The sequence below is a fragment of the Silene latifolia genome, unplaced genomic scaffold (genome assembly GCF_048544455.1).
Source record: "Silene latifolia isolate original U9 population unplaced genomic scaffold, ASM4854445v1 scaffold_62:4597612-6569265, whole genome shotgun sequence".
Taxonomy (NCBI): domain Eukaryota; kingdom Viridiplantae; phylum Streptophyta; class Magnoliopsida; order Caryophyllales; family Caryophyllaceae; genus Silene; species Silene latifolia.
The window spans coordinates 1,112,633-1,184,721 of NW_027413539.1; positions in this window are offsets into that span (position 1 = coordinate 1,112,633).

Sequence of the window (72,089 nt, forward strand, 5' to 3'; positions counted from 1 at the left end):
CATAACCGTGTATATGGGTGTGTAAGGTTTGGGTGTTTCACGTATGATTAATTGGTTTGGGTTTTGTGATTTGGGTTGACCTTTTCTTTATTTATTAAGACGGGTTTTACGTAAAAATAATTTATACGGAAAATAATTAATATAATTGAATTATAATTGAATAATTAATATAATGAATTGAATAATTAATAATTAAAGTATAATATTTATGATAGGTCAATTTGTGAAGAAATTATAATCGGGTTGTGATTGCTTTAATTATTTGGATCGCTTGAGCTGCTTATTTGGAATCGCTTGCCAGGTAGGGATAATTCCTACTCAACTTTTACTCGATAATGTTTGTTGGATGGTTTACATTAAAGTGAATTGATCGTATGAGAATTGTGTTGGTTGATATAATCGTAATTGTTGGAAGGAGATTTATATTGTATATGTTGGTTATCTTTGTGGTGGAGTATTGTTGTAATATTAGCGATTTATTAATGGACATTACTTATAGTAATGTGGAGTGGTTGAACAGATTTATTCTCGCGGACGATATTTATCGTGTTTACTCGAGGCTGGCCCCTTGATTGGTCTCAGGCCATCCGTGGATATTTAATCAACTATATGTTGAGGCAGACATTACCTTTGGTAATGTAGTTTGTGTTTACTCACCTTCGGGTTGAGGTCGCCCCGCCAAGGATTGGCGGGATGATTAGTGTGATGAGTAAGTAAAAGAAAGGAGCACGTTGTCTGGGGGTTGTGCAATGAAAAAGGAAATTGGATTATTTATCGTATGTTTTTGTTGTTAGTATTTATTCCTACTCAACCTCGTGGTTGACAGTGTATTCGTGAACACCTGTGATGAACCGTAATGGGGAGCAGATTTGACAGGTACTAAAGATTAGCTGACTTGGGAGCATTGGGATGTGAGCTCGACTTGGACCGTAGTTGCTGTCTAGATCACTTAGTTGACTTATACAACTTTATTTATGTAATTTCCGCTGCGTAGTAAATTGTAATGTTAAGGTTTATATTTAATCGGTTGGCAATGTAATAAAACCATTATTTCAGTTAAAGTTATTAAAGTACTTTGGTTTGTTTTAATTTGTATCATTTACCTCGGGCAACCGAGATGGTAACAGTCCTATTTATCGGGAATGTCTTGCTAAAGGCTCCTAAATAAATGGGGGTGTTACAAAGTGGTATCAGAGAAAAACGATCCTTAGGCCTAACCAATGAATAATAATGAACTTAGGGTGTGTCTAACTAAAATGAACCCCGGGTAGAAACTGTTAGGAGCCCCTCTTAGTGCGGTTAAGAAGGATCCCTTAATTCGTACCATGGCCCTCTCAGTTTTGAACCGGACACCTCGAGAGAAATTAAATGAGTGGGGTAGTTAGGAAGTATTTTCGTGTTTGAAGGGTCAAGTGTTGTCATAAGATAGAATTTCTAATTTCGTTGCAAGATGTAAATTGAAGTAAGTAATGTATTGGGAGTTATAAGATATGGATACTGAGAAGTAGTACATGGTGAATAACTTGATTGAGAGCATGAAATTGTGAATAAATTGTGAATTGTGAATATTATTGGGTGAATTTTAAATTGTGAAAATTTTTATTTTGAGCATGAAGTTGTAAATCTTATTGGGAGAAGTAATTGTTTGACTTGGATGCTTTGACATGTTTAAATGGTGTGTTAATGTGTATTAGAATTTATATGTCTAGAGATATGCGGATTCTGTGACCCCGAAACCATGTTTATTTTTGTATGTCTTGGTCTTTTGCTTATGTAAGGAGGTTACGAGGACGTAACCCTTCTTTAGGGGGATGGGAAGCAAAAACCTTGTGTTTGGGGACATTTAGGATGATCGATGATAGTAAGAAAGGGGTTTGTTAAATTTGCTTGTTGTTTAATTGGACTAATGGACCGTTTTAGGAAGGTTGAGGCGGCGTGGTTGGAGGCGTGATGAGCCATGAATCACATTTTGTTTGTTATTGTGAGGATGTTAGTTTAAAAACCTTATGCCGAATTCCTTAGGAGAAGCTTACATTTTGTTTTATTTTCTTTTCTTTTAGAACCATGCCTCCAAAGAAGACCGTACCCACTACCATGTCACAAGAGGAAGTAGACCGTTTGATTGCTATGAATGAGGCCCTAACTGATGCACTTAAGGCTAAGGGATTAACCCAAGATTCTTCTAAAGTGAGTGCTAACATTGCAAGGCATAATCCAACACAGTATAATGGGTTAGGTGAACCATCTTTACTAGGGGAGTGGCATAGGGAGTTTGACAATCTTTTTGAGTTACTAAACCGTCCTGGAGATGCAAGTTGATCAAGCCGCTTATTATTTGAGAGGAAAGGCAGGATTATGGTGGACCCGTAATAAGGAAGTCTTGAGGGAAGCTTGGAGGGAGAGTGGTGAACCTTTTATCTCATGGAAGGGTTTTAAGGGGACTATGAGGGATGTTTTTGTACCAGAGCATATTAGGAGTAGAATGAGGGCTGAGTTTGATTCTTTCAAAATGACAGATGAGATGACTGTGGAGACCTATCACAATAGATTTATGGAATTGGCTGAGTATGTATCCGATTTGAACTTTAGTGAGGAGATTTTAGCGATGAGATTTGAGAAGGGATTGACCACTAACATTAAGAAGAGGTCGGGCACCGGGCAACCTAGTAGCATGGATGATGTTTACCGAGAGTCAAGGGCACGCGGAGAGAATTGCTGATATGTTAAAGGAGGAGAAGAAGGAGAAGGAAAAGAATAAAGGAAAGGAAGAAAAGAGGAAGAATAAGGCGGTTAGTGAGAGTGAAGAGGGGAGCAAGAAGCAGACTACCAACCAGTTTCAATCTTATTTCTCAAGTGGTGCGTTTTATGGAGGAGTAGGTCGTGATACTGAGGGGAGGTCTGGTGCTGGTACAAAGGCTGGAGTGATTTGCCACAAGTGTGGAGGATTTGGACATAAGAGGTTTGAGTGTAAAACTAGAGTGGGAGAACATGGGAAAGGTTTTGGAAATAGAAATCAGAATGGGGGTTATCATACACCTAGGTCAGGCTATAGGAGCAACCAAGAATCAGGAGGTTGGAGCAACCAAAGGAATTTCAACAACTACTTTAATCAAAATCGTAACAACCATGGTGATCAAGGCAATGGTGGGAAGTCAGCAGCTACTACCACGCAGGGGGTGGAGGAAAGAAGACCTAGATATTAGGAGGTTTAGAAAGTTATATCTCATTTTATTTTATTTTGCTTGAGTGGAGAAATTTATGGTACCTTAATAGCAGTTGTTTGCAAACTTCGGGACGAAGTTTATTCTTAGGTGGGTAGAATGTGACACCTCATATTTTGAGTACTTTGAGATAGATTTTCGTGTTAAGTTTAATTCATGGTGATATATTTTGAGATTTAATTCGTAATACATTTTGAGTAATTAAATTGTTGCAATTAATGATGGTTGAAGTGGTAACCTTGTGTTACGAGTTTTATATGATTGGTATGTTAGCATTTCTGGGTGAACTTCGGGACGAAGTTCATTTTAAGGGGGAAGACCTGTAATACCCGTAATTATAAAGGTTGATAAGTGAATAATTTATGTAATTCAAATAATTAATTAATTAGTAATGATCGTATTTATAATAATAATTGTTGTGAGACGGTAATTAAAAGAATTAAATAATAAAGTAAGACGGGCTTATTGCTAGTGTCGACTTGGGCATGTGTGATATGGAGTAATAATAGCATTAGTATACTAATTTACATAATTGATTATAAGGAAAATAATATTGGTATCATAATAATAATAATAATAATAATAATAATAATAATAATAATAATAATAATAATAATAATAATAATAATAATAATAATAATAATAATAATAATAATAATAATAATAATAATAGTATGTTTCCTAATTGCTTCCTAAACATATCCTACCCCTATAAATAGAAGACATAACCTAAACAATGAATCTTATTCCATCATAAACATAATAATTGATAAAGAAGAGAGCAAAGGAGATCTAAAGAGGAAAGGGAGGAGAATTCTAGCTAGAAGATCGTCACAAGGTAACTTTTAATCACCTCTTAACATACTCGCCTTAAGACGAATATAACTTGTTAATTAGACAATCGTATGACAAACTAAGACCAACACCTTGACCGTGGGACACCGGGAGTGACGGAACCGTGTTGGACCACCGTTGAACGACGGGAAGGGGGTGGTTTGCTGGTGTTTTCGAGGGTGGTTGAAGAGGGTATGTGGTTGTATGCTTATGCGGATTTTTACCCTTTTCGTGGCTGTTTTGGACCTGGACCTGGGTTGGGTGGTTCCTAGGTGGTTAGTAGGCCACTATGGCTGGTCAAGGGTGGTTAAGGGTGGTGATTTTGGCGGTGGTTGGACGGAATTCGAATATGGGTTTATAGTTATGTTAGAACACGGTTTGCACGGAATTGACCATCATGTAGTCGACCCATACCGGCGGAGTTAGGGTTGGTACCAGGGGTAGGAGTCGACCGTAATGGGTGGTTGTAGGTGGCCTTAGGCGGTGGTTTGCGTGGGGCAGCCGGAATATGCGAAAAACAGGGGAGGGGATTTAGTTGTTATTGTTGTCGGGTTTTGCTGGTCGTTGTGGCGTTGCATATGGGTCTAGATGAATAGGGACGGCACCTGGAACCACCTTTTGTCCGTGGTAGTGGTGGTGGCCGTGAATAGTGCATTAAAGCCGTGAATTGTATAAGGTTGCGTCGGTCTCGAATGATGTTGTTGGGTCGTGAGAGTAGCAGCTAAGGCGTGAGATTTTAGGGTGCGGGTGTGGCGTTTTAGCCAGTGGTTGGTGGTTGTTGGGATGCACCATGTTGAGGGCTTGAGATGGCAGGCGGTGGTGGGGTTATTGGTGGTCGATGGTGTCGGGAAAAGGGGATTGAAGGAAGGGTGTGTACATGGTTGTAAAACCATAACCGTGTATATGGGTGTGTAAGGTTTGGGTGTTTCACGTATGATTAATTGGTTTGGGTTTTGTGATTTGGGTTGACCTTTTCTTTATTTATTAAGACGGGTTTTACGTAAAAATAATTTATACGGAAAATAATTAATATAATTGAATTATAATTGAATAATTAATATAATGAATTGAATAATTAATAATTAAAGTATAATATTTATGATAGGTCAATTTGTGAAGAAATTATAATCGGGTTGTGATTGCTTTAATTATTTGGATCGCTTGAGCTGCTTATTTGGAATCGCTTGCCAGGTAGGGATAATTCCTACTCAACTTTTACTCGATAATGTTTGTTGGATGGTTTACATTAAAGTGAATTGATCGTATGAGAATTGTGTTGGTTGATATAATCGTAATTGTTGGAAGGGAGATTTATATTGTATATGTTGGTTATACTGTGGTGGAGTATTGTTGTAATATTAGCAGATTTATCCTGGCAGACATTACTTATAGTAATGTGGAGTGGTTGAACAGATTTATTCGCGGCGATATTTTATCGTGTTTACTGAGCGGGCCCCGTTGGTCCGGGCCATCCGTGGATATTTAATCAACTATATGTTGAGGCAGACATTACCTTTGGTAATGTAGTTTGTGTTTACTCACCTTCGGGTTGAGGCTGCCCCGGCCAAGGATTGGCGGGATGATTAGTGTGATGAGTAAGTAAAAGAAAGGAGCACGTTGTCTGGGGGTTGTGCAATGAAAAAGGAAATTGGATTATTTATCGTATGTTTTTGTTGTTAGTATTTATTCCTACTCAACCTCGTGGTTGACAGTGTATTCGTGAACACCGTGATGAACCGTAATGGGAGCGATTTGTGAGTACTAAAGATTAGCTGACTTGGGAGCATTGGGATGTGAGCTCGACTTGGACCGTAGTTGCTGTCTAGATCACTTAGTTGACTTATACAACTTTATTTATGTAATTTCCGCTGCGTAGTAAATTGTAATGTTAAGGTTTATATTTAATCGGTTGGCAATGTAATAAAACCATTATTTCAGTTAAAGTTATTAAAGTACTTTGGTTTGTTTTAATTTGTATCATTTACCTCGGGCAACCGAGATGGTAACAGTCCTATTTATCGGGAATGTCTTGCTAAAGGCTCCTAAATAAATGGGGGTGTTACACCTTGTGACTCGTTGTGTAAATCATTTGTCCTTGTAAATTAGTCCTTGTGACTCGTTGTAAACCATTTGTCTTTGTTCATTAGTCCTTGTGACTCGTTGTGTGAATCATTTGTCCTTGTTAATTAGTCCTTCTGACTCGTTGTGTAAATCATTTGTTCTAGTTCATTAGTCCTTGTGACTCGTTGTGTGAACCATTTGTTCTTGTTCATTAGTCCTTCTGACTCGTTGTGTGAACCATTTGTTCTTATTCATTAGTCATTGTGACTCCTTGTGTGAATCATTTGTTCTAGTTCATTTGTCATTGTGACTCGTTGTGTAAATCATTTGTCCTTGTTACATAGTCCTTGTGACTCGTTGTAAACCATTTGTCCTTGTTCATTAGTCCTTGTGACTCGTTGTGTGAATCATTTCTCCTTGTTAATTAGTCCTTCTGCCTCATTGTGTAATTCATTTGTTCTAGTTCATTAGTCCTTGTGCCTCATTGTGTGAATCATTTGTCCTTGTTAATTAGTCCTTCTGACTCGTTGTGTAAATCATTTGTTCTAGTTCATTAGTCCTTGTGACTCGTTGTAAACCATTTGTCTTTGTTCATTAGTCCTTGTGACTCGTTGTGTGAACCATTTGTCCTTGTTTATTAGTCATTGTGACTCGTTGTGTGAACCATTTGTCCTTGTTTATTAGTCCTTGTGACTCGTTGTGTGAACCATTTGTTCTTGTTCATTAGTCCTTGTGACTCGTTGTGTGAACCATTTGTTCTTGTTCATTAGTCCTTGTGACTCGTTGTGTGAATCATTTATCTTTGTTCATTAGTCCTTGTGACTCGTTGTGTGAACCATTTGTCCTTGTTCATTAGTCATTGTGACTCCTTCTGTTAATCATTTGTTCTAGTTCATTTGTCATTGTGACTCGTTGTGTAAATCATTTGTCCTTGTTACATAGTCCTTGTGACTCGTTGTAAACCATTTGTCCTTGTTCATTAGTCTTTGTGACTCGTTGTGTGAATCATTTGTCCTTGTTAATTAGTCCTTCTGCCTCGTTGTGTAATTCATTTGTTCTAGTTCATTAGTCCTTGTGACTCGTTGTGTGAACCATTTTTTCTTGTTCATTAGTCATTGTGACTCGTTGTGTGAACCATTTGTTCTTGTTCATTAGTCCTTGTGACTCGTTGTGTGAATCATTTGTCCTTGTTCATTAGTCCTTGGGACTCGTTGTGTGAACCATTTGTCTTTGTTCATTAGTCATTGTGACTCCTTGTGTGAATTATTTGTTCTAGTTCATTTGTCATTGTGACTCATTGTGTAAATCATTTGTCCTTGTTAATTAGTCCTTCTGCCTCGTTCTCTAATTCATTTTTTCTAGTTCATTAGTCCTTGTGACTCGTTGTGTGAACCATTTGTTCTTGTTTATTAGTCTTTGTGACTCGTTGTGTGAACCATTTGTTCTTGTTCATTAGTCCTTGTTACTCATTGTGTGAATCATTTCTCCTTGTAAATTAAGTCCTTGTAACTCGTTGTGTGAACCATTTGTCCTTGTTCATTAGTCAATGTGACTCCTTGTATGAATCATTTGTTCTAGTTCATTAGTCATTGTGACTCGTTTTGTGAATCATTTGTCCTAGTTCATTATTCATTATGACTCGTTATGTAAATCATTTGACCTTGTTAATTAGTCCTTGTGACTCCTTGTGTAAACCATTTGTCCTTGTTTATTAGTCATTGTGACTCGTTGTGTAAATCATTTGTTCTAGTTCATTAGTCCTTGTGACTCGTTGTGTGAACCATTTGTTCTTGTTCATTAGTCCTTGTGACTCGTTGTGTGAACCATTTGTTCTTGTTCATTAGTCCTTGTGACTCGTTGTGTGAATCATTTGACCTTGTTCATTAGTCCTTGTGACTCGTTGTGAACCATTTGTCCTTGTTCATTAGTCATTGTGACTCCTTGTGTGAATCATTTGTTCTAGTTCATTTGTCATTGTCACTCGTTGTGTAAATCATTTGTCCTTGTTAATTAGTCCTTGTGACTCGTTATAAACCATTTGTCTTTGTTCATTAGTCCTTGTGACTCGTTGTGTGAATCATTTGTCCTTGTTAATTAGTCCTTCTGACTCGTTGTGTAAATCATTTGTTCTAGTTCATTAGTCCTTGTGACTCGTTGTGTGAACCATTTGTTCTTGTTTATTAGTCTTTGTGACTCGTTGTGTGAACCATTTGTTCTTGTTCATTAGTCCTTGTGACTCATTGTGTGAATCATTTCTCCTTGTTCATTAGTCCTTGTGACTCGTTGTGTGTACCATTTGTCCTTGTTCATTAGTCAATGTGACTCCTTGTGTGAATCATTTGTTCTAGTTTATTAGTCATTGTGACTCGTTTTGTGAATCATTTGTCCTAGTTTATTTTTCATTATGACTCGTTATGTAAATCATTTGACCTTGTTAATTAGTCCTTGTGACCCCTTATGTAAACCATTTGTCCTTGTTTATAAGTCATTGTGACTCGTTGTGTAAATCATTTGTTCTAGTTCATTAGTCCTTGTGACTCGTTGTGTGAACCATTTGTTCTTGTTCATTAGTCCTTGTGACTCGTTGTGTGAACCATTTGTTCTTGTTCATTAGTCCTTGTGACTCGTTGTGTGAATCATTTGTCCTTGTTCATTAGTCCTTGTGACTCGTTGTGTGAACCATTTGTTCTAGTTCATTTGTCATTGTGACTCGTTGTGAAAATCATTTGTCCTTGTTAATTAGTCCTTGTGACTCGTTGTAAACCATTTGTCTTTGTTCATTAGTCCTTGTGACTCGTTGTGTGAATCATTTGTCCTTGTTAATTAGTCCTTCTGACTCGTTGTGTAAATCATTTGTTCTAGTTCATTAGTCCTTGTGACTCGTTGTGTGAACCATTTGTTCTTGTTTATTAGTCTTTGTGACTCGTTGTGTGAACCATTTGTTCTTGTTCATTAGTCCTTGTGACTCATTGTGTGAATCATTTCTCCTTGTTCATTAGTCCTTGTGACTCGTTGTGTGAACCATTTGTCCTTGTTCATTAGTCAATGTGACTCCTTGTGTGAATCATTTGTTCTAGTTCATTGGTCATTGTGACTCGTTGTGTGAACCATTTGTTCTTGTTCATTAGTCCTTGTGACTCGTTGTGTGAATCATTTGTCCTTGTTCATTAGTCCTTGGGACTCGTTGTGTGAACCATTTGTCTTTGTTCATTAGTCATTGTGACTCCTTGTGTGAATTATTTGTTCTAGTTCATTTGTCATTGTGACTCATTGTGTAAATCATTTGTCCTTGTTAATTAGTCCTTCGACTCGTTCTTCTAATTCATTTTTCTAGTTCATTAGTCCTTGTGACTCGTTGTGTGAACCATTTGTTCTTGTTTATTAGTCTTTGTGACTCGTTGTGTGAACCATTTGTTCTTGTTCATTAGTCCTTGTTACTCATTGTGTGAATCATTTCTCCTTGTTCATTAAGTCCTTGTGACTCGTTGTGTGAACCATTTGTCCTTGTTCATTAGTCAATGTGACTCCTTGTGTGAATCATTTGTTCTAGTTCATTAGTCATTGTGACTCGTTTTGTGAATCATTTGTCCTAGTTCATTATTCATTATGACTCGTTATGTAAATCATTTGACCTTGTTAATTAGTCCTTGTGACTCCTTGTGTAAACCATTTGTCCTTGTTTATTAGTCATTGTGACTCGTTGTGTAAATCATTTGTTCTAGTTCATTAGTCCTTGTGACTCGTTGTGTGAACCATTTGTTCTTGTTCATTAGTCCTTGTGACTCGTTGTGTGAACCATTTGTTCTTGTTCATTAGTCCTTGTGACTCGTTGTGTGAATCATTTGTCCTTGTTCATTAGTCCTTGTGACTCGTTGTGTGAACCATTTGTCCTTGTTCATTAGTCATTGTGACTCCTTGTGTGAATCATTTGTTCTAGTTCATTTGTCATTGTCACTCGTTGTGTAAATCATTTGTCCTTGTTAATTAGTCCTTGTGACTCGTTATAAACCATTTGTCTTTGTTCATTAGTCCTTGTGACTCGTTGTGTGAATCATTTGTCCTTGTTAATTAGTCCTTTCGACTCGTTGTGTAAATCATTTGTTCTAGTTCATTAGTCCTTGTGACTCGTTGTGTGAACCATTTGTTCTTGTTTATTAGTCTTTGTGACTCGTTGTGTGAACCATTTGTTCTTGTTCATTAGTCCTTGTGACTCATTGTGTGAATCATTTCTCCTTGTTCATTAGTCCTTGTGACTCGTTGTGTGAACCATTTGTCCTTGTTCATTAGTCAATGTGACTCCTTGTGTGAATCATTTGTTCTAGTTTATTAGTCATTGTGACTCGTTTTGTGAATCATTTGTCCTAGTTTATTTTTCATTATGACTCGTTATGTAAATCATTTGACCTTGTTAATTAGTCCTTGTGACCCCTTATGTAAACCATTTGTCCTTGTTTATAAGTCATTGTGACTCGTTGTGTAAATCATTTGTTCTAGTTCATTAGTCCTTGTGACTCGTTGTGTGAACCATTTGTTCTTGTTCATTAGTCCTTGTGACTCGTTGTGTGAACCATTTGTTCTTGTTCATTAGTCCTTGTGACTCGTTGTGTGAATCATTTGTCCTTGTTCATTAGTCCTTGTGACTCGTTGTGTGAACCATTTGTTCTAGTTCATTTGTCATTGTGACTCGTTGTGAAAATCATTTGTCCTTGTTAATTAGTCCTTGTGACTCGTTGTAAACCATTTGTCTTTGTTCATTAGTCCTTGTGACTCGTTGTGTGAATCGTTTGTCCTTGTTAATTAGTCCTTTCGACTCGTTGTGTAAATCATTTGTTCTAGTTCATTAGTCCTTGTGACTCGTTGTGTGAACCATTTGTTCTTGTTTATTAGTCTTTGTGACTCGTTGTGTGAACCATTTGTTCTTGTTCATTAGTCCTTGTGACTCATTGTGTGAATCATTTCTCCTTGTTCATTAGTCCTTGTGACTCGTTGTGTGAACCATTTGTCCTTGTTCATTAGTCAATGTGACTCCTTGTGTGAATCATTTGTTCTAGTTCATTAGTCATTGTGACTCGTTTTGTGAATCATTTGTCCTAGTTTATTTTTCATTATGACTCGTTATGTAAATCATTTGACCTTGTTAATTAGTCCTTGTGACTCCTTGTGTAAACCATTTGTCCTTGTTTATTAGTCATTGTGACTCGTTGTGTAAATCATTTGTTCTAGTTCATTAGTCCTTGTGACTCGTTGTGTGAACCATTTGTTCTTGTTCATTAGTCCTTGTGACTCGTTGTGTTAACCATTTGTTCTTGTTCATTAGTCCTTGTGACTCGTTGTGTGAATCATTTGTCCTTGTTCATTAGTCATTGTGACTCCTTGTGTGAATCATTTGTTCTAGTTCATTTGTCATTGTGACTCGTTGTGTAAATCATTTGTCCTTGTTCATTAGTCCTTGTGACTCGTTGTAAACCATTTGTCCTTGTTCATTAGTCTTTGTGACTCGTTGTGTGAATCAATTGTCCTTGTTAATTAGTCCTTGTGACTCGTTGTGTAATTCATTTGTTCTAGTTCATTAGTCCTTGTGACTCGTTGTGTGAACCATTTTTTCTTGTTCATTAGTCATTGTGACTCGTTGTGTGAACCATTTGTTCTTGTTCATTAGTCCTTGTGACTCGTTGTGTGAATCATTTGTCCTTGTTCATTAGTCCTTGGGACTCGTTGTGTGAACCATTTGTCTTTGTTCATTAGTCATTGTGACTCCTTATGTGAATTATTTGTTCTAGTTCATTTGTCATTGTGACTCATTGTGTAAATCATTTGTCCTTGTTAATTAGTCCTTCTCGTTCTCTAATTCATTTTTCTAGTTCATTAGTCCTTGTGACTCGTTGTGTGAACCATTTGTTCTTGTTTATTAGTCTTTGTGACTCGTTGTGTGAACCATTTGTTCTTGTTCATTAGTCCTTGTTACTCATTGTGTGAATCATTTCTCCTTGTTCATTAAGTCCTTGTGACTCGTTGTGTGAACCATTTGTCCTTGTTCATTAGTCAATGTGACTCCTTGTGTGAATCATTTGTTCTAGTTCATTAGTCATTGTGACTCGTTTTGTGAATCATTTGTCCTAGTTCATTATTCATTATGACTCGTTATGTAAATCATTTGACCTTGTTAATTAGTCCTTGTGACTCCTTGTGTAAACCATTTGTCCTTGTTTATTAGTCATTGTGACTCGTTGTGTAAATCATTTGTTCTAGTTCATTAGTCCTTGTGACTCGTTGTGTGAACCATTTGTTCTTGTTCATTAGTCCTTGTGACTCGTTGTGTGAACCATTTGTTCTTGTTCATTAGTCCTTGTGACTCGTTGTGTGAATCATTTGTCCTTGTTCATTAGTCCTTGTGACTCGTTGTGTGAACCATTTGTCCTTGTTCATTAGTCATTGTGACTCCTTGTGTGAATCATTTGTTCTAGTTCATTTGTCATTGTGACTCGTTGTGTAAATCATTTGTCCTTGTTAATTAGTCCTTGTGACTCGTTGTAAACCATTTGTCTTTGTTCATTAGTCCTTGTGACTCGTTGTGTGAATCATTTGTCCTTGTTAATTAGTCCTTCTGACTCGTTGTGTAATAATCATTTATTCTAGTTCATTAGTCCTTGTGACTCGTTGTGTGAACCATTTGTTCTTGTTTATTAGTCTTTGTGACTCGTTGTGTGAACCATTTGTTCGTGTTCATTAGTCCTTGTGACTTATTGTGTGAATCATTTCTCCTTGTTCATTATTCCTTGTGACTCGTTGTGTTAACCATTTGTCCTTGTTCATTAGTCAATGTGACTCCTTGTGTGAATCATTTGTTCTAGTTCATTAGTCATTGTGACTCGTTTTGTGAATCATTTGTCCTAGTTCATTATTCATTATGACTCGTTATGTAAATCATTTGACCTTGTTAATTAGTCCTTGTGACTCCTTGTGTAAACCATTTGTCCTTGTTTATTAGTCATTGTGACTCGTTGTGTAAATCATTTGTTCTAGTTCATTAGTCCTTGTGACTCGTTGTGTGAACCATTTGTTCTTGTTCATTAGTCCTTGTGACTCGTTGTGTGAATCATTTGTCCTTGTTCATTAGTCCTTGTGACTCGTTGTGTGAATCATTTGTCCTTGTTCATTAGTCCTTGTGACTCGTTGTGTGAACCATTTGTTCTAGTTCATTTGTCATTGTGACTCGTTGTGTAAATCATTTGTCCTTGTTAATTAGTCCTTGTGACTCGTTGTAAACCATTTGTCTTTGTTCATTAGTCCTTGTGACTCGTTGTGTGAATCGTTTGTCCTTGTTAATTAGTCCTTTCGACTCGTTGTGTAAATCATTTGTTCTAGTTCATTAGTCCTTGTGACTCGTTGTGTGAACCATTTGTTCTTGTTTATTAGTCTTTGTGACTCGTTGTGTGAACCATTTGTTCTTGTTCATTAGTCCTTGTGACTCATTGTGTGAATCATTTCTCCTTGTTCATTAGTCCTTGTGACTCGTTGTGTGAACCATTTGTCCTTGTTCATTAGTCAATGTGACTCCTTGTGTGAATCATTTGTTCTAGTTCATTAGTCATTGTGACTCGTTTTGTGAATCATTTGTCCTAGTTTATTATTCATTATGACTCGTTATGTAAATCATTTGACCTTGTTAATTAGTCCTTGTGACTCCTTGTGTAAACCATTTGTCCTTGTTTATTAGTCATTGTGACTCGTTGTGTAAATCATTTGTTCTAGTTCATTAGTCCTTGTGACTCGTTGTGTGAACCATTTGTTCTTGTTCATTAGTCCTTGTGACTCGTTGTGTGAACCATTTGTTCTTGTTCATTAGTCCTTGTGACTCGTTGTGTGAATCATTTGTCCTTGTTCATTAGTCATTGTGACTCCTTGTGTGAATCATTTGTTCTAGTTCATTAGTCATTGTGACTCGTTGTGTAAATCATTTGTCCTTGTTCATTAGTCCTTGTGACTCGTTGTGTGAACCATTTGTCCTTGTTCATTAGTCTTTGTGACTCGTTGTGTGAATCATTTGTCCTTGTTAATTAGTCCTTCTGCCTCGTTGTGTAATTCATTTGTTCTAGTTCATTAGTCCTTGTGACTCGTTGTGTGAACCATTTTTTCTTGTTCATTAGTCATTGTGACTCGTTGTGTGAACCATTTGTTCTTGTTCATTAGTCATTGTGACTCGTTGTGTGAACCATTTGTTCTTGTTCATTAGTCATTGTGACTCGTTGTGTAAATCATTTGTTCTAGTTCATTAGTCCTTGTGACTCGTTGTGTGAACCATTTGTTCTTGTTCATTAGTCCTTGTGACTCGTTGTGTGAACCATTTGTTCTTGTTCATTAGTCCTTGTGACTCGTTGTGTGAATCATTTGTCCTTGTTCATTAGTCCTTGTGACTCGTTGTGTGAACCATTTGTTCTAGTTCATTTGTCATTGTGACTCGTTGTGTAAATCATTTGTCCTTGTTAATTAGTCCTTGTGACTCGTTGTAAACCATTTGTCTTTGTTCATTAGTCCTTGTGACTCGTTGTGTGAATCGTTTGTCCTTGTTAATTAGTCCTTTCGACTCGTTGTGTAAATCATTTGTTCTAGTTCATTAGTCCTTGTGACTCGTTGTGTGAACCATTTGTTCTTGTTTATTAGTCTTTGTGACTCGTTGTGTGAACCATTTGTTCTTGTTCATTAGTCCTTGTGACTCATTGTGTGAATCATTTCTCCTTGTTCATTAGTCCTTGTGACTCGTTGTGTGAACCATTTGTCCTTGTTCATTAGTCAATGTGACTCCTTGTGTGAATCATTTGTTCTAGTTCATTAGTCATTGTGACTCGTTTTGTGAATCATTTGTCCTAGTTTATTTTTCATTATGACTCGTTATGTAAATCATTTGACCTTGTTAATTAGTCCTTGTGACTCCTTGTGTAAACCATTTGTCCTTGTTTATTAGTCATTGTGACTCGTTGTGTAAATCATTTGTTCTAGTTCATTAGTCCTTGTGACTCGTTGTGTGAACCATTTGTTCTTGTTCATTAGTCCTTGTGACTCGTTGTGTTAACCATTTGTTCTTGTTCATTAGTCCTTGTGACTCGTTGTGTGAATCATTTGTCCTTGTTCATTAGTCATTGTGACTCCTTGTGTGAATCATTTGTTCTAGTTCATTTGTCATTGTGACTCGTTGTGTAAATCATTTGTCCTTGTTCATTAGTCCTTGTGACTCGTTGTAAACCATTTGTCCTTGTTCATTAGTCTTTGTGACTCGTTGTGTGAATCAATTGTCCTTGTTAATTAGTCCTTCTGACTCGTTGTGTAAATCATTTGTTCTAGTTCATTAGTCCTTGTGACTCGTTGTGTGAACCATTTTTTCTTGTTCATTAGTCATTGTGACTCGTTGTGTGAACCATTTGTTCTTGTTCATTAGTCCTTGTGACTCGTTGTGTGAATCATTTGTCCTTGTTCATTAGTCCTTGTGACTCGTTGTGTGAACCATTTGTCTTTGTTCATTAGTCATTGTGACTCCTTGTGTGAATTATTTGTTCTAGTTCATTTGTCATTGTGACTCATTGTGTAAATCATTTGTCCTTGTTAATTAGTCCTTCTGCCTCGTTCTCTAATTCATTTTTTCTAGTTCATTAGTCCTTGTGACTCGTTGTGTGAACCATTTGTTCTTGTTTATTAGTCTTTGTGACTCGTTGTGTGAACCATTTGTTCTTGTTCATTAGTCCTTGTTACTCATTGTGTGAATCATTTCTCCTTGTTCATTAAGTCCTTGTGACTCGTTGTGTGAACCATTTGTCCTTGTTCATTAGTCAATGTGACTCCTTGTGTGAATCATTTGTTCTAGTTCATTAGTCATTGTGACTCGTTTTGTGAATCATTTGTCCTAGTTCATTATTCATTATGACTCGTTATGTAAATCATTTGACCTTGTTAATTAGTCCTTGTGACTCCTTGTGTAAACCATTTGTCCTTGTTTATTAGTCATTGTGACTCGTTGTGTAAATCATTTGTTCTAGTTCATTAGTCCTTGTGACTCGTTGTGTGAACCATTTGTTCTTGTTCATTAGTCCTTGTGACTCGTTGTGTGAACCATTTGTTCTTGTTCATTAGTCCTTGTGACTCGTTGTGTGAATCATTTGTCCTTGTTCATTAGTCCTTGTGACTCGTTGTGTGAACCATTTGTCCTTGTTCATTAGTCATTGTGACTCCTTGTGTGAATCATTTGTTCTAGTTCATTTGTCATTGTGACTCGTTGTGTAAATCATTTGTCCTTGTTAATTAGTCCTTGTGACTCGTTGTAAACCATTTGTCTTTGTTCATTAGTCCTTGTGACTCGTTGTGTGAATCGTTTGTCCTTGTTAATTAGTCCTTTCGACTCGTTGTGTAAATCATTTGTTCTAGTTCATTAGTCCTTGTGACTCGTTGTGTGAACCATTTGTTCTTGTTTATTAGTCTTTGTGACTCGTTGTGTGAACCATTTGTTCTTGTTCATTAGTCCTTGTGACTCATTGTGTGAATCATTTCTCCTTGTTCATTAGTCCTTGTGACTCGTTGTGTGAACCATTTGTCCTTGTTCATTAGTCAATGTGACTCCTTGTGTGAATCATTTGTTCTAGTTCATTAGTCATTGTGACTCGTTTTGTGAATCATTTGTCCTAGTTCATTAGTCATTATGACTCGTTATGTAAATCATTTGACCTTGTTAATTAGTCCTTGTGACTCCTTGTGTAAACCATTTGTCCTTGTTTATTAGTCATTGTGACTCGTTGTGTAAATCATTTGTTCTAGTTCATTAGTCCTTGTGACTCGTTGTGTGAACCATTTGTTCTTGTTCATTAGTCCTTGTGACTCGTTGTGTGAACCATTTGTTCTTGTTCATTAGTCCTTGTGACTCGTTGTGTGAATCATTTGTCCTTGTTCATTAGTCCTTGTGACTCGTTGTGTGAACCATTTGTTCTAGTTCATTTGTCATTGTGACTCGTTGTGAAAATCATTTGTCCTTGTTAATTAGTCCTTGTGACTCGTTGTAAACCATTTGTCTTTGTTCATTAGTCCTTGTGACTCGTTGTGTGAATCGTTTGTCCTTGTTAATTAGTCCTTTCGACTCGTTGTGTAAATCATTTGTTCTAGTTCATTAGTCCTTGTGACTCGTTGTGTGAACCATTTGTTCTTGTTTATTAGTCTTTGTGACTCGTTGTGTGAACCATTTGTTCTTGTTCATTAGTCCTTGTGACTCATTGTGTGAATCATTTCTCCTTGTTCATTAGTCCTTGTGACTCGTTGTGTGAACCATTTGTCCTTGTTCATTAGTCAATGTGACTCCTTGTGTGAATCATTTGTTCTAGTTCATTAGTCATTGTGACTCGTTTTGTGAATCATTTGTCCTAGTTTATTTTTCATTATGACTCGTTATGTAAATCATTTGACCTTGTTAATTAGTCCTTGTGACCCCTTGTGTAAACCATTTGTCCTTGTTTATAAGTCATTGTGACTCGTTGTGTAAATCATTTGTTCTAGTTCATTAGTCCTTGTGACTCGTTGTGTGAACCATTTGTTCTTGTTCATTAGTCCTTGTGACTCGTTGTGTGAACCATTTGTTCTTGTTCATTAGTCCTTGTGACTCGTTGTGTGAATCATTTGTCCTTGTTCATTAGTCATTGTGACTCCTTGTGTGAATCATTTGTTCTAGTTCATTTGTCATTGTGACTCGTTGTGTAAATCATTTGTCCTTGTTACATAGTCCTTGTGACTCGTTGTAAACCATTTGTCCTTGTTCATTAGTCTTTGTGACTCGTTGTGTGAATCATTTGTCCTTGTTAATTAGTCCTTCTGCCTCGTTGTGTAATTCATTTGTTCTAGTTCATTAGTCCTTGTGACTCGTTGTGTGAACCATTTTTTTCTTGTTCATTAGTCATTGTGACTCGTTGTGTGAACCATTTGTTCTTGTTCATTAGTCCTTGTGACTCGTTGTGTGAATCATTTGTCCTTGTTCATTAGTCCTTGGGACTCGTTGTGTGAACCATTTGTCTTTGTTCATTAGTCATTGTGACTCCTTGTGTGAATTATTTGTTCTAGTTCATTTGTCATTGTGACTCATTGTGTAAATCATTTGTCCTTGTTAATTAGTCCTTCTGCCTCGTTCTCTAATTCATTTTTTCTAGTTCATTAGTCCTTGTGACTCGTTGTGTGAACCATTTGTTCTTGTTTATTAGTCTTTGTGACTCGTTGTGTGAACCATTTGTTCTTGTTCATTAGTCCTTGTTACTCATTGTGTGAATCATTTCTCCTTGTTCATTAAGTCCTTGTGACTCGTTGTGTGAACCATTTGTCCTTGTTCATTAGTCAATGTGACTCCTTGTGTGAATCATTTGTTCTAGTTCATTAGTCATTGTGACTCGTTTTGTGAATCATTTGTCCTAGTTCATTATTCATTATGACTCGTTATGTAAATCATTTGACCTTGTTAATTAGTCCTTGTGACTCCTTGTGTAAACCATTTGTCCTTGTTTATTAGTCATTGTGACTCGTTGTGTAAATCATTTGTTCTAGTTCATTAGTCCTTGTGACTCGTGACTCGTTGTGTGAACCATTTGTTCTTGTTCATTAGTCCTTGTGACTCGTTGTGTGAACCATTTGTTCTTGTTCATTAGTCCTTGTGACTCGTTGTGTGAATCATTTGTCCTTGTTCATTAGTCCTTGTGACTCGTTGTGTGAACCATTTGTCCTTGTTCATTAGTCATTGTGACTCCTTGTGTGAATCATTTGTTCTAGTTCATTTGTCATTGTGACTCGTTGTGTAAATCATTTGTCCTTGTTAATTAGTCCTTGTGACTCGTTATAAACCATTTGTCTTTGTTCATTAGTCCTTGTGACTCGTTGTGTGAATCGTTTGTCCTTGTTAATTAGTCCTTTCGACTCGTTGTGTAAATCATTTGTTCTAGTTCATTAGTCCTTGTGACTCGTTGTGTGAACCATTTGTTCTTGTTTATTAGTCTTTGTGACTCGTTGTGTGAACCATTTGTTCTTGTTCATTAGTCCTTGTGACTCATTGTGTGAATCATTTCTCCTTGTTCATTAGTCCTTGTGACTCGTTGTGTGAACCATTTGTCCTTGTTCATTAGTCAATGTGACTCCTTGTGTGAATCATTTGTTCTAGTTCATTAGTCATTGTGACTCGTTTTGTGAATCATTTGTCCTAGTTTATTTTTCATTATGACTCGTTATGTAAATCATTTGACCTTGTTAATTAGTCCTTGTGACTCCTTATGTAAACCATTTGTCCTTGTTTATTAGTCATTGTGACTCGTTGTGTAAATCATTTGTTCTTGTTCATTAGTCCTTGTGACTCGTTGTGTGAACCATTTGTTCTTGTTCATTAGTCCTTGTGACTCGTTGTGTGAACCATTTGTTCTTGTTCATTAGTCCTTGTGACTCGTTGTGTGAATCATTTGTCCTTGTTCATTAGTCCTTGTGACTCGTTGTGTGAACCATTTGTTCTAGTTCATTTGTCATTGTGACTCGTTGTGAAAATCATTTGTCCTTGTTAATTAGTCCTTGTGACTCGTTGTAAACCATTTGTCTTTGTTCATTAGTCCTTGTGACTCGTTGTGTGAATCGTTTGTCCTTGTTAATTAGTCCTTTCGACTCGTTGTGTAAATCATTTGTTCTAGTTCATTAGTCCTTGTGACTCGTTGTGTGAACCATTTGTTCTTGTTTATTAGTCTTTGTGACTCGTTGTGTGAACCATTTGTTCTTGTTCATTAGTCCTTGTGACTCATTGTGTGAATCATTTCTCCTTGTTCATTAGTCCTTGTGACTCGTTGTGTGAACCATTTGTCCTTGTTCATTAGTCAATGTGACTCCTTGTGTGAATCATTTGTTCTAGTTCATTAGTCATTGTGACTCGTTTTGTGAATCATTTGTCCTAGTTTATTTTTCATTATGACTCGTTATGTAAATCATTTGACCTTGTTAATTAGTCCTTGTGACCCCTTGTGTAAACAATTTGTCCTTGTTTATAAGTCATTGTGACTCGTTGTGTAAATCATTTGTTCTAGTTCATTAGTCCTTGTGACTCGTTGTGTGAACCATTTTTTCTTGTTCATTAGTCCTTGTGACTCGTTGTGTGAACCATTTGTTCTTGTTCATTAGTCCTTGTGACTCGTTGTGTGAATCATTTGTCCTTGTTCATTAGTCATTGTGACTCCTTGTGTGAATCATTTGTTCTAGTTCATTTGTCATTGTGACTCGTTGTGAAAATCATTTGTCCTTGTTAATTAGTCCTTGTGACTCGTTGTAAACCATTTGTCTTTGTTCAATAGTCCTTGTGACTCGTTGTGTGAATCATTTGTCCTTGTTAATTAGTCCATCTGACTCGTTGTGTAAATCATTTGTTATAGTTCATTAGTCCTTGTGACTCGTTGTGTAAACCATTTGTTCTTGTTCATTAGTCCTTGTGGCTCGTTGTGTGTTGTTCTTGTTCATTAGTCCTTGTGACTCGTTGTGTGAATCATTTGTCTTTGTTCATGTGTCTTTGTGACTCGTTGTGTGAACCATTTGTTCTTGTTCATTAGTCCTTGTGACTCATTGGGTGAATCATTTCTCCTTGTTCATTAGTCCTTGTGACTCGTTGTGTGAACCATTTGTCCTTGTTCATTAGTCAATGTGACTCATTGTGTAAATCATATGTTCTAGTTCATTAGTCATTGTGACTCATTTTGTGAATCATTTGTCCTAGTTCATTATTCATTATGACTCGTTATGTAAATCATTTGACCTTGTTAATTAGTCCTTGTGACTCATTGTGTGAACCATTTGTCCTTGTTTATTAGTCATTGTGACTCGTTGTGTACATCATTTGTTCTAGTTCATTAGTCCTTGTGACTCGTTGTGTGAACCATTTGTTCTTGTTCATTAGTCCTTGTGACTCGTTGTGTAAATCATTTGTCCTTGTAAATTAGTCCTTGTGACTCGTTGTAAACCATTTGTCTTTGTTCATTAGTCCTTGTGACTCGTTGTGTGAACCATTTGTCCTTGTTTATTAGTCATTGTGACTCGTTGTGTACATCATTTGTTCTAGTTCATTAGTCCTTGTGACTCGTTGTGTGAATCATTTGTTCTAGTTCATTAGTCCTTGTGACTCGTTGTGTGAACCATTTGTTCTTGTTCATTAGTCCTTGTGACTCGTTGTGTGAACCATTTGTTCTTGTTCATTAGTCATTGTGAATCCTTGTTTGAATCATTTGTTTTAGTTCATTTGTCATTGTGACTCGTTGTGTAAATCATTTGTCCTTGTTACATAGTCCTTGTGACTCATTGTAAACCATTTGTCCTTGTTCATTAGTCCTTGTGACTCGTTGTGTGAATCATTTGTCCTTGTTAATTAGTCCTTCTGCCTCATTGTGTAATTCATTTGTTCTAGTTCATTAGTCATTGTGACTCGTTTTGTGAATCATTTGTCCTAGTTTATTTTTCATTATCACTCGTTATGTAAATCATTTGACCTTGTTAATTAGTCCTTGTGACCCCTTGTGTAAACCATTTGTCCTTGTTTATAAGTCATTGTGACTCGTTGTGTAAATCATTTGTTCTAGTTCATTAGTCCTTGTGACTCGTTGTGTGAACCATTTGTTCTTGTTCATTAGTCCTTGTGACTCGTTGTGTGAACCATTTGTTCTTGTTCATTAGTCCTTGTGACTCGTTGTGTGAATCATTTGTCCTTTTTCATTAGTCCTTGTGACTCGTTGTGTGAACCATTTGTCCTTGTTCATTAGTCATTGTGACTCCTTGTGTGAATCATTTGTTCTAGTTCATTTGTCATTGTGACTCGTTGTGAAAATCATTTGTCCTTGTTAATTAGTCCTTGTGACTCGTTGTAAACCATTTGTCTTTGTTCATTAGTCCTTGTGACTCGTTGTGTGAATCATTTGTCCTTGTTAATTAGTCCATCTGACTCGTTGTGTAAATCATTTGTTCTAGTTCATTAGTCCTTGTGACTCGTTGTGTAAACCATTTGTTCTTGTTCATTAGTCCTTGTGACTCGTTGTGTGAACCATTTGTTCTTGTTCATTAGTCCTTGTGACTCGTTGTGTGAATCATTTGTCTTTGTTCATTAGTCTTTGTGACTCGTTGTGTGAACCATTTGTTCTTGTTCATTAGTCCTTGTGACTCATTGTGTGAATCATTTCTACTTGTTCATTAGTCCTTGTGACTCGTTGTGTGAACCATTTGTCCTTGTTCATTAGTCAATGTGACTCCTTGTGTAAATCATTTGTTCTAGTTCATTAGTCATTGTGACTCGTTTTGTGAATAATTTGTCCTAGTTCATTATTCATTATGACTCGTTATGTAAATCATTTGACCTTGTTAATTAGTCCTTGTGACTCATTGTGTGAACCATTTGTCCTTGTTTATTAGTCATTGTGACTCGTTGTGTACATCATTTGTTCTAGTTCATTAGTCCTTGTGACTCGTTGTGTGAACCATTTGTTCTTGTTCATTAGTCCTTGTGACTCGTTGTGTAAATCATTTGTCCATGTAAATTAGTCCTTGTGACTCGTTGTAAACCATTTGTGTTCATTAGTCCTTGTGACTCGTTGTGTGAATCATTTGTCCTTGTTAATTAGTCCTTCTGACTCGTTGTGTAAATCATTTGTTCTAGTTCATTAGTCCTTGTGACTCGTTGTGTGAACCATTTGTTCTTGTTCATTAGTCCTTGTGACTCGTTGTGTGAACCATTTGTTCTTGTTCATTAGTCATTGTGACTCCTTGTGTGAATCATTTGTTTTAGTTCATTTGTCATTGTGACTCGTTGTGTAAATCATTTGTCCTTGTTCATTAGTCCTTGTGACTCGTTGTAAACCATTTGTCCTTGTTCATTAGTCCTTGTGACTCGTTGTGTGAATCATTTGTCCTTGTTAATTAGTCCTTCGACTCATTGTGTAATTCATTTGTTCTTGTTCATTAGTCCTTGTGACTCATTGTGTGAATCATTTGTCCTTGTTAATTAGTCCTTGTGACTCGTTGTGTAAATCATTTGTTCTAGTTCATTAGTCTTTGTGACTCGTTGTGTGAACCATTTGTTCTTGTTCATTAGTCCTTGTGACTCGTTGTGTGAACCATTTGTCCTTGTTCATTAGTCATTGTGACTCCTTGTGTGAATCAATTGTTGTAGTTCATTTGTCATTGTGACTCGTTGTGTAAATCATTTGTCCTTGTTCATTAGTCCTTGTGACTCGTTGTAAACCATTTGTCCTTGTTCATTAGTCCTTGTGACTCATTGTGTGAACATTTGTCCTTGTTAATTAGTCCTTCTGCCTCGTTGTGTAATTCATTTGTTCTAGATCATTAGTCCTTGTGACTCGTTGTGTGAACCATTTTTTCTTGTTCATTAGTCATTGTGACTCGTTGTGTGAACCATTTGTTCTTGTTCACTAGTCCTTGTGACTCGTTGTGTGAATCATTTGTCCTTGTTCATTAGTCCTTGTGACTCGTTGTGTGAACCATTTGTCTTTGTTCATTAGTCATTGTGACTCCTTGTGTGAATTATTTGTTCTAGTTCATTTGTCATTGTGACTCATTGTGTAAATCATTTGTCCTTGTTAATTAGTCCTTCGCTCGTTCTCTAATTCATTTGTTCTAGTTCATTAGTCCTTGTGACTCGTTGTGTGAACCATTTGTTCTTGTTTATTAGTCTTTGTGACTCGTTGTGTGAACCATTTGTTCTTGTTCATTAGTCCTTGTGACTCATTGTGTGAATCATTTCTCCTTGTTCATTAAGTCCTTGTGACTCGTTGTGTGAACCATTTGTCCTTGTTCATTAGTCAATGTGACTCCTTGTGTGAATCATTTGTTCTAGTTCATTAGTCATTGTGACTCGTTTTGTGAATCATTTGTCCTAGTTCATTATTCATTATGACTCGTTATGTAAATCATTTGACCTTGTTAATTAGTCCTTGTGACTCCTTGTGTAAACTATTTGTCCTTGTTTATTAGTCATCGTGACTCGTTGTGTAAATCATTTGTTCTAGTTCATTAGTCCTTGTGACTCGTTGTGTGAACCATTTGTTCTTGTTCATTAGTCCTTGTGACTCGTTGTGTGAACCATTTGTTCTTGTTCATTAGTCCTTGTGACTCGTGTGAATCATTTGTCCTTGTTCATTAGTCCTTGTGACTCGTTGTGTGAACCATTTGCCCTTGTTCATTTGTCATTGTGACTCCTTGTGTGAATCATTTGTTCTAGTTCTTTAGTCCTTGTGACTCGTTGTGTAAACCATTTGTTCTTGTTCATTAGTCCTTGTGACTCGTTGTGTGAACCATTTGTTCTTGTTCATTAGTCCTTGTGACTCGTTGTGTGAATCATTTGTCTTTGTTCATTAGTCTTTGTGACTCGTTGTGTGAACCATTTGTTCTTGTTCATTAGTCCTTGTGACTCATTGGGTGAATCACTTCTCCTTGTTCATTAGTCCTTGTGACCCGTTGTGTGAACCATTTGTCCTTGTTCATTAGTCAATGTGACTCCTTGTGTAAATCATATGTTCTAGTTCATTAGTCATTGTGACTCATTTTGTTAATCATTTGTCCTAGTTCATTATTCATTATGACTCGTTATTTAAATCATTTGACCTTGTTAATCAGTCCTTGTGACTCATCGTGTGAACCATTTGTCCTTGTTTATTAGTCATTGTGACTCGTTGTGTACATCATTTGTTCTAGTTCATTAGTCCTTGTGACTCGTTGTGTGAACCATTTGTTCTTGTTCATTAGTCCTTGTGACTCGTTGTGTAAATCATTTGTCCTTGTAAATTAGTCCTTGTGACTCGTTGTAAACCATTTGTCTTTGTTCATTAGTCCTTGTGACTCGTTGTGTGAATCGTTTGTCCTTGTTAATTAGTCCTTTCGACTCGTTGTGTAAATCATTTGTTCTAGTTCATTAGTCCTTGTGACTCGTTGTGTGAACCATTTGTTCTTGTTCATTAGTCCTTGTGACTCGTTGTGTGAACCATTTGTTCTTGTTCATTAGTCATTGTGACTCCTTGTGTGAATCATTTGTTTTAGTTCATTTGTCATTGTGACTCGTTGTGTAAATCATTTGTCCTTGTTACATAGTCCTTGTGACTCGTTGTAAACCATTTGTCCTTGTTCATTAGTCCTTGTGACTCGTTGTGTGAATCATTTGTCCTTGTTAATTAGTCCTTCTGCCTCATTGTGTAATTCATTTGTTCTAGTTCATTAGTCCTTGTGACTCATTGTGTGAATTATTTGTCCTTGTTAATTAGTCCTTCTGACTCGTTGTGTAAATCATTTGTTCTAGTTCATTAGTCTTTGTGACTCGTTGTGTGAACCATTTGTTCTTGTTCATTAGTCCTTGTGACTCGTTGTGTGAACCATTTGTCCTTGTTCATTAGTCATTGTGACTCCTTGTGTGAATCAATTGTTGTAGTTCATTTGTCATTGTGACTCGTTGTGTAAATCATTTGTCCTTGTTACATAGTCCTTGTGACTCGTTGTAAACCATTTGTCCTTGTTCATTAGTCCTTGTGACTCATTGTGTGAACATTTGTCCTTGTTAATTAGTCCTTCTGCCTCGTTGTGTAATTCATTTGTTCTAGATCATTAGTCCTTGTGACTCGTTGTGTGAACCATTTTTTCTTGTTCATTAGTCATTGTGACTCGTTGTGTGAACCATTTGTTCTTGTTCACTAGTCCTTGTGACTCGTTGTGTGAATCATTTGTCCTTGTTCATTAGTCCTTGTGACTCGTTGTGTGAACCATTTGTCTTTGTTCATTAGTCATTGTGACTCCTTGTGTGAATTATTTGTTCTAGTTCATTTGTCATTGTGACTCATTGTGTAAATCATTTGTCCTTGTTAATTAGTCCTTCTGCCTCGTTCTCTAATTCATTTGTTCTAGTTCATTAGTCCTTGTGACTCGTTGTGTGAACCATTTGTTCTTGTTTATTAGTCTTTGTGACTCGTTGTGTGAACCATTTGTTCTTGTTCATTAGTCCTTGTTACTCATTGTGTGAATCATTTCTCCTTGTTCATTAAGTCCTTGTGAGTCGTTGTGTGAACCATTTGTCCTTGTTCATTAGTCAATGTGACTCCTTGTGTGAATCATTTGTTCTAGTTCATTAGTCATTGTGACTCGTTTTGTGAATCATTTGTCCTAGTTCATTATTCATTATGACTCGTTATGTAAATCATTTGACCTTGTTAATTAGTCCTTGTGACTCCTTGTGTAAACCATTTGTCCTTGTTTATTAGTCATTGTGACTCGTTGTGTAAATCATTTGTTCTAGTTCATTAGTCCTTGTGACTCGTTGTGTGAACCATTTGTTCTTGTTCATTAGTCCTTGTGACTCGTTGTGTGAACCATTTGTTCTTGTTCATTAGTCCTTGTGACTCGTGTGAATCATTTGTCCTTGTTCATTAGTCCTTGTGACTCGTTGTGTGAACCATTTGCCCTTGTTCATTTGTCATTGTGACTCCTTGTGTGAATCATTTGTTCTAGTTCTTTAGTCCTTGTGACTCGTTGTGTAAACCATTTGTTCTTGTTCATTAGTCCTTGTGACTCGTTGTGTGAACCATTTGTTCTTGTTCATAAGTCCTTGTGACTCGTTGTGTGAATCATTTGTCTTTGTTCATTAGTCTTTGTGACTCGTTGTGTGAACCATTTGTTCTTGTTCATTAGTCCTTGTGACTCATTGGGTGAATCACTTCTCCTTGTTCATTAGTCCTTGTGACCCGTTGTGTGAACCATTTGTCCTTGTTCATTAGTCAATGTGACTCCTTGTGTAAATCATATGTTCTAGTTCATTAGTCATTGTGACTCATTTTGTTAATCATTTGTCCTAGTTCATTATTCATTATGACTCGTTATTTAAATCATTTGACCTTGTTAATTAGTCCTTGTGACTCATCGTGTGAACCATTTGTCCTTGTTTATTAGTCATTGTGACTCGTTGTGTACATCATTTGTTCTAGTTCATTAGTCCTTGTGACTCGTTGTGTGAACCATTTGTTCTTGTTCATTAGTCCTTGTGACTCGTTGTGTAAATCATTTGTCCTTGTAAATTAGTCCTTGTGACTCGTTGTAAACCATTTGTCTTTGTTCATTAGTCCTTGTGACTCGTTGTGTGAATCATTTGTCCTTGTTAATTAGTCCTTCTGACTCGTTGTGTAAATCATTTGTTCTAGTTCATTAGTCCTTGTGACTCGTTGTGTGAACCATTTGTTCTTGTTCATTAGTCCTTGTGACTCGTTGTGTGAACCATTTGTTCTTGTTCATTAGTCATTGTGAATCCTTGTGTGAATCATTTGTTTTAGTTCATTTGTCATTGTGACTCGTTGTGTAAATCATTTGTCCTTGTTACATAGTCCTTGTGACTCATTGTAAACCATTTGTCCTTGTTCATTAGTCCTTGTGACTCGTTGTGTGAATCATTTGTCCTTGTTAATTAGTCCTTCTGCCTCATCGTGTAATTCATTTGTTCTAGTTCATTAGTCATTGTGACTCGTTTTGTGAATCATTTGTCCTAGTTTATTTTTCATTATGACTCGTTATGTAAATCATTTGACCTTGTTAATTAGTCCTTGTGACCCCTTGTGTAAACCATTTGTCCTTGTTTATAAGTCATTGTGACTCGTTGTGTAAATCATTTGTTCTAGTTCATTAGTCCTTGTGACTCGTTGTGTGAACCATTTGTTCTTGTTCATTAGTCCTTGTGACTAGTTGTGTGAACTATTTGTTCTTGTTCATTAGTCCTTGTGACTCGTTGTGTGAATCATTTGTCCTTTTTCATTAGTCCTTGTGACTCGTTGTGTGAACCATTTGTCCTTGTTCATTAGTCATTGTGACTCCTTGTGTGAATCATTTGTTCTAGTTCATTTGTCATTGTGACTCGTTGTGAAAATCATTTGTCCTTGTTAATTATTCCTTGTGACTCGTTGTAAACCATTTGTCTTTGTTCATTAGTCCTTGTGACTCGTTGTGTGAATCATTTGTCCTTGTTAATTAGTCCATCTGACTCGTTGTGTAAATCATTTGTTCTAGTTCATTAGTCCTTGTGACTCGTTGTGTAAACCATTTGTTCTTGTTCATTAGTCCTTGTGACTCGTTGTGTGAACCATTTGTTCTTGTTCATTAGTCCTTGTGACTCGTTGTGTGAATCATTTGTCTTTGTTCATTAGTCTTTGTGACTCGTTGTGTGAACCATTTGTTCTTGTTCATTAGTCCTTGTGACTCATTGGGTGAATCACTTCTACTTGTTCATTAGTCCTTGTGACCCGTTGTGTGAACCATTTGTCCTTGTTCATTAGTCAATGTGACTCCTTGTGTAAATCATATGTTCTAGTTCATTAGTCATTGTGACTCGTTTTGTGAATCATTTGTCCTAGTTCATTATTCATTATGACTCGTTATGTAAATCATTTGACCTTGTTAATTAGTCCTTGTGACTCATTGTGTGAACCATTTGTCCTTGTTTATTAGTCATTGTGACTCGTTGTGTACATCATTTGTTCTAGTTCATTAGTCGTTGTGACTCGTTGTGTGAACCATTTGTTCTTGTTCATTAGTCCTTGTGACTCGTTGTGTAAATCATTTGTCCATGTAAATTAGTCCTTGTGACTCGTTGTAAACCATTTGTCTTTGTTCATTAGTCCTTGTGACTCGTTGTGTGAATCATTTGTCCTTGTTAATTAGTCCTTTCGACTCGTTGTGTAAATCATTTGTTCTAGTTCATTAGTCCTTGTGACTCGTTGTGTGAACCATTTGTTCTTGTTCATTAGTCCTTGTGACTCGTTGTGTGAACCATTTGTTCTTGTTCATTAGTCATTGTGACTCCTTGTGTGAATCATTTGTTTTAGTTCATTTGTCATTGTGACTCAATGTGTAAATCATTTGTCCTTGTTACATAGTCCTTGTGACTCGTTGTAAACCATTTGTCCTTGTTCATTAGTCCTTGTGACTCGTTGTGTGAATCATTTGTCCTTGTTAATTAGTCCTTCTGCCTCATTGTGTAATTCATTTGTTCTAGTTCATTAGTCCTTGTGACTCATTGTGTGAATCATTTGTCCTTGTTAATTAGTCCTTCTGCCTCATTGTGTAATTCATTTGTTCTAGTTCATTAGTCCTTGTGACTCATTGTGTGAATCATTTGTCCTTGTTAATTAGTCCTTCTGACTCGTTGTGTAAATCATTTGTTCGAGTTCATTAGTCCTTGTGACTCGTTGTGTGAACCATTTGTTCTTGTTTATTAGTCTTTGTGACTCGTTGTGTGAACCATTTGTTCTTGTTCATTAGTCCTTGTTACTCATTGTGTGAATCATTTCTCCTTGTTCATTAAGTCCTTGTGAGTCGTTGTGTGAACCATTTGTCCTTGTTCATTAGTCAATGTGACTCCTTGTGTGAATCATTTGTTCTAGTTCATTAGTCATTGTGACTCGTTTTGTGAATCATTTGTCCTAGTTCATTATTCATTATGACTCGTTATGTAAATCATTTGACCTTGTTAATTAGTCCTTGTGACTCCTTGTGTAAACCATTTGTCCTTGTTTATTAGTCATTGTGACTCGTTGTGTAAATCATTTGTTCTAGTTCATTAGTCCTTGTGACTCGTTGTGTGAACCATTTGTTCTTGTTCATTAGTCCTTGTGACTCGTTGTGTGAACCATTTGTTCTTGTTCATTAGTCCTTGTGACTCGTGTGAATCATTTGTCCTTGTTCATTAGTCCTTGTGACTCGTTGTGTGAACCATTTGCCCTTGTTCATTTGTCATTGTGACTCCTTGTGTGAATCATTTGTTCTAGTTCTTTAGTCCTTGTGACTCGTTGTGTAAACCATTTGTTCTTGTTCATTAGTCCTTGTGACTCGTTGTGTGAACCATTTGTTCTTGTTCATTAGTAATTGTGACTCGTTGTGTGAATCATTTGTCCTTGTTCATTAGTCCTTGTGACTCGTTGTGTGAACCATTTGTCCTTGTTCATTAGTCATTGTGACTCCTTGTGTGAATCATTTGTTCTAGTTCGTTAGTCCTTGTGACTCGTTGTGTAAACCATTTGTTCTTGTTCATTAGTCCTTGTGACTCGTTGTGTGAACCATTTGTTCTTTTTCATTAGTCCTTGTGACTCGTTGTGTGAATCATTTGTCTTTGTTCATTAGTCTTTGTGACTCGTTGTGTGAACCATTTGTTCTTGTTCATTAGTCCTTGTGACTCATTGGGTGAATCACTTCTCCTTGTTCATTAGTCCTTGTGACCCGTTGTGTGAACCATTTGTCCTTGTTCATTAGTCAATGTGACTCCTTGTTTAAATCATATGTTCTAGTTCATTAGTCATTGTGACTCATTTTGTGAATCATATGTTCTAGTTCATTAGTCCTTGTGACTCGTTGTGTGAACCATTTGTTCTTGTTCATTAGTCCTTGTGACTCGTTGTGTGAACCATTTGTTCTTGTTCATTAGTCATTGTGAATCCTTGTGTGAATCATTTGTTTTAGTTCATTTGTCATTGTGACTCGTTGTGTAAATCATTTGTCCTTGTTACATAGTCCTTGTGACTCGTTGTAAACCATTTGTCCTTGTTCATTAGTCCTTGTGACTCGTTGTGTGAATCATTTGTCCTTGTTAATTAGTCCTTCTGACTCCTTGTGTAAATCATTTGTTCTAGTTCATTAGTCCTTGTGACTCGTTGTGTGAACCATTTGTTCTTGTTCATTAGTCCTTGTGACTCGTTGTGTGAACCATTTGTTCTTGTTCATTAGTCATTGTGAATCCTTGTGTGAATCATTTGTTTTAGTTCATTTGTCATTGTGACTCGTTGTGTAAATCATTTGTCCTTGTTACATAGTCCTTGTGACTCGTTGTAAACCATTTGTCCTTGTTCATTAGTCCTTGTGACTCGTTGTGTGAATCATTTGTCCTTGTTAATTAGTCCTTACCCTCATTGTGTAATTCATTTGTTCTAGTTCATTAGTCATTGTGACTCGTTTTGTGAATCATTTGTCCTAGTTTATTTTTCATTATGACTCGTTATGTAAATCATTTGACCTTGTTAATTAGTCCTTGTGACCCCTTGTGTAAACCATTTGTCCTTGTTTATAAGTCATTGTGACTCGTTGTGTAAATCATTTGTTCTAGTTCATTAGTCCTTGTGACTCGTTGTGTGAACCATTTGTTCTTGTTCATTAGTCCCTGTGACTCGTTATGTGAACCATTTGTTCTTGTTCATTAGTCCTTGTGACTCGTTGTGTGAATCATTTGTCCTTTTTCATTAGTCCTTGTGACTCGTTGTGTGAACCATTTGTCCTTGTTCATTAGTCATTGTGACTCCTTGTGTGAATCATTTGTTCTAGTTCATTTGTCATTGTGACTCGTTGTGAAAATCATTTGTCCTTGTTAATTAGTCCTTGTGACTCGTTGTAAACCATTTGTCTTTGTTCATTAGTCCTTGTGACTCGTTGTGTGAATCATTTGTCCTTGTTAATTAGTCCATCTGACTCGTTGTGTAAATCATTTGTTCTAGTTCATTAGTCCTTGTGACTCGTTGTGTAAACCATTTGTTCTTGTTCATTAGTGCTTGTGACTCGTTGTGTGAACCATTTGTTCTTTTCATTAGTCCTTGTGACTCGTTGTGTGAATCATTTGTCTTTGTTCATTAGTCTTTGTGACTCGTTGTGTGAACCATTTGTTCTTGTTCATTAGTCCTTGTGACTCATTGGGTGAATCACTTCTCCTTGTTCATTAGTCCTTGTGACCCGTTGTGTGAACCATTTGTCCTTGTTCATTAGTCAATGTGACTCCTTGTGTAAATCATATGTTCTAGTTCATTAGTCATTGTGACTCGTTTTGTGAATCATTTGTCCTAGTTCATTATTCATTATGACTCGTTATGTAAATCATTTGACCTTGTTAATTAGTCCTTGTGACTCATTGTGTGAACCATTTGTCCTTGTTTATTAGTCATTGTGACTCGTTGTGTACATCATTTGTTCTAGTTCATTAGTCCTTGTGACTCGTTGTGTGAACCATTTATTCTTGTTCATTAGTCCTTGTGACTCGTTGTGTAAATCATTTGTCCTTGTAAATTAGTCCTTATACTCGTTGTAAACCATTTGTCTTTGTTCATTAGTCCTTGTGACTCGTTGTGTGAATCATTTGTCCTTGTTAATTAGTCCTTCTGACTCGTTGTGTAAATCATTTGTTCTAGTTCATTAGTCCTTGTGACTCGTTGTGTGAACCATTTGTTCTTGTTCATTAGTCCTTGTGACTCGTTGTGTGAACCATTTGTTCTTGTTCATTAGTCATTGTGACTCCTTGTGTGAATCATTTGTTTTAGTTCATTTGTCATTGTGACTCGTTGTGTAAATCATTTGTCCTTGTTACATAGTCCTTGTGACTCGTTGTAAACCATTTGTCCTTGTTCATTAGTCCTTGTGACTCGTTGTGTGAATCATTTGTCCTTATTAATTAGTCCTTCTGCCTCATTGTGTAATTCATTTGTTCTAGTTCATTAGTCCTTGTGACTCATTGTGTGAATCATTTGTCCTTGTTAATTAGTCCTTCTGACTCGTTGTGTAAATCGTTTGTTCTAGGTCATTAGTCCTTGTGACTCGTTGTGTGAACCATTTGTTCTTGTTTATTAATCTTTGTGACTCGTTGTGTGAACCATTTGTTCTTCTTCATTAGTCCTTGTTACTCATTGTGTGAATCATTTCTCCTTGTTCATTAAGTCCTTGTGAGTCGTTGTGTGAACCATTTGTCCTTGTTCATTAGTCAATGTGACTCCTTGTGTGAATCATTTGTTCTAGTTCATTAGTCATTGTGACTCGTTTTGTGAATCATTTGTCCTAGTTCATTATTCATTATGACTCGTTATGTAAATCATTTGACCTTGTTAATTAGTCCTTGTGACTCCTTGTGTAAACCATTTGTCCTTGTTTATTAGTCATTGTGACTCGTTGTGTAAATCATTTGTTCTAGTTCATTAGTCCTTGTGACTCGTTGTGTGAACCATTTGTTCTTGTTCATTAGTCCTTGTGACTCGTTGTGTGAGCCATTTGTTCTTGTTCATTAGTCCTTGTGACTCGTTGTGTGAATCATTTGTCCTTGTTCATTAGTCCTTGTGACTCGTTGTGTGAACCATTTGTCCTTGTTCATTAGTCATTGTGACTCCTTGTGTGAATCATTTGTTCTAGTTCATTTGTCATTGTCACTCGTTGTGTAAATTATTTGTCCTTGTTAATTAGTCCTTGTGACTCGTTGTAAACCATTTGTCTTTGTTCATTAGTCCTTGTGACTCGTTGTGTGAATCGTTTGTCCTTGTTAATTAGTCCTTTCGACTCGTTGTGTAAATCATTTGTTCTAGTTCATTAGTCCTTGTGACTCGTTGTGTGAACCATTTGTTCTTGTTTATTAGTCTTTGTGACTCGTTGTGTGAACCATTTGTTCTTGTTCATTAGTCCTTGTGACTCATTGTGTGAATCATTTCTCCTTGTTCATTAAGTCCTTGTGACTCGTTGTGTGAACCATTTGTCCTTGTTCATTAGTCAATGTGACTCCTTGTGTGAATCATTTGTTCTAGTCCATTAGTCATTGTGACTCGTTTTGTGAATCATTTGTCCTAGTTTATTTTTCATTATGACTCGTTATGTAAATCATTTGACCTTGTTAATTAGTCCTTGTGACCCCTTGTGTAAACCATTTGTCCTTGTTTATAAGTCCTTGTGGCTCGTTGTGTAAACCATTTGTTCTAGTTCATTAGTCCTTGTGACTCGTTGTGTGAACCATTTGTTCTTGTTCATTAGTCCTTGTGACTCGTTGTGTGAACCATTTGTTCTTGTTCATTAGTCCTTGTGACTCGTTGTGTGAATCATTTGTGCTTGTTCATTAGTCCTTGTGACTCGTTGTGCGAACCATTTGTCCTTGTTCTTTAGTCATTGTGACTCCTTGTGTGAATCATTTGTTCTAGTTCATTTGCCATTGTGACTCGTTGTGAAAATCATTTGTCCTTGTTAATTAGTCCTTGTGACTCGTTGTAAACCATTTGTCTTTGTTCATTAGTCCTTGTGACTCGTTGTGTGAATCATTTGTCCTTGTTAATTAGTCCTTCTGACTCGTTGTGTAAATCATTTGTTCTAGTTCATTAGTCCTTGTGACTCGTTGTGTAAACCATTTGTTCTTGTTCATTAGTCCTTGTGACTCGTTGTGTGAACCATTTGTTCTTGTTCATTAGTCCTTGTGACTCGTTGTGTGAATCATTTGTCTTTGTTCATTAGTCTTTGTGACTCGTTGTGTGAACCATTTGTTCTTGTTCATTAGTCCTTGTGACTCATTGGGTGAATCACTTCTCCTTGTTCATTAGTCCTTGTGACTCGTTGTGTGAACCATTTGTCCTTGTTCATTAGTCACCTCCTTGTGTAAATCATTTGTTCTAGTTCATTAGTCATTGTGACTCGTTTTGTGAATCATTTGTCCTAGTTCATTATTCATTATGACTCGTTATGTAAATCATTTGACCTTGTTAATTAGTCCTTGTGACTCATTGTGTGAACCATTTGTCCTTGTTTATTAGTCATTATGACTCGTTGTGTACATCATTTGTTCTAGTTCATTAGTCCTTGTGACTCGTTGTGTGAACCATTTGTTCTTGTTCATTAGTCCTTGTGACTCGTTGTATAAATCATTTGTCCTTGTAAATTAGTCCTTGTGACTCGTTGTAAACCATTTGTCTTTGTTCATTAGTCCTTGTGACTCGTTGTGTGAATCATTTGTCCTTGTTAATTAGTCTTTCTGACTCGTTGTGTAAATCATTTGTTCTAGTTCATTAGTCCTTGTGACTCGTTGTGTGAACCATTTGTTCTTGTTCATTAGTCCTTGTGACTCCTTGTGTGAATCATTTGTTCTAGTTCATTTGTCATTGTCACTCGTTGTGTAAATTATTTGTCCTTGTTAATTAGTCCTTGTGACTCATTGTAAACCATTTGTCTTTGTTCATTAGTCCTTGTGACTCGTTGTGTGAATCATTTGTCCTAGTTAATTAGTCCTTCTGACTCGTTGTGTAAATCATTTGTTCTAGTTCATTAGTCCTTGTGACTCGTTGTGTGAACCATTTGTTCTTGTTTATTAGTCTTTGTGACTCGTTGTGTGAACCATTTGTTCTTGTTCATTAGTCCTTGTGACTCATTGTGTGAATCATTTCTCCTTGTTCATTTGTAACACCCGCGAATTTTCCATTTTGGCATTTATAATTTAATTAACCATTCTATGTCTTATTTATATTTTAAATTATTTAATTTATTTAATTTCATTATTAAACATGATTTTTATAAACATTATATTTTTAAAGCTTAAGTTATACAAAATAAATATTTTGGTCGGATAATAATGATAATAATAATAATATTTCCCGTCTTGAGTTATAGTAAGCTTGATACGAAAATTCTAGTGGAAACCGACTCAATTTGAATTGTTGGGCTTTATATAACTCATGGGCTTTTCCCTTCTCTTTTTCCTTCACAAAACCCCCAACTAAACCCTCACAACTCCATCTCCCTCACTCCTAAATTCTGAAATTTCCCAACAAACACACAACTACAACACCATTGTTACACAACTTCCACCTTCTTCACCAAATTGGCCATAAAACCATCTTTCCTCCATTAATGGGGCTGTCGAGCCATTCTCTACATGGTACCCTTTTTCTAGTTTCGATTCTTAGTCTTATTTTGTGTTTTCTTATGTTTAGGAGAAAGTTTAGTTGACCCGGAAGTGGATTCTTGAAAGGTAGACGAGTATATTGTGGATTTAAGTGCAAAAAGGTAACGGTGATGGGTTACTCGACTTACATGTCAAATTTGTGTGTTTTATGTGTGGTTGGATGCATACAAATGTTAAAGTTGGTAACTTTCATGTTTCATTCCATTGTTGTGTTGTATGAAGTGGTTTATGAGCATTTTCATATGTTTGAGTGACATGCTATCTTATTTTAAGGTTCATAAATTGAGGTCATATGTTTAAATTATCCTAACATGCCAAATTTTATGAGTATTCATCATATTAGAGAAGTATGAAATGATTAAATGAAAGATGATTGAAATTGAAGAACTTTGAATGGTCATTTATTGGGTTTTTCGTGTACAGTGATCCCCTGCCGGTGGGCCGGCAGCCGGCCTACCCAACCGGCAGCGAGTATATGCGTTTTTGATGTCTTTTATTTTAGGGTGTACTCCCTGCCGGTGGGCCGGCAGCCGGTCAACCGGCAGAGAATACATAATGTGCAAGGTTGAGCTTGTTTGGCTATAGGGTGTATTCCCTGCCGGTGGGCCGGCAGCCGGTGGACCGGCAGAGAATACACATTGAGCATTGTTGACCTTGTTTACCTTGACCTGTATTCCCTGCCGGTGGGCCGGCAGCCGGTGGACCGGCAGAGAATACACTTCTAACTATTTTGGCTTTGTTTTACCTTGGCTTGTATTCCTGCTGGGTGGGCGGCGGCCGCCACCCTACAGAGAATACACCTTCATCTATTTTTGACCTTTTTCACCTTAGCATGAATCCTCTGCGGTGGGCCGGCAGTGTGTGCCCACGCCGAGAGTACCTGTAATTGTTATACTCTTATGCTTATTCATACTTCACATGAATTGTTTACGTTATGTTTATATAATCATTGTTACTCGTATTTGTGACCGGAGTGTGACGGTTTACATTGTGTGACTACTCGACATTCCTTATTTATTTGCCCTCGGACCTTGGGTCACGGTTAGGTGCCATGGTCTCCGAGTTGGGCTATTTTTCCTTCCGCCTCTTCGGACCGGGGGTCACGGTTAGGTGACAAGGTTCCGATTTGGGGTTACTCGACTTTCGGGCACGGTTAGGTGTACCATGTTTCGAGTCTTGGATACGATTTGGTATCGTTTGTCGAATCGGGTGTCGTCCATCCCGAGAGTCTGGCCAGATTTAGACTAGGACCGTATTATGATCGTCGTCCTACCAGGAGGTTGGAGTCTAGGGGTTTGTCTTGTTTGAGTCAAAGCCTTTGTAAATGTCTTGCTTGTTACGGTCGTTGGCGTATTCTTATATACGAGAGTGCACGTCTTCTATGATTGTTTGTGAGAGTCTTGGTCCTATCGGATACTAGTGGTGAGATGCAAGCCCCTAGTTGCGATATGATCGCCGGGATTGATGTTCCCATCCGTTCTTATGGTGAGATGCAAGCCATAAGTATGAATGAGACATTAGTAGCCACGTCCCGTGCTATGGTTGTTAAGACGTTTTCAAAGTAATGGCTATTGGTTTCCATCCATGTATTTTCTATTCAATTGATCCGTTGTTTACCTTCTTCATATGATTCGATGCCTAATCTCATATCCATGTTTTGGTTACCTTGAATGCATGTTTAATATAATGTACCATGCCTATCTCATTAAGAATGCAATGTGCCTATCTCATTATGATTATCGTTTATATTCCCTTGTTCATATTATTCAAGTATGATGCATGATCTATATGTCTAATTAAGTTCTTGCTTATGTGCATTTTGACATATTGTGGCTGGGAGAACCCTGAGTTACTCCCCACTTTCGTGCGTTCATGTTTACATGAATGACAGGTTTGTGATGCAGATTATGGGGAAGACGTGTGAGCTAGCGAGAACGTTGAACCTTGGACCTTAGTTATAGTCTGCTTAGACTCACCTATCGTTAGACTTGTGTTTATTCGTGGGATATCCTTTCCCCAACGCACTCGTTTTTAATTGTAAAACTTAATTATCTTACTTTTCATTTTCGTTTGATAACTTATGGTGGATTTCATACTTTAAGCTTTTAAAGGTTTTAAAAATCCCGTATTTTCCGCTTGGATTTAATAGTTCTTTTGATGCCTCATCGAGGGGTGTCACAGTTGGTATCAGAGCATATGTTGCTCCCGACGCACACACGTGTACCCCGAATTTAAATTGAACTTGACCTTGAATAATGAATGAGAGATGGGTAGACTTAAGGACCTAAGTTGGTAGTCTGTAGTGTGGTTGCTCTTTGTTAGGTTCTAACATGTTTGTTGATTGTCCTTTAATAATTTTTGTGCCCTTGGATCTATGACCGTGAGCTTACCTACGTGAAGATCAAGACTTGACGCCTTTTGCCGAGAATTGAAGAATTGTTCGACTTTTGAAGAATGCTTCTTCTTCCTTGAAGATATTCCTCATTCGTGTGTACCTTGCCTTGTTCTTTCATTTCATGATGCTTATTTCCTCTTCTAAACTTTCTTTTCTCTTTTCCTTGGAAGCTACTCGTGTACCCTCCTAACTTGTCCTTTGTTCCTTGCTTATCCTCCCTTAACGCCCTTTTGATAGTACTCTTTCTTTTGCTTTACCTTGGAAGCTAGTTAGTACTCACCCGACCTATCTTTCGTTTTTGTTTCTCCTCCCATAACATCTTGCATATAGATCTCTTTCTCTTGAAGAGAGTGTCTCTACCTTCTCTGAGATTCCTTCCTCTCTTAGAATGCCTGGTCATATTCCCTTGTCTTTGTGCTCTATACCTATCGTAACTCGTCTCATATATCTTGAGAGTTGTCTTTGTACCTTTTCTTCTTATAATACCCCTCATGGACACCTTCATCTTTGTCTTATGGAATGTTAACCTTGATTGAGAATTTTGGGTTTGTGGAGTTAGTTTGTGATGGATTCCTAACCCTCGCCTTGAGAGTTTGTTTTGTTAGAGAGGCTTTGCCATTGTGGTAAGACATACCTTGAGGTTTCTTAGATCTAGTTGCTTGACATGAACTGAGTGTGGTCGATTAGTTGAATTATTTGGGTCGTAAAGTGTGAGTTGCATGTGTTACTAAGGTTATAGAACTTGGCTTTGTTGTTTAGGGTTGAGATTTGAAAGGCTTGGGAAGTGTAGTGAGACGTGTCTTGGAATACTAGTGCCTAGTACTTGACTTAGAATGGCTGAAATTGAATGGTGGAATTGAAGAAGTAAGATTGAATGAGTAAGTCGAGTTATGATAGGCTTTCGTAATCACTTTGGATATGAGGATTTGATAATGTACACGGGACCATGAGGAATGCTAATTGTGGGATTAATGGTTTGTCTAAGTGAGTGATCTTGATTACTACTTGAGGTTGGTATGAGAGTGAGACTAAGCTACATTATTGGGGAGTCTTAGCGCTTGTTTTAGTAGCTAGAAAGGATAATAGTATGGTTGATGCCAAATGTTAAGTTGAGGAACATAGTTTCAATTTATTGAGTTAGAATGTGGGGACATAAGGTGGTAAAGTGTTGTTACAACTAAGACCTTGTTTCTTGAGAACTCGATGGTAGGTTTTGTTCTATGATACTGGATTTGAAAGAAAATACTTTGGGATGCTGATGACCGTAACGGATTGGTAATGTGATTCGATAGTAGTTGGCTCATGAGAGTTCTTGAGTTGAGAGAGACTTAGCATTGAGAAGTATTTGTTACCCCTATGGTTTTATGCTTTGAGGTTGTGTCGAGTACTTGAGATAAAGAGATGCTATTATACTTGAGTGGTAGATTTACCTTACGAAATCCTAATATGTGATAGGATAGGTGAACAATGAATCTAACCAATTTATCAACCCTTAAGCGGGCGTTTATTTTTACCTTGATCAGTCATAGAGGTGTAATCCTTTAAGAGAGACTTTCATATAAGGAATGAGATGAATTGCCTTGACCCTCGTTTTGGAATTTGGTCGTTTTGTTATGATGGTACAATATCCTAATAGGCGTGACCTTGTTAGAGAGAACCTTAAGCCTTAGAAAGTGTATGGTTTAAGCCCTAAAATCCCCCTCGTACCTTTAATCATCTTCCTTCCCTTCGTTCATACCTTGATTACATTTATTTCTCAAGTATAAAAGTTACTTGTCATTTCCTTGCCTTGAATACCTCCCTAATTCTAATATCTCTTACTATTGTTAACTAGTTACCGTCATTATTTGACTCTTTTAATCTCACACCTTGACATGTTCATGTATCCCATTGAAATTTCCTATCATTTCTTGACCTAGTTATTGCTCTTGTTTCTTTAGTGGAGTGATAGCATTGTTGGCTACGTTGTAGAGTGAGTGAGATGCTCTTTGAGGATTCTTTGTGAACCTTGATTTCGTCAAAATTGGATTAGTGGAACTCGAGTTGAGTTGGGTAGGAAAAAATTGTATAACAAACCTATTTACTTTTGGTTGGTGGTCTTTATGATTTGGAGAAATGTGAACATCTATGCTTGTGAATTCGGGTGTGAATAAGATGTTGGTTTGGAGTGTTAGAAAGTATGAAGACCTTGAGATTTTGACCTTTGATTAAGGATTTTACCATAGTGAGAACTCCTAGTAGTCGATAGTTGGTTATGTGTGTAACTCTTTTGTAGTTTTGATCTTTCGTGGAAATCGTTTATAGCTGATTTACATTTGAGAGTTATGGAATCACAATTGTGGTGGAGTGACTTGACCGACGGGGTAGCTTAGGAGTAAAGTGTGAGTATTTTGAGGAAATTATTGGAAGATATGTGGTTATGAGTTTCGTGGTTAGGAAGTTTTCGGAACCGTTCAGGATGACCTTGTTGTTCGAGATTTAAGTATCTGGCGTTTCCTTGTTGCCTAATTTCCTGTCCTCTTTGACCATAAGTGTTACCGTTCATACCTCTCTTCCTCGTTTATGCTTGCTCCTCCTTTATAATTTGATGTTAACCTATGAAATTCAATCTTTGATATCCTTGTGGATTCGATTTCAACTCTTCTCCTAGGAAGTTCATCATAGCTCTTTTGTTGGTAAAGTTTGAACCCTCTTAGCGTACCTTGTTTTCATGATATCTCAGTTCTCTTCATTTCGTACTATTTCTAAACATTTCAAGCTACCACTTTTGATCCATTGTTAAAAGTTTATGTTACTCTTACAAAACCCTACCTATTTTAAAGGTTTGAAAATGAGAATTCGATTTAGTTCTCCTTTTGTTCTACGAGTATAACTTTTTTTTTATGGATTTTTAATTGCTAAACCCGAGTTACTTTTAACTTTGCTCAATTTCTAACTAGCTTTGATCTACTTATGATTTCGTTGTCAAGAGTTTAATATTAGATTTTCAGGAATTTGACTTCCTTTTGAATTTGGAAATGAAACCTCTATTTCTATTTTGACCTTTGCAAAAGAAAATTTGAATGAATTGCCTTTCCTTTTGATTTTGACGTTGATCGGATGTTAGAACTCGTTATTTGAAACGTTTAATAACTTGTTCTACGCTTGTCGTCGAGTGACTTTTGTCTTAGATTTGTCATTGACTTGGAAAGTTAGCGTTCTTGTGTGCACGACAAGAGCAATTTCGTTCCATGAATGAGACTTATACCTTTGAAAACTCTTCATTAATGTTTTTGAAAGTATTTTAATTTTCGATTTATACAAATGATTTGCTTTTGACCATATCCTCGATTTGGAATGTGATGTTCTTGAATGCGCAACGAGAGCATTTTCGTTCCTTTGATGAGAATCTGGTCCTGTCGGAAAATTTTATTTGAGACTTCTGAAAGGATTTTGATTCTTACGATAAGTAACCTTTTAGTGTTTTGGTTACCATTTTTAAAAGTTCAGTTTTACTTTTTATAACCTTTCTTTTCTACCTTCAAGTTTCGAGGACGAAACTTTTTAAAAGATGGGGTGATTGTAACACCCGCGAATTTTCCATTTTGGCATTTATAATTTAATTAACCATTCTATGTCTTATTTATATTTTAAATTATTTAATTTATTTAATTTCATTATTAAACATGATTTTTATAAACATTATATTTTTAAAGCTTAAGTTATACAAAATAAATATTTTGGTCGGATAATAATGATAATAATAATAATATTTCCCGTCTTGAGTTATAGTATGCTTGAGACGAAAATTCTAGTGGAAACCGACTCAATTTGAATTGTTGGGCTTTATATAACTCATGGGCTTTTCCCTTCTCTTTTCCCTTCACAAAACCCCCAACTAAACCCTCACAACTCCATCTCCCTCACTCCTAAATTCTGAAATTTCCCAACAAACACACAACTACAACACCATTGTTACACAACTTCTACCTTCTTCACCAAATTGGCCATAAAACCTTCATTTCTCATCGGTTTTCAACGATTTTCGCGTCTATCTCTTCCTCTCATCGCCCTCCATCTTTCTAGGTAAGAAAAGAACCATCTTTCCTCCATTAATGGGGCTGTCGAGCCATTCCCTACATGGTACCCTTTTTCTAGTTTCGATTCTTAGTCTTATTTTGTGTTTTCTTATGTTTAGGAGAAAGTTTAGTTGACCCGGAAGTGGATTCTTGAAAGGTAGACGAGTATATTGTGGATTTAAGTGCAAAAAGGTAACGGTGATGGGTTACTCGACTTACATGTCAAATTTGTGTGTTTTATGTGTGGTTGGATGCATACAAATGTTAAAGTTGGTAACTTTCATGTTTCATTCCATTGTTGTGTTGTATGAAGTGGTTTATGAGCATTTTCATATGTTTGAGTGACATGCTATCTTATTTTAAGGTTCATAAATTGAGGTCATATGTTTAAATTATCCTAACATGCCAAATTTTATGAGTATTCATCATATTAGAGAAGTATGAAATGATTAAATGAAAGATTATTGAAATTGAAGAACTTTGAATGGTCATTTATTGGGTTTTTCGTGTACAGTGATCCCCTGCCGGTGGGCCGGCAGCCGGCCTACCCAACCGGCAGCGAGTATATGCGTTTTTGATGTCTTTTATTTTAGGGTGTACTCCCTGGGGTGGGCAGCAAGCCGGTCAACCGGCAGAGAATACATAATGTGCAAGGTTGAGCTTGTTTGGCTATAGGGTGTATTCCCTGTAGGTGGGCTGGCGGGGACCGGCAGAGAATACACATTGAGCATTGTTGACCTTGTTTACCTTGACTGTATTCCCTGCGGGTGTGGGCCGGCGGTGGACCGGCAGAGAATACACTTCTAACTATTTTGGCTTTGTTTTACCTTGGCTTGTATTCCCTGCGCCGGTGGGCGAGGCATCGCCACCCTACAGAGAATACACCTTCATCTATTTTTGACCTTTTTCACCTTAGCATGAATCCTCCGTGGGTGGGCAAAGCCGGTGCCCACGCCGGCAGAGAGTACCTGGTAATTGTTATACTCTTATGCTTATTCATACTTCACATGAATTGTTTACGTTATGTTTATATAATCATTGTTACTCGTATTTGTGACCGGAGTGTGACGGTTTACATTGTGTGACTACTCGACATTCCTTATTTATTTGCCCTCGGACCTTGGGTCACGGTTAGGTGCCATGGTCTCCGAGTTGGGCTATTTTTCCTTCCGCCTCTTCGGACCGGGGGTCACGGTTAGGTGACAAGGTTCCGATTTGGGGTTACTCGACTTTCGGGCACGATTAGGTGTACCATGTTTCGAGTCTTGGATACGATTTGGTATCGTTTGTCGAATCGGGTGTCGTCCATCCCGAGAGTCTGGCCAGATTTAGACTAGGACCGTATTATGATCGTCGTCCTACCAGGAGGTTGGAGTCTAGGGGTTTGTCTTGTTTGAGTCAAAGCCTTTGTAAATGTCTTGCTTGTTACGGTCGTTGGCGTATTCTTATATACGAGAGTGCACGTCTTCTATGATTGTTTGTGAGAGTCTTGGTCCTATCGGATACTAGTGGTGAGATGCAAGCCCCTAGTTGCGATATGATCGCCGGGATTGATGTTCCCATCCGTTCTTATGGTGAGATGCAAGCCATAAGTATGAATGAGACATTAGTAGCCACGTCCCGTGCTATGGTTGTTAAGACGTTTTCAAAGTAATGGCTATTGGTTTCCATCCATGTATTTTCTATTCAATTGATCCGTTGTTTACCTTCTTCATATGATTCGATGCCTAATCTCATATCCATGTTTTGGTTACCTTGAATGCATGTTTAATATAATGTACCATGCCTATCTCATTAAGAATGCAATGTGCCTATCTCATTATGATTATCGTTTATATTCCCTTGTTCATATTATTCAAGTATGATGCATGATCTATATGTCTAATTAAGTTCTTGCTTATGTGCATTTTGACATATTGTGGCTGGGAGAACCCTGAGTTACTCCCCACTGACTGTGGCGTTCATGTTTACATGAATGACAGGTTTGTGATGCAGATTATGGGGAAGACGTGTGAGCTAGCGAGAACGTTGAACCTTGGACCTTAGTTATAGTCTGCTTAGACTCACCTATCGTTAGACTTGTGTTTATTCGTGGGATATCCTTTCCCCAACGCACTCGTTTTTAATTGTAAAACTTAATTATCTTACTTTTCATTTTCGTTTGATAACTTATGGTGGATTTCATACTTTAAGCTTTTAAAGGTTTTAAAAATCCCGTATTTTCCGCTTGGATTTAATAGTTCTTTTGATGCCTCATCGAGGGGTGTCACATCATTAGTCCTTGTGACTCGTTGTGTGAACCATTTGTCCTTGTTCATTAGTCAATGTGACTCCTTGTGTGAATCATTTGTTCTAGTCCATTAGTCATTGTGACTCGTTTTGTGAATCATTTGTCCTAGTTCATTATTCATTATGACTCGTTATGTAAATCATTTGACCTTGTTAATTAGTCCTTGTGACTCATTGTGTGAACCATTTGTCCTTGTTTATTAGTCATTGATGCGTGTCTTTTATATAAGGTTTTCACCTCATTTTTACACGCATTTCTGTGCTTTTTATGTAGCATCTGGCTACAAATACCCCCGAATATTCTACTTTGGCCCGTTTATTGTAATTTGTAGGAATTGACCAAGGAGGAGCTAAATCGAGCCTTAATTGTCCCAATTGTATGCATTCATGGGAAATATGGAGCCGGAGCTTAGGAATTTCACACCTGGAGTACGCATGAGCTGAGCAAAGGGAGAAGCTCAAGTCCTGACGCGCTTATGTAGCTCGATCGAGTCCTTTAGTGCTCGATCGAATGCTTATTACACTCACTATTGGTCGATCGACCGCTTCATGGAGTCGATCGAGGAGGTTCAAGAGGCGTGCTCGATCGAGGGGATGTCCTAGCTCGATCGAGTGACTTGGACGTCGATCGAGTAATCATCTTACTCGATCGAGGGGATTGTTTGTGTTTTTGGTTTATTTCCGCCTAATCTTCTATGGGCTTTTGTAATCAGTCCATAGATTAGGTTTAAGATGTTTTTTACAGTATAAGACTGAGGAGTACACTACGTGACTCCCATCTCCCTTACTACGTACATTTTTCATCTGTCATTTTGGTCACTGTTCTTTTGGAATTCTACTCTCTACCTTGCTACTCGGAATCGGTATTATCAATTTAATTATTTCTTTATCGTATTTATTGTTTTTAATTCCTTTTCTCTCTTTACCTTATAATCGTTCAATCAATTAGTTTATTCATCATGTTTAGTTTTAATTGCTTGGTTATTGTTATTGTTAATCTGATAACTATGAGTAGCTAAATTCCTATGCTAAGACTATAGGGGACCCATGATTTGAAGGGAGAGTAATCGTTTCACTAGGTTAATACCGATATCGTCCTTGTTGTTTAAATGCTACAAATAACTGTAATTGCCTAATTGAGTCGACGCAATTAGACCTTTATCCTTGGTGGACCTTGACCTGGACCGAAAGGTTGGAAGAGGGAGACTAGTAGCGAACAATAGAATATTGCAAAAAGGGGGCGAGAGTTAAGTTGTTTACGTTTTAGGGTGAATTAAGGACCGAAAGGTGACGTTCGCTACCCCTTGGACCGTGTTGTATTGACCTGGGACCTAGATTACTCGACCAGATAATTATGGTGAACCGCTTGTCTTAGCTATCCTCTTTTATCTGTTAACTCCTCCTTTTATTTCTCTTCCCCTTACTCTGTTAGTTTAGAAATCACAATTTTATAACCCCCAAATTTGGTTACTTAGACGAGCCTAGTTTTAGCAGTCAATTTCCTACCTCTCTGTGGATTCGACCCGACTTCCCTAGCTATATTAGTTAGTTGGCCAGTTGGTTATTTTTGACAGGTACGCGACAGTGTGTCAAATTTTGGCGCCGTTGCTTTGGAGGTGGCGCATATTTGTTGCTTTAATTAAGTTTGTCTCTCGTCTCAAGGAATTCATTCCTTGAGACTGATCTCATTTTCGCGAAGCTTTGATTAGTTTTGCAGGTTAATAGTATATTCGTCAAGATGCCTACGATTATAGAGCATACAGAGTCATGTGGAAGATGTGGTGAAGAAGGACATGACCTTTACGAATGCACGGCAGGTGTAGAGCGTGCCCTTGCATATAAGAAGTTCAAGCAGGGAGTTCCTTTCTCCCAGGCTATACGACGAGATAAAGAGCATTTCGCCCTTCAACCCGTACCACAACCGGTCTCCCCTTCTTCAAGAGAGGCAATTGCCGAATTGAAATCCATCATGTTGAGTAGGTCAGAGCAATCTGATGCTGTTATATCGGAATTGAGAGAACAAGTCGCGCAGTTAACACTCGCGGCAGACCAAACCAAGACTCCTCCAATTTGCGATTCCGTCAGTGCCATGAATTCTCAAAATGACATTATTCATGGAGAGAATGAAGTTTTGGCAGCTGATGATGACTCAGATGACGATCTAGACGAGTTTCTACAGGAGATGCTTGCTGCGTGTGCAGAACCACTGATCGAGCAACACAACCACTCGATCGAGCGGTTCTAGCCATCCAACACTCGATCGAGTGACAATGACGGTCAATCGAGAAGTACAGGATTCCAAGTTGGTCGATCGAGAGACCATGCTGAAGAAGACACTCGATCGAGTGTCAAGATAGGTCGATCGAGTGATATTGAAGAAGAAACTGGTCGATCGACCAGTAAAGGCACTCGATCCAGTGCATTAAGTGGCGGAATTCCTAATGCAGTATCTAATACCGCCACCGTGTCATCTCCCCCTGCTGTGGAGACGTCACGCGTTGATAAGGGTAAAGGCAAGGTTGCGGGACCACTTATCGCTACCAGGGTACCCTTCCCAAGTCGTCTGAAGGATGCAAGGATCGAGCAACAGTATGGTAAGTTCGTGGACATCGTGAAGAACCTTCAGGTAACTGTCCCTTTTTCTGAACTTGTTACTCAAGTTCCCACTTACGCTAAGTTTATGAAGGATATTGTGACGCGTAAGAGGAATTTGAGCGAATTTGAGACGATTTCATTTATGGAAGAGTCTAGTAACCTACTGTTAAATAAGGCCCCTCCAAAAATGAAAGACCCGGGCAGCTTTTCTATTACTTGTGTCATAGGCAATATGATTATTGATAAGGCCCTTTGCGATTTAGGTGCCAGTGTTAGTGTCATGCCCCTTCCTGTCTGCAAGAAATTGAAGATGAGTCACTTCAAGGTGACTAACATTACCCTACAGATGGCCGATAGATCTGTTAGGAGACCTTTAGGTGTCTTGGAGGATGTGCCTGTGAAAATAGGCAAGCTTTACATCCCCGTAGATTTCATTGTTTTGGATATAGCTGAGGACACCCGGACCCAGATTATTTTAGGAAGACCGTTCCTTTGTACAGCTGGGGCCGTGATTGATGTCAGACAGGGGCGTCTGACTCTTGCAGTAGGAGATGACGCTATCACATTCAGTTTGCCCACCACTTTAGCCCACCCAATGATAGAGGACACTTGTTATTCGGTCGATATCATTGATGAGTCTATTTATGACTTCTGGTCGGGTTCTTTTATGAAGGACCCACTGGAAGCTCTCATGCTTTTTGATGAGTGTGCGAGATAGCCCGAGGGACGATGACGCCGCATTGAGCCGCTTGTTGATGATTTAGACGAGCATGAGGGAGAGCAGGTGGAACAAATGATCAGCACTCTTTGCTCCATTGAGGTAAAGGTACCGGAACGTAAGCCTCTCCCTTCTCATCTTAAATATGCTTTTCTAGACGATACAGAGCAGTATCCGGTCATTGTTAGTGCCAAGCTTAGTGATGATCACCGACTTCTTTGTTAGTCAGACTTAAGAAAAACAGAAAGCAATGGGCTATTCACTGGATGATATCACGGGATTAGTCCCGATATTTGTATGCACAGATAGAGCCGGAGGAGGATCACAAACCTTGCGACAAGGTCGCGTCGGCCGAACCGGGAAGATGCGAGGATGTTGTGATGGCCGAGGTAATGAAGTCGCTGGATGCGGTATTATTTATTCTGTAGGTAATTCTAGATGGGTGAGCCCAAGATGTAGTCCCGAAGAAAGGAGGGACAACTGTAGTTAAGAATGAGAAGAATGAATTAATACCTACCCGAGTAGTGACCGGTTGGCGGATGTGCATAGATTACTGAGACAAACAATGCCGCCACCAAGAAAGATCACTTTCCCCTTCCTTTTATTGATCAAATGGTAGAAAGGTTAGCTTCCCACAAATTTTTCTGCTATTTAGACGGGTATTCAGGGTTCTTTCAGATCCCTATCCACCCAGACGATCAGGCCAAGACTACATTTACCTGTCCTAAGGGTGTTTTTGCTGTAACACCCGCGAATTTTCTATTTTGGCAATTATAATTTAATTAACCGTTTCATTGTCTTATTTATATTTTAATTATTTAATTTAATTAATTTCATTATTAAACATGATTTTTATAAATATTATATTTTTAAAGCTTAAGTTATACAAAATAAATATTTTGGTCGGATAATAATGATAATAATAATAATATCTCCCGTCTTGAGTTATAGTGGGCTTGAGACGAAAATTCTAGCGGAAACCGACTCAATTTGAGTTGTTGGGCTTTTTATAACTTATGGGCCTTTTCTCCTTCTCTTTTCTTTTCATAAAACCCTCACCTAACACCTCACAACTTCATCTCCCTCTTCATTTTTCTGAAATTCATCTTCAACAACCCTCACCATTTTTATACATCTATCTTACAAATCTTCAAAACACCATAATTTGCTCAATTCTTATCCGATTCAAGTGATTTTCGCGTCTATCTCTTCCTCTCATCGCCCTCCTTCTTTCTAGGTAAGAAAAGATCCGACTTTCCTCCATTATTGGGGCTGTCGAGCCATCCTCTATATGGTACCCTTTTTCTAGTTTCGATTTTTAGTCTTATTTTGTGTTTTCTTATGTTTAGGAGAAAGGTGAGTTGGCCCTAAGTGGATTCTTACTTGTGAGACGATTACATTAGAGATTAAGAGCAAAAAGGTAACGGTGATGGGTTACTCGACATTATGTCAAATTTGTGTGTTTATATTTTGTAGTTTGTTCATATGTATGTTAAAGTTTGAATCTTTTCTTGTTTCACATGTATGTTGTTGAATGAGGTTGTATGAACAACCATCTCATGGTTGGTTGAAGAGTTTTAAGCATGTTGTTACATTGATTTTCAATTGGGTAAAGTTGTGATGTTTGGATGAATTAATTGTTTGATTTTGGGGCAAAATCTTGTGCTTGAATCCATCAAGATGTGTGACAATTACATTCTTGTGGTTTCTATTAGGTATTATTGTGTTAACATGTATATTTAAGAGGAATTTGGGATAAAAAATTGGTAGGAATCGACTTTCGGAAAGGGTAGGAAATTGTCGTGCAAACAGTCCGGTGGCAGGGGAAAACCGCAGGCTCCGGCACCCACCGCAGGCTCCGGCACCCACCGCAGGCTCCGGCCACTATCGCAGGCTGCGGTTTAAGCCTGACCAGTTTTCGTAAAATGGCCATAACTTCTTCGTTACTTGTTTGTTTGAGGCTTATGACCTACCGTTAGAACCGTAAGAGGATAAACTATCACCTCCAACTGGTTTCACCTCATTATCATGTATAGAACTCAAGTTATGACCGTTTGAAGTTGACCCTTGTTGTAGTCAAGTACTAAACTTGTTGTTATAGATTGGGTTTTGAGTTTCTTGTTGGGTATGCATCTTAACTTTGGTTCTAATGCTTGTGTATGATGTGTTGAGACTCTTTTATCATGGGAGTACTTGATATTTGTTATACTCTTATACTTATACATGCTTCACATGAATTGTTTACGTTATGTTTGTGCAATCATTGTTACTCGTACTTGTGACCGGAGCGTGACGGTTTACATTGTGTGACTACTCGACATTCCTTATTTATTTGCCCTCGGCCATTGGGTCACGATTATGTGCCATTGTTTCCGAGTTGGGCTGTCTTCCTTCCGCCTCTTCGGACCTTGGGGTACGGATAGGTACCATGGTTCCGATTTGGGGTTACTCGACCTTGGGGCACGGCTAGGTGTCATGGATCGAGTCTTGGATACGATTTGAGATTGTATGTCGAATCGGGTGTCGTCCATCCCGAGAGTCTGGCCAGATTTAGACTAGGACCGTATTATGATCGTCGTCCTACCAGGAGGTTGGAGTCTAGAGGTTTGTCTTGTTTTGAGTCAATCCTTTGTAAATGTCTTGCTTGTTACGGTCATTGGCGTGTTCTTATATACGAGAGTGCACGTCTTCTATAACTATTTGTGAGAGTCTTGGTCCTATCGGATACTAGTGGTGAGATGCAAGCCCCTAGTTGCGATATGATCGCCGGGATTGATGTTCCCATCCGTTCTTATGGTGAGATGTAAGCCATAAGTATGAATGTGACATTAGTAGCCACGTCCCGTGCTATGGTTGTTAAGAGGTTTTCAAAGGAATGGCTATTGGTTTCCATCCATGTATTTTCTATTCAATTGATCCGTTGTTTACCTTCTTCATATGATTCGATGCCTATCTCATTAAGAGTGCAATATGCCTATCTCGTTATGATTATCGTTATATTCCCTTGTCCATATTATTCAATTATGATGCATGATCAATATGTTTAATTAAGTTCTTGCTTATGTGCATTTTGACATATTGTGGTAGGGAGAACCCCTGAGTTACTCCCCACCGACGTGTGGCGTTCATGTTTACATGAATGACAGGTTTGTGATGCGACATTATGGGGAAGACGTGTGAGCTAGCGAGAACGTTGAACCTTGGACCTTAGTTATAGGTTGCTTAGACTCACCTATCGTTAGACTTGTGTTTATTCGTGGGATATCTTTTCCCCAACGCACTTGTTTTAAATTGTAAAACTTAATTATCTTTCTTTTCATTTTTGTTTGATCACTTATGGTGAATTTCGCACTTTAAACTCTTAAAGGTTTTTTTTTAAATCTCGTAATTTCCGCTTTATTTTTGATGCCCTATCGAGGGGTCTCACATTTGCGTATCGCAGAATGCCTTTTGGTTTATGCAATGCCCCTGCCACCTTCCAAAGGTGTATGATGGGGATATTTTCAGAGTATATTGAGTCTATCATGGAAGTTTTTATGGATGACTTTAGTGTATATGGAAGTGATTTTTCTAACTGTCTGTCTAACCTTGAGAAAGTGTTGCAGCGCTGTATTGAGGTTAATCTTGTGCTGAACTGGGAGAAGTGCCACTTTATGGTCAACGAGGGAGTTGTCTTAGGGCACTTGGTTTTACGATAGGGGAATAGAAGTTGACAAAGCAAAGGTGGAAGTGATTCAAAGCAATTACCACCTCCTGTTAATGTCAAGGGGGTGAGGAGCTTCCTTGGTCACGCTGGCTTTTATCGCCGGCTTATCAAGGATTTCTCCAAAATTGCTAAACCACTTACACAGCTGTTGCTTAAGGATGCCCCTTTTGTGTTTACTGATGCTTGTCTTTCTGCTTTTAACAGGTTAAAGCAGGCCTTAGTCTCCGCGCCGATCATACAGCCTCCCAACCGGACTTGCCGTTCGAGATCATGTGCGGCCGCGAGTGACTATGCACTAGGAGCGGTGCTTGGCCAAGGGAAAGACAAAGCCTTGAATGCTATTTACTATGCGAGCCGAACTCTGGATGAGGCTCAAGTGAAGTACACTACCACTGAGAAGGAGCTTTTAGCTGTAGTTTATGCCTTAGAGAAGTTCCGTACTTATTTAGTTGGGTCAGAAGTTACTGTTTTTACTGACCATGCAGCTTTGAGGCATCTCCTTGCTAAGAAGGAGGCAAAACCACGGCTACTGAGGTGGATACTCCTCCTTCAGGAGTTTGATTTGCAGATCAAGGATAAGAAAGGAGCTGAGAACGTTGTAGCTGATCACTTGTCGCGACTGATGCGACAAGAAGGGGAAGATTCTCTCCCTATTGATGATTCTTTTCCTGACGATTCTTTAATTGCTCACATATCGTCTATTGTTGACCAGGAACCCTGGTATGCAGATATAGCTAACTTCGTTGTCAGTGGCAAGCTGCCGCCCGACCTTTCTTCTCAGCAGAAGAAGCGTTTTACGTAACGCTAAGCGATTTCCGGATGACCCTTACTTGTTTAAGGAATGTGCAGACGGTCTCTACAGACGTTGTATTCCGCAGTGGGAGACCAAAATAGTCCTGGAAGGCTGTCACTCCTCTTCATATGGTGGTCACCACGGTCCATCGCGCACCGTGGCTAAGGTACTTCAGTCTGGTTTTTACTGGCCTTCTTTGTTTGCTGACGCTAAGTCTTTTGTTTCAGCTTGTGATGCATGCCAACGATCAGGGAATATTTCGAAGAGACATGAGATGCCACAAAACGGCATCCTAGAGGTTGAGGTTTTCGATGTCTGGGGCATTGATTTCCAAGGACCGTTCCCGTCCAGTAAAGGTAACAGGTACATTTTAGTAGCTGTAGACTATGTGTCAAAATGGGTTGAGGCAATTGCTTCACCTCATTGTGATGGTAAGACCGTGATAAAAATGTTCAAAAAGATCATATTCCCCCGCTTTGGTGTCCCTAGGGTCGTCATTAGTGATGGGGGGATGCATTTTAAGGAAAAGAAACTCACTTCCATACTGTCTAGAGTTGGTGTCCAACACCGGCGTGGTTTGGGGTATCATCCCCAAACTAGTGGTCAGGTAGAGGTCTCTAATCGCGAGCTGAAGGAGATCTTGTCTAAAGTAGTTTCTAAATCATGGAAAGATCGGAGTCTTAAGCTAGATGACACATTATGGGCTTATAGAACCGCCTTTAAGACACCAATTGGTGCATCACCTTATAGGTTAGTTTATGGGAAATCGTGTCACTTACCTGTTGAAATGGAATGTAAGGCCTGGTGGGCAATTCGTGAGCTTAATTATGATCCTAAGTCGTGTGGTCGAATCGTCTTTTGCAACTAGATGAATTAGAGGAGTTTAGGCTTAATGCCTATGATAACTCGCGCATTTACAAGGAAAAGACGAAGAGATGGCATGACAAGAGAATCCTACCTCGGGAGTTTCATGTGGGGCGAAGGTGTTCTTTGTTCAATGCCCGATTGAGATCAAGCTTTCTGCAAGCGATGTCCGTGTGGACTCGGTCCATACACGGTGACGGGTGTTACCAAATTTGGATCCGTGGAGCTTGAAGATTCCGAGGGTCATAGATTCAAGGTGAATGGCCAATATGTGAAGCATTACTATGAGGCAAGTGAAGCAGACAACCGTGTTGAAGTCTTGCGCTTCGACGAGCTCGACGCGCCAGTTACTTGATACCAGAAAGGTCGTGCGGGACCTCTTAAACCAGCGCTCTCTGGGAGGCAGCCCGGACAGTCTTTTTGTACTTTTTGTTGAACTATTTGTTTTTCTTTCGCTTTACGTCAAACGTTAGACGCTGCTTTATGAACAATTTTTGTGCCTTCCTTGCGTTTTTGCGTCCTTTGCAGGTTAAAGTGCTCGATCGAAGGGTTTTTGTGTTCGATCGAGCATTTTCTGATGCGGCTGCTACTCGATCGAGGGGTGATGTCCTCGATCGACCATATCCCTATCCGTGCTTACTCGATCGAGTGATTATGTACTCGATCGAGTCCATTCTCTTTGCAAAACACTCGATCGACCGGTAAAAAGGTACTCGATCGAGTAGCTATGATTTCCAAATTTGCCGTTGTTACGTCTACAAGGCCACTGTTGACTTTCTTTGACCTCCCATGTTCATGGTCGGTTTGGGGAGGTCCCGCTATATGACGTTTTGTAAGTTCCCAACTCCACTTCTCCTTTTCCTTTCGGTTTGCATTTCTTTCCCTATTTTTGGTACAATGAGGGCATTGTACGGTTTGGTTTGGGGAGGTATGCATCCATATCTCAATGTCTCGCATGTTTCTTGCATTTTCGCTTGCACGTTTATTTAATTCCGCATGCATTGTCGTTTTAATTACTTCATATAAAAATCATAAAATTCAAAAATTTTGAAAATTTTTCATGTTTAAATTGAGTCGGAACGTTTGAACACTGACGCTACTTTGAACCCTTACTTGAGCCCTGCATATCCTTGACATTCAGTTGGCGTGACTATGTGCATAATCTACGAGTTTTTGTTTCTCTCTTACCTGAACAAATAGACTTGATTCTTTATGTCGGCAAGCTACATTACATTCTGAGGTTAGAGCTTATTAAACTGGTGACATTCATGACCGGTTTCATTTAGGATGTGAGTAGTACTCTCTTTAAGACATGTAACATCAATTTGCATAAGCATGAGTCTAGTCTTCTTAATACCTGTATGCATTCGGTCTATGGATGGTGACACGTGTTAGGAGAGGCAGTTCCCCTTGTTTCATTCTACCCATGAACCTCACATAGCCAAATTGCCTTTTTGTCCTAACAACTACTTTCTATAATATTTCCTACCCTACCCGAGCTAGTAACGAGTAGTTTTTGGAATGTGTTATTGCAATATGGTTATTTCATCTGATTTCAGAAGATGGTGGAAGAATTGAAGGGAAAGAAAAGAAAATGTGTTGAATTGAAAAAAAAAAAACAAACAAATAAAGGAAAGAAAGCGAAAAAAAAAGAGACAGAAAAAATTCAAATGAAAAAAGAGAATGAAAGAAGAAAAAAATGAGAATTACACATTGTTTCACACTCCCATGCCTTATTTATATCCTATGGGGAGTTGACGACTTTTGGTTTTGTGAGTTTAGTGCATAATTTTGCACCGTTTTATCTTCTTTGTTATGAGTACGAAGTGGGATGCAGTCTATATTTGGATCCGTTGTTACTAGCCTAGCTTTTAACCCCACACATCCAAATTCATTTTGGCCCCTTCTTACCCATTACCTCACTAACCCAAATGTAAGTCCTCGGCACGTGTCTTGGTCACTAGTATGGTTGGAATGCGTATGTACGGTTGTAGAGACTTTATTCATGTTAACTGCATGCATGTTCTTATAGGTCGAGTTAGGTGAGTGTCTTGCTTTTTTCTATCTTTCACATACATCCTCACCTTGTACCTGATTTTGAGTGACGAGCGACCCGTGAGAGTCCGACATCTTTGAATCTTGCAAGGTCGACGGTTCAGTAAGCTTGAAACATTAATTTAACTCGTTTGCACTTTTCAGTTGCCACTTTGTCATTTTGTTGCATTAAATTGGTTCTGGTGGATTATTGTAGCTGATGCATTGGTCCCGTTCTATTGTTCACCCTTAGTTGCATTCATATTTGCTTGGGGACAAGCAAGGGTTTGGTTTGGGGAGATTTGATGCGTGTCTTTTATATAAGGTTTTCACCTCATTTTTACACGCATTTACGTGCTTTTATGTAGCATCTGGCTACAAATACCCCCGAATATTCTACTTTGGCCCGTTTATTGTAATTTGTAGGAATTGACCAAGGAGGAGCTAAATCGAGCCTTAATTGTCCCAATTGTATGCATTCATGGGAAATATGGAGCCGGAGCTTAGAATTTCACACTGAGTACGCATGAGCCGAGCAAAGGAGAAGCTCAAGTCCTGACGCGCTTATGTAGCTCGATCGAGTCCTTTAGTGCTCGATCGAATGCTTATTACACTCACTATTGGTCGATCGACCCGATTCATGGAGTCGATCGAGGAGGTTCAAGCGAGGCGTGCTCGATCGAGGGGATGTCCTAGCTCGATCGAGTGACTTGGACGTCGATCGAGTAATCATCTTACTCGATCGAGGGGATTGTTTGTGTTTTTGGTTTATTTCCGCCTAATCTTCTATGGGCTTTTGTAATCAGTCCATAGATTAGGTTTAAGATGTTTTTTACAGTATAAGACTGAGGAGTACACTACGTGACTCCCATCTCCCTTACTACGTACATTTTTCATCTGTCATTTTGGTCACTGTTCTTTTGGAATTCTACTCTCTACCTTGCTACTCGGAATCGGTATTATCAATTTAATTATTTCTTTATCGTATTTATTGTTTTTAATTCCTTTTCTCTCTTTACCTTATAATCGTTCAATCAATTAGTTTATTCATCATGTTTAGTTTTAATTGCTTGGTTATTGTTATTGTTAATCTGATAACTATGAGTAGCTAAATTCCTATGCTAAGACTATAGGGGACCCATGATTTGAAGGGAGAGTAATCGTTTCACTAGGTTAATACCGATATCGTCCTTGTTGTTTAAATGCTACAAATAACTGTAATTGCCTAATTGAGTCGACGCAATTAGACCTTTATCCTTGGTGGACCTTGACCTGGACCGAAAGGTTGGAAGAGGGAGACTAGTAGCGAACAATAGAATATTGCAGCGAGGGCGAGAGTTAAGTTGTTTACGTTTTAGGGTGAATTAAGGACCGAAAGGTGACGTTCGCTACCCCTTGGACCGTGTTGTATTGACCTGGGACCTAGATTACTCGACCAGATAATTATGGTGAACCGCTTGTCTTAGCTATCCTCTTTTATCTGTTAACTCCTCCTTTTATTTCTCTTCCCCTTACTCTGTTAGTTTAGAAATCACAATTTTATAACCCCCAAATTTGGTTACTTAGACGAGCCTAGTTTTAGCAGTCAATTTCCTACCTCTCTGTGGATTCGACCCGACTTCCCTAGCTATATTAGTTAGTTGGCCAGTTGGTTATTTTTGACAGGTACGCGACAGCCGTGTCAGTCATTGTGACTCGTTGTGTACATCATTTGTTCTAGTTCATTAGTCCTTGTGACTCGTTGTGTGAACCATTTATTCTTGTTCATTAGTCCTTGTGACTCGTTGTGTAAATCATTTGTCCTTGTAAATTAGTCCTTGTGACTCGTTGTAAACCATTTGTCTTTGTTCATTAGTCCTTGTGACTCGTTGTGTGAATCATTTGTCCTTGTTAATTAGTCCTTCTCACTCGTTGTGTAAATCATTTGTTCTAGTTCATTAGTCCTTGTGACTCGTTGTGTGAACCATTTGTTCTTGTTCATTAGTCCTTGTGACTCGTTGTGTGAACCATTTGTTCTTGTTCATTAGTCATTGTGACTCCTTGTGTGAATCATTTGTTCTAGTTCATTTGTCATTGTGACTCGTTGTGAAAATCATTTGTCCTTGTTAATTAGTCCTTGTGACTCGTTGTAAACCATTTGTCTTTGTTCAATAGTCCTTGTGACTCGTTGTGTGAATCATTTGTCCTTGTTAATTAGTCCATCTGACTCGTTGTGTAAATCATTTGTTCTAGTTCATTAGTCCTTGTGACTCGTTGTGTAAACCATTTGTTCTTGTTCATTAGTCCTTATGACTCGTTGTGTGAACCATTTGTTCTTGTTCATTAGTCCTTGTGACTCGTTCTGTGAATCATTTGTCTTTGTTCATTAGTCTTTGTGACTCGTTGTGTGAACCATTTGTTCTTGTTCATTAGTCCTTGTGACTCATTGGGTGAATCACTTCTCCTTGTTCATTAGTCCTTGTGACCCGTTGTGTGAACCATTTGTCCTTGTTCATTAGTCAATGTGACTCCTTGTGTAAATCATATGTTCTAGTTCATTAGTCATTGTGACTCGTTTTGTGAATCATTTGTCCTAGTTCATTATTCATTATGACTCGTTATGTAAATCATTTGACCTTGTTAATTAGTCCTTGTGACTCATTGTGTGAACCATTTGTCCTTGTTTATTAGTCATTGTGACTCGTTGTGTACATCATTTGTTCTAGTTCATTAGTCCTTGTGACTCGTTGTGTGAACCATTTATTCTTGTTCATTAGTCCTTGTGACTCGTTGTGTAAATCATTTGTCCTTGTAAATTAGTCCTTGTGACTCGTTGTAAACCATTTGTCTTTGTTCATTAGTCCTTGTGACTCATTGTGTGAATCATTTGTCCTTGTTAATTAGTCCTTTTGACTCGTTGTGTAAATCATTTGTTCTAGTTCATTAGTCCTTGTGACTCGTTGTGTGAACCATTTGTTCTTGTTCATTAGTCCTTGTGACTCGTTGTGTGAACCATTTGTTCTTGTTCATTAGTCATTGTGACTCCTTGTATGAATCATTTGTTTTAGTTCATTTGTCATTGTGACTCGTTGTGTAAATCATTTGTCCTTGTTACATAGTCCTTGTGACTCGTTGTAAACCATTTGTCCTTGTTCATTAGTCCTTGTGACTCGTTGTGTGAATTATTTGTCCTTGTTAATTAGTCCTTCTGCCTCATTGTGTAATTCATTTGTTCTAGTTCATTAGTCCTTGTGACTCATTGTGTGAATCATTTGTCCTTGTTAATTAGTCCTTCTGACTCGTTGTGTAAATCATTTGTCCTAGTTCATTAGTCCCTGTGACTCGTTGTGTGAACCCTTTGTTCTTGTTTATTAATCTTTGTGACTCGTTGTGTGAACCATTTGTTCTTGTTCATTAGTCCTTGTTACTCATTGTGTGAATCATTTCTCCTTGTTCATTAAGTCCTTGTGAGTCGTTGTGTGAACCATTTGTCCTTGTTCATTAGTCAATGTGACTCCTTGTGTGAATCATTTGTTCTAGTTCATTAGTCATTGTGACTCGTTTTGTGAATCATTTGTCCTAGTTCATTATTCATTATGACTCGTTATGTAAATCATTTGACCTTGTTAATTAGTCCTTGTGACTCCTTGTGTAAACCATTTGTCCTTGTTTATTAGTCATTGTGACTCGTTGTGTAAATCATTTGTTCTAGTTCATTAGTCCTTGTGACTCGTTGTGTGAACCATTTGGTCTTGTTCATTAGTCCTTGTGACTCGTTGTGTGAACCATTTGTTCTTGTTCATTAGTCCTTGTGACTCGTTGTGTGAATCATTTGTCCTTGTTCATTAGTCCTTGTGACTCGTTGTGTGAACCATTTGTCCTTGTTCATTAGTCATTGTGACTCCTTGTGTGAATCATTTGTTCTAGTTCATTTGTCATTGTCACTCGTTGTGTAAATTATTTGTCCTTGTTAATTAGTCCTTGTGACTCGTTGTAAACCATTTGTCTTTGTTCATTAGTCCTTGTGACTCGTTGGGTGAATCATTTGTCCTTGTTAATTAGTCCTTCTGACTCGTTGTGTAAATCATTTGTTCTAGTTCATTAGTCCTTGTGACTCGTTGTGTGAACCATTTGTTCTTGTTTATTAGTCTTTGTGACTCGTTGTGTGAACCATTTGTTCTTGTTCATTAGTCCTTGTGACTCATTGTGTGAATCATTTCTCCTTGTTCATTAGTCCTTGTGACTCGTTGTGTGAACCATTTGTCCTTGTTCATTAGTTAATGTGAGTCCTTGTGTGAATCATTTGTTCTAGTCCATTAGTCATTGTGACTCGTTTTGTGAATCATTTTTCCTAGTTTATTTTTCATTATGACTCGTTATGTAAATCATTTGACCTTGTTAATTAGTCCTTGTGACCCCTTGTGTAAACCATTTGTCCTTGTTTATAAGTCATTGTGGCTCGTTGTGTAAACCATTTGTTCTAGTTCATTAGTCCTTGTGACTCGTTGTGTGAACCATTTGTTCTTGTTCATTAGTCCTTGTGACTCGTTGTGTGAACCATTTGTTCTTGTTCATTAGTCCTTGTGACTCGTTGTGTGAATCATTTGTCCTTGTTCATTAGTCCTTGTGACTCGTTGTGCGAACCATTTGTCCTTGTTCTTTAGTCATTGTGACTCCTTGTGTGAATCATTTGTTCTAGTTCATTTGTCATTGTGACTCGTTGTGAAAATCATTTGTCCTTGTTAATTAGTCCTTGTGACTCGTTGTAAACCATTTGTCTTTGTTCATTAGTCCTTGTGACTCGTTGTGTGAATCATTTGTCCTTGTTAATTAGTCCTTCTGACTCGTTGTGTAAATCATTTGTTCTAGTTCATTAGTCCTTGTGACTCGTTGTGTAAACCATTTGTTCTTGTTCATTAGTCCTTGTGACTCATTGTGTGAACCATTTGTTCTTGTTCATTAGTCCTTGTGTCTCGTTGTGTGAATCATTTGTCTTTGTTCATTAGTCTTTGTGACTCGTTGTGTGAACCATTTGTTCTTGTTCATTAGTCCTTGTGACTTATTGGGTGAATCACTTCTCCTTGTTCATTAGTCCTTGTGACTCGTTGTGTGAACCATTTGTCCTTGTTCATTAGTCACCTCCTTGTGTAAATCATTTGTTCTAGTTCATTAGTCATTGTGACTCGTTTTGTGAATCATTTGTCCTAGTTCATTATTCATTATGACTCGTTATGTAAATCATTTGACCTTGTTAATTAGTTCTTGTGACTCATTGTGTGAACCATTTGTCCTTGTTTATTAGTCATTATGACTCGTTGTGTACATCATTTGTTCTAGTTCATTAGTCCTTGTGACTCGTTGTGTGAACCATTTGTTCTTGTTCATTAGTCCTTGTGACTCGTTGTGTAAATCATTTGTCCTTGTAAATTAGTCCTTGTGACTCGTTGTGTGAACCATTTGGTCTTGTTCACTAGTCCTTGTGACTCGTTGTGTGAACCATTTGTTCTTGTTCATTAGTCCTTGTGACTCGTTGTGTGAATCATTTGTCCTTGTTCATTAGTCCTTGTGACTCGTTGTGTGAACCATTTGTCCTTGTTCATTAGTCATTGTGACTCCTTGTGTGAATCATTTGTTCTAGTTCATTTGTCATTGTCACTCGTTGTGTAAATTATTTGTCCTTGTTAATTAGTCCTTGTGACTCGTTGTAAACCATTTGTCTTTGTTCATTAGTCCTTGTGACTCGTTGTGTGAACCATTTGTTCGTGTTTATTAGTCTTTGTGACTCGTTGTGTGAACCATTTGTTCTTGTTCATTAGTCCTTGTGACTCATTGTGTGAATCATTTCTCCTTGTTCATTAGTCCTTGTGACTCGTTGTGTGAACCATTTGTCCTTGTTCATTAGTTAATGTGAGTCCTTGTGTGAATCATTTGTTCTAGTCCATTAGTCATTGTGACTCGTTTTGTGAATCATTTTTCCTAGTTTATTTTTCATTATGACTCGTTATGTAAATCATTTGACCTTGTTAATTAGTCCTTGTGACCCCTTGTGTAAACCATTTGTCCTTGTTTATAAGTCATTGTGGCTCGTTGTGTAAACCATTTGTTCTAGTTCATTAGTCCTTGTGACTCGTTGTGTGAACCATTTGTTCTTGTTCATTAGTCCTTGTGACTCGTTGTGTGAACCATTTGTTCTTGTTCATTAGTCCTTGTGACTCGTTGTGTGAATCATTTGTCCTTGTTCATTAGTCCTTGTGACTCGTTGTGCGAACCATTTGTCCTTGTTCTTTAGTCATTGTGACTCCTTGTGTGAATCATTTGTTCTAGTTCATTTGTCATTGTGACTCGTTGTGAAAATCATTTGTCCTTGTTAATTAGTCCTTGTGACTCGTTGTAAACCATTTGTCTTTGTTCATTAGTCCTTGTGACTCGTTGTGTGAATCATTTGTCCTTGTTAATTAGTCCTTCTGACTCGTTGTGTAAATCATTTGTTCTAGTTCATTAGTCCTTGTGACTCGTTGTGTAAACCATTTGTTCTTGTTCATTAGTCCTTGTGACTCGTTGTGTGAACCATTTGTTCTTGTTCATTAGTCCTTGTGACTCGTTGTGTGAATCATTTGTCTTTGTTCATTAGTCTTTGTGACTCGTTGTGTGAACCATTTGTTCTTGTTCATTAGTCCTTGTGACTTATTGGGTGAATCACTTCTCCTTGTTCATTAGTCCTTGTGACTCGTTGTGTGAACCATTTGTCCTTGTTCATTAGTCACCTCCTTGTGTAAATCATTTGTTCTAGTTCATTAGTCATTGTGACTCGTTTTGTGAATCATTTGTCCTAGTTCATTATTCATTATGACTCGTTATGTAAATCATTTGACCTTGTTAATTAGTTCTTGTGACTCATTGTGTGAACCATTTGTCTTTGTTTATTAGTCATTATGACTCGTTGTGTACATCATTTGTTCTAGTTCATTAGTCCTTGTGACTCGTTGTGTGAACCATTTGTTCTTGTTCATTAGTCCTTGTGACTCGTTGTGTAAATCATTTGTCCTTGTAAATTAGTCCTTGTGACTCGTTGTAAACCATTTGTCTTTGTTCATTAGTCCTAGTGACTCGTTGTGTGAATCATTTGTCCTTGTTAATTAGTCTTTCCGACTCGTTGTGTAAATCATTTGTTCTAGTTCATTAGTCCTTGTGACTCGTTGTGTGAACCATTTGTTCTTGTTCATTAGTCCTTGTGACTCCTTGTGTGAATCATTTGTTCTAGTTCATTTGTCATTGTCACTCGTTGTGTAAATTATTTGTCCTTGTTAATTAGTCCTTGTGACTCGTTGTAAACCATTTGTCTTTGTTCATTAGTCCTTGTGACTCGTTGTGTGAATCATTTGTCCTTGTTAATTAGTCCTTTCGACTCGTTGTGTAAATCATTTGTTCTAGTTCATTAGTCCTTGTGACTCGTTGTGTGAACCATTTGTTCTTGTTTATTAGTCTTTGTGACTCGTTGTGTGAACCATTTGTTCTTGTTCATTAGTCCTTGTGACTCATTGTGTGAATCATTTCTCCTTGTTCATTATTCCTTGTGACTCGTTTTGTGAACCATTTGTCCTTGTTCATTAGTCAATGTGACTCCTTGTGTGAATCATTTGTTCTAGTCCATTAGTCATTGTGACTCGTTTTGTGAATCATTTGTCCTAGTTTATTTTTCATTATGACTCGTTATGTAAATCATTTGACCATGTTAATTAGTCCTTGTGACCCCTTGTGTAAACCATTTGTCCTTGTTTATAAGTCATTGTGGCTCGTTGTGTAAACCATTTGTTCTAGTTCATTAGTTCTTGTGACTCGTTGTGTGAACTATTTGTTCTTGTTCATTAGTCCTTGTGACTCGTTGTGTGAACCATTTGTCCTTGTTCATTAGTCACCTCCTTGTGTAAATCATTTGTTCTAGTTCATTAGTCATTGTGACTCGTTTTGTGAATCATTTGTCCTAGTTCATTATTCATTATGACTCGTTATGTAAATCATTTGACCTTGTTAATTAGTTCTTGTGACTCATTGTGTGAACCATTTGTCCTTGTTTATTAGTCATTATGACTCGTTGTGTACATCATTTGTTCTAGTTCATTAGTCCTTGTGACTCGTTGTGTGAACCATTTGTTCTTGTTCATTAGTCCTTGTGACTCGTTGTGTAAATCATTTGTCCTTGTAAATTAGTCCTTGTGACTCGTTGTAAACCATTTGTCTTTGTTCATTAGTCTTAGTGACTCGTTGTGTGAATCATTTGTCCTTGTTAATTAGTCCTTTCGACTCGTTGTGTAAATCATTTGTTCTAGTTCATTAGTCCTTGTGACTCGTTGTGTGAACCATTTGTTCTTGTTCATTAGTCCTTGTGACTCCTTGTGTGAATCATTTGTTCTAGTTCATTTGTCATTGTCACTCGTTGTGTAAATTATTTGTCCTTGTTAATTAGTCCTTGTGACTCGTTGTAAACCATTTGTCTTTGTTCATTAGTCCTTGTGACTCGTTGTGTGAATCGTTTGTCCTTGTTAATTAGTCCTTTCGACTCGTTGTGTAAATCATTTGTTCTAGTTCATTAGTCCTTGTGACTCGTTGTGTGAACCATTTGTTCTTGTTTATTAGTCTTTGTGACTCGTTGTGTGAACCATTTGTTCTTGTTCATTAGTCCTTGTGACTCATTGTGTGAATCATTTCTCCTTGTTCATTATTCCTTGTGACTCGTTGTGTGAACCATTTGTCCTTGTTCATTAGTCAATGTGACTCCTTGTGTGAATCATTTGTTCTAGTCCATTAGTCATTGTGACTCGTTTTGTGAATCATTTGTCCTAGTTTATTTTTCATTATGACTCGTTATGTAAATCATTTGACCATGTTAATTAGTCCTTGTGACCCCTTGTGTAAACCATTTGTCCTTGTTTATAAGTCATTGTGGCTCGTTGTGTAAACCATTTGTTCTAGTTCATTAGTTCTTGTGACTCGTTGTGTGAACCATTTGTTCTTGTTCATTAGTCCTTGTGACTCGTTGTGTGAACCATTTGTCCTTGTTCATTAGTCACCTCCTTCTGTAAATCATTTGTTCTAGTTCATTAGTCATTGTGACTCGTTTTGTGAATCATTTGTCCTAGTTCATTATTCATTATGACTCGTTATGTAAATCATTTGACCTTGTTAATTAGTCCTTGTGACTCATTGTGTGAACCATTTTTCCTTGTTTATTAGTCATTATGACTCGTTGTGTACATCATTTGTTCTAGTTCATTAGTCCTTGTGACTCGTTGTGTGAACCATTTGTTCTTGTTCATTAGTCCTTGTGACTCCTTGTGTGAATCATTTGTTCTAGTTCATTTGTCATTGTCACTCGTTGTGTAAATTATTTGTCCTTGTTAATTAGTCCATGTTGAAGGAAATGTAGATTCATATACATACTAACATACTCATATATGTCGAAATTAATTTGTCATAAAATTAAATGTGTATTTTATGCATGCAAACAATATAATAAAATAGAGAAGAAATCATATCCTTACATTGAAATTTTGGTTCAAATGGGCACAAAAGAAATCTCCTTTTCTTTTGTTCTTGAGCTTTCCTTTAATGGAAGAACAAGATCCAAGTGTAGGATCTCTCCTTAGGAATAATACCCAAAGCTAACCCTTAATCTAATTAATATTATTTGATCTAGTATAATATTAATCTTGTGAAAAATTGAAACAAAAATGTTTGGTATTAGGCTCTCAAAACCGGTTGAGAGAAGTGGAGAGGAAGAGGAATTATTTTGTCTCACTAGAAATAATTTTATGATAAGAATGAATTATAATCTTTTTCACACTACACAATATAGTGAATGATAAATTAATAAGTAAAAGAACCCTTGTTCTTTTCTATGTAGAACCGGGTAGGGTGAAGGGAGATGGCCAATGCATGGTCTTTGTGCTCTTACACAAAAGACACTAGGTGTGCATGCCTAAATTAGAGAAATAATGATGAATTCCACTAATCTAAATTAACACAATATGTTAATTATGCCCAATATTTCGGTCCATGTTGTAATATGGATTCCATATTATTTTTGTCAAATGTCAATATGTCACATGTCATATGTAACATAAATTGTTTATGTATTTTTATCATATTAAAAATCAACGTATTAATAAAAATACGTCATATACAAAATCGACTTAGTAATTCATAATTACTTGTACCAAAATATTTTACCCTTTATAAATCGCATTTATAATAATAATTCATTCAAATCCAATCGTTTCTTTAAACAATAATTTCATCCGAGTAATGATACAATTGATTACTCGAATCGTATCTCATTTAATCACATTTCAATTTGATACGTAAATTTTACTTCCAAAATCGTCCGTCAATTTTTCAAGTAATTTAATTAACTCGTAACATTATACGATTAATTAAATGATCAATTAAGAGTGTTGCCCTATAGGTATGACCTAGGGGTCAATCTGATCACCACCGTCACACGACGAATGCCAAACTCTAGTCAGCCAATCATTACCGATATATGTTGACCAGTTGACAGTAAAAATACTTCCCAATTGTATTCTTTAAAATGAGATTTAATAATGATATTTAAATCATATGATCGCACTATTGTTGAGGACATATTTCCCAACAATCTCCCACTTGTCCTCGACAAGTGTGCGTCACCAATTCTCTTGTCCTATTACTATCTCCCACTCAATGCAAGGTGTCTTTCAGGTCGTACTTGCAAGTGATCATATCGAGAGTGGTTTCCTCGATCCGGAGAATAACGATTGACCGGACTTATCTATCATAGATACTTTCCGAGCGTGGCCACGCATTTCCAGTTCATTACTCCTCGAGTGGCCCTGAGATATTGTTATAACCCTGACTAGGGGTGGACAATTCCTATCGCACTCATTCCCTTCGACTAGCCACAACCATCATAACCCAAAATATGCCCATTTGACCCCATTTACGAAGGTCGTAGTAACACAAATCAAAGTTAATCTGAAACTGTGCCATCTTAGGCGAATAGTCTTTAGTCAAAAGAATCGACTCATTTGAATACTATAGTAGCTCTCGCCACGACCAGGCTATATAAATTTGCCGAACTCTATAAGCGGTCATTAGGCCTGACAAAATGTTCCTAACATCCTACCTATGTGATCGACTAGTCATCTCACATGACTCTATGGCACTTGAACTTGCCATCAATCGCCTCACACTCTAGTCACTTTGAGACGTCACCTCATACAAGTGACTATGGGCAAATACTATGTTAATCCGTGTTCACTTTAACGGGGTTCAATTGTCTCTACAACCCGTTTGGATGTAACAATGTATAAATTAAAGATAAAAGACAAATGTGATTATGAACATGAACAAAAACAACACTTTTATTTCATTTCAAAATCTAACAAAAACTTGGTACACGTTTAAGTCCCATGGACGTAACATGTCCATCATGTTTAGCCTGCGATAAAGGCTTGGTGAGCGGATCGGCTATGTTATCATCCGTCCCAACCTTACAAATCGCAATTTCCTTTCTTTCAATGAAATCTCTTATTACATGATACTTTCTAAGTACATGTCTAGATCTATTACTAGACTTTGGCTCCTTAGCTTGGAAGATCGTCCCACTATTATCACAATAGAGAGTGATGGGATCATTGGCGGTAGGTACTACTTTTAGACCTTCCGTGAATTGCCGATCCACACACTTCCTTGGCGGCTTCGATGCTTTGCTATGTACTCACCTCCGTTGTAGAATCCGCGGTTACAGCTTCCTTGAAGCTTCTCCAGCTTACGGCACCACCATTGAGCATGAACACGAAACCAGCTTGTGATTTCAAGTCATCTCTATCTGTTTGAAAACTTGAGTCCGTGTATCCAATAACACGCAACTCAGTGTCTCCTCCAAACACAAGGATAGAATCCTTAGTTCTTCTCAAGTACGTAAGGATGTTCTTGACTGCAATCCAGTGACTCTCACCTGGATTTCCTTGATATCTACTCGTCATGCTCAAGGCATACGAGACATCAGGACGTGTGCATATCATGGCATACATGATTGATCCAACAGCGGAAGCATAAGGGATCAACTTCATGCGTTCAACATCATGGGGCTCGGAGGGAGATTGAGTCTTGCTCAATATCGTCCCGGTTACCATAGGTACCAAACCCCTTTTGGATTTGTCCATGCTTTGAACCGTCAAGAATCTTATCGACATAAGACTCTTGACTTAGTGCCAATATCCTCTTGGATCTATCTCTATAGATCTGGATACCTAATATGCGTTGTGCCTCTCCTAAATCCTTCATTTGGAAGTGGTTACCTAACCACTTCTTAAAAGAAGACAACATTGGAATATCATTTCCAATGAGTAGTATGTCATCGACATACAAGATTAGGAACACAACATTGCTCCCACTGAATTTCATGTATAAACATGGTTCCTCAACACTTCGAGTGAAACCATTTTCCTTTATCACATGATCAAATCGATGATTCCAACTTCTAGATGCTTGCTTAAGACCATAAATGGATCTCTTAAGCTTGCACACTTTGTTAGGATTTTTAGAATCAACAAAACCTTCGGGTTGTATCATGTACACCTCCTCTTCTAAATGCCCATTTAGAAAAGCGGTTTTGACATCCATTTGCCATATTTCATAATCATGAAATGCGGCGATCGCTAACAAAATCCGTATGGATCTTAGCATGGCTACGGGGGCGAATGTCTCATCATAATGGAGACCTTGGACTTGGGTAAATCCTTTTGCCACTAGCCTAGCTTTGTAGACATCATCATGTCCTTCTATGCCATTCTTGACTTTGAATATCCATTTGCATTGAAAGGGTCTTGCCCCTTTAGGCAAATCTACCAAGTCCCAAACTTGGTTTTCATGCATAGAATCCATTTCGGATTTCATGGCTTCAAGCCATAAGGAGGAATTTGGACTAGAGATTGCGGCCTTGTAGGTGGCGGGCTCGTCACTTTCCATAAGTAACACATCGAGTGTTCCATCTTCCTCGATAAGTCTCACATATCGATCTGGATGGCGAATTACTCGGCCCGTCCTTCTTAGTGGAGGAGGTACAACCGCGTTAGACGACGAAGGAATATCTTCTTGCGTCTCTATCTCGGTTTGTGGCTCTTGAACTTCATTAAGTTCAAAATTTCTCCCACTCTGTCTCTTAGAAATAAATTCTCTTTCTAAGAAGACAGCCTCGCAAGACACAAACACTTTATGATCTTGAGGTTTGTAGAAGTAATATCCTCGAGAGGTCGAGGGGTAACCTACAAAGATGCATTTTTCGGATCTTGGGGCAAGCTTGTTGTCGTTCTTAGTTTTGACGTAAGCATCACATCCCCAAATCTTCATATAGGATATATTGGGAACTTTTCCCGTCCACATCTCATATGGAGTCTTTTCGGTGGACTTAGTAGGACTATTATTCAAAGATCGAATTGCGGTTTGAATCGCAAATCCCCAAAACGAGTTCGGTAACTCGGTTTGACTCATCATGGAGTGAACCATATCAAGTAGGGTTCGATTCCTCCTTTCGGCAACACCATTGAATTGTGGTGTTCGGGTGGAGTAAGTTGTGATATAATACCACAACCTTTCAAGTGTGAATCAAATTCAAGGCTAAGGTACTCACCACCACGATCGGATCGTAGTGCCTTAATCCTTTTGTTCAATTGGTTCTCTACTTCGTTTTGAAATTCCTTGAATTTCTCAAATGCTTCACTCTTGTGTTTTATTAAATAGATATACCCATATCTACTCAAGTCATCGGTGAAGGTTATAAAGTAGTCATAATTACCACGAGCGGTGATACTCATTGGTCCGCATACATCGGTGTGTATGAGTCCTAATAGTTCACTAGCTCGTGTCCCTTTACCACTAAAAGGATTACGAGTCATTTTGCCAAGTAGGCAATATTCGCATGTACCAAATGATTGATAATCAAATGGTGTAATCACATTAGTTGAAATTAATCTTTTGATGCGATTCTCGTTTATGTGACCTAATCGACAATGCCAAATGAACGCTTCACTTGGGTCACTTGATTTGAGTTTCTTTGATTGAATGTTATAAATATCATTTGTTGGATTTGAGGTCTCTAAAATGTATATGCCATTAATGGAAGAAACTTGGCCAATAACCAAATCATTCCTAGAAATAGTACAACGATTGTTCTTAATGACAAAACAAAAACCGTCCATGTCTAGCATGGCGATTGAAATAATGTTTTTAGAGAGCGTAGGTACATAAAAACAATTATGCAAATACAACTCAAATCCATTTGGCAAAGCTAAAACATAGGTTCCCTTGGATTCGGCCGCTACCCGAGCTCCATTTCCAAGGCGTAGATCCACATCTCCCTTGCTAAGCCTCTCCACATCTCTTAAACCCTGTAAATGATTACAAAGGTGAGAACCACAACCGGTATCTAGTACCCATGTCGTGGTGGAAGTATAATTTATATCAATAACATAAATTTCTTTAGGAATTGTACCTTTTGGAGTAATGAGTCCTTCCCTTATATTTCGCAAATACACGGGACAATTCCTAAGCCAATGTCCCATGCCATAGCAATAATGGCACTCATCATTAACTTGCTTGAAGTTTTTGATTTTCTTTCCTTTCTTCTTGAACCTCTTGCCCTTTGACGCAAGAACTTGATTGCTAGAGCTCCCACTAGCTTTGGCATCTTTATCTTCCAGAGACAAAGACCCTATAGATCGTATGAGGTAGTCTTCCTGAGACGGACTCACACGAGGTCTAGTAGTAGTGGGTGGTTTAGAAGAAGTGATGAAGTTAAGGTTTCCATCCGAACCTATCCCAAAATGAAGTTCTCTAGTTGTATCGAAATTGTTGTTGGAGCAAACGTCGTCAAGAACATTGTGATATGACTCAATAGTTATCGGTGCGGTAGCATTTGATGGATTCATTGTAAAGAACTACAAATATGGAGGAAAAGGAAATATTAACATTTGTCTTTTTAAATCATACTTGCAAATTTAACAAGATATGAACATTTATATAGTGACCTCTACCCAACTATAATAAATGATTCCAAGACCCAAATTCATATCGACTGAGGCACGGTGGGGCCGATACATCCTTTATCAATATAACTCGGTGGATTAACGTTTAATCGATTCTACTTTTAGAACTCTTGGTCGATAACATTACATTAACAATTACCTATAGCCCAAAACACATCGACAAGGGCACGGTGGGGCGATACATCCCTTATCAAATACTTTTGTTGAGTTCAATCCAAATTTCGAATAAATGTGTCCATGATCCAAACCCATATTAACTTGGGCACGGTGTGGCCGATACATCCCTTATCAACATGAATTCGGTGGATTAACATTCATCACCCACTTCCCCTACGTAACAAGGTTTGTACCCCGGTAGGGCCGCACTCCCTCGCGAAATAGGTTTTCATGGTTTCTACTATTTGGTAAGGCTATGTCTCAATTAATTGTTTTAGCGAGAGGTCATGTCAATTTATTATCTATCACGTTTTAAGTGAACTAAAGCGGTGAACTACGATAATTCTAATTGACACGGTCGATAAACTCGATAAAATGACAATGCATGTTTAGTTATGGCGATTTAGCAATGCATGTGACATAAAATAAAATGCAAGCAAAAAGATAAATAAATCCTAGTATGGCCTTTCCTAAAATAGAAAAACTATTTAACTATTACATATTCGAAACCAACTCCATTGGTCCCTTGAACTTCGGTTGTGGCACGCATCTCGAGGTAACACCGTCTTAATGTATCGCCATTCTTGAAGAAATCCGTCTTTGGGAACTCCTAATGAATAAAATTACATAATAAATTACATAATTTCCTATTATACATTTGTAACTAAAATAAAATAAATCTATTAAATTACAAAACGGTGATACGAGATCACAATAAAATTACAACCGAATCGATATTCCCATACATTTCGGAAATACCAATTAAATCTAAGGCCATACTAAGTAAAATTACATAATTCAAAATTACATAAATTAAAATTATGACAATCATAAAGAAAATGCAGCATTATAATATGTATGAACATGCTCAATTTTATGCTAAATCGCCTTTAATTAGCCAATATCGTATATTACTCGGTTTTTTTACAGTTTGCGTGATTTCAACATTTTATAATCACAAAAATACATAAACTCATATTTATGCATAAGTTAATTACCCTAACCTCTTAGGACTCAAAATATAGTCTTCACTAATAATGTGACCATAATTAACCCATATTTTATAAAATTGTTCATAAATGGACTAAAATTAAGAAAATAAGCTATTAAACTTCAAATAAATCACAAAATTTCAAATAAATTCAAAATTTGAAATTTAAACTCATGAACATTCTGGAAAATTTCCATGACACTCATAATGTTCAAAATCTTAGGTTAAAAATTTCGAAATTTTTCCGGAAAAACAATGTTGCGGTTTATCGATTTTTAATAAAATAATCATAAAAACATGGAAAAATTCTTTTCATTAACTTTTCAATTTAAGATATGAAAAAGATAATAAAATGCAACATTATACGTTTTTCCTAAGTCATAGATTATGTTTTATTAATTTTCCACTAATAATGTCACTATTTATGCTATTTTTCTTCAAAAATCCATAAATCATGCAAAAAGACTTCTTTATAGCCAATTATTTTACACACATCTTGTAAAATTGCATGTGACAACATATTAATTTTCTATGACCAGATTCGAAATTTAACTCATATTAACCTATTTTTCACCTAAATCCGA